This window comes from Alligator mississippiensis, chromosome 5 (assembly GCF_030867095.1).
Source record: "Alligator mississippiensis isolate rAllMis1 chromosome 5, rAllMis1, whole genome shotgun sequence".
Lineage (NCBI taxonomy): Eukaryota > Metazoa > Chordata > Crocodylia > Alligatoridae > Alligator > Alligator mississippiensis.
In genome coordinates this window covers 142,398,178-142,470,266 of record NC_081828.1, presented here as the reverse complement: position 1 = coordinate 142,470,266, position 72,089 = coordinate 142,398,178, and the positions used below count along the sequence as shown (strand labels likewise).

Below are 72,089 nucleotides of genomic sequence, written 5' to 3'. Positions count from 1 at the left end.
TCATTCAACAAGGTTTAGATAAAATGCCCTGTGGCCATTTTAAAATGTGTGAGGTCTTAATACATGTGACAGTGAGGTGACACTGGATCATTCTCATTAGAATGTGAATGAGCACATGTATAGGCAGCCTTTTTGATAGTCTCAAATGAACAGTGACATTGGAGATGCCTGCTGCACAGGGTATAAATACAAGCCAACCCAAACAAAAGGATCCATCATGGTGTCATAGAAAAAATTGGTCCCCTGGAGCAAAGTAGCTTAGATATGTCCACAAAGGGCATCTATACACATGTTCCGGGGTGGAGTGGGGAGTGCTTTAATTAGAGCATCTCTGAGAGCTGCTCTAATTAAATGCCCACAGTGTCACATGTATTCAGCATCCTGAGCTTCAAAATGGCAGCTTTCATGAGCTTTAATTAAAGTGCTCCCCCCCATTTCATAGACATTAGGAAGGGACCCCAGAAAATTATCAAGTCCAGCTTCCTGCCTTGGGGCGGGGGGGAGCTGAATACATGTGATGCAAAGGCTGCTGGAGTTAGCTAATTAGCGCAGTCCAGCAGCCTCCACGTCATGTATATTTAGCATACCTGCATTTCAAAGTGGGGGTAGTTTAACTAAAGCTCATTGAACAAGCTTTAGTTAAACTGCCCCACCACCACGTTGAAGCATGGGATGCTGAATACAAGTGACGGTGACAATGCTTAATTGAGTCTGCTCTGATACATGCTTATTAGCATGCGTCAGAGCAGAGCTCAGTTCCGTGTATAGGTGCCCATAGAGAGGAAAATATAGACCATTGTTCTATACTGTTGTTTTAGTCTACAACTAAACAGATGATTATGTATGTCAGATTTATTTTTACTGGATGTAGTCTGACACAGTACTCCTGATACAGTGGGCAAGAGTTTGAGCACTTTCGCCATGTCTACGTGAGACAATAATGTGCAGTCATTACTGCACATTTATTTAGCATTTGTTTATACAAGTACTAAATAAATGCGCAGTGACTTGTGCAGTAGCATTGCATCACATTTTTTACCATGCGATGCTACTGCTCAGTAGTATTGGTCAACTGCGCAGTCAGCATCTTGTGTAGATGCACCCTTTGTGTTTAGATTTGTATTTAGGTGTGTAACCACTAATCTCCATTAACTCCAATCCAAAGGGCTGGTGAGGAACAATGTAATGAAAATAATAAAGCTGTAATGAAAAATTCTTGCAGTGTCAGATAGTGATCTTATTTAATACTGTTAAAATACAAGACAGCCAGCGTTCCCTCTAAGCTGTGTGGCGTGTGCGGCTGCACAGGCATGCCTGGCAGCATGGCATGAGCGCACCTGTGCGGCCGTGTATGCCACACAGCTTAGAGGCAACGCTGAAGACAGCATCAATGAAACATGGGTTGTGCCTTGCCAGGACCCTAAGATTTTATTTAAAAGTATATTTAAAATAACAACATCCATCATATTACAAACTGGCATCAGAGAAACTAGATTTGCAGAAATATGAGAGACAGATAAAGTCAAACAAACAAGCAAAAACATCAATATATCTGGAGGTCCTGGGAGTTGCTAGCATGCAAAGAAAATGATGCAGCACACATCTATGATAAAAATTAATGGTTACAAAGATCACTGGTGTCACATGAAGTTTGAACTTCTTAGGAAGTCCATCCCAGATATAAACATTGGTGACACTTTCTTTATCTTTCTGAAAGAAGTGAGATAAGGACAATGAGTGTGGTGATTTGCCCAGAAAGGTCTCAGATAGGCAACAATCATCCCCAATTAAGACAGATGAGACCCAGGACATCCCACTGTCAAAACAAAAGGACTTAGTGTTTCCTGACAGCATTAATACTGATATCTCAAGGGGGACTTGAGATATCAGTGTTAGAAGCAGCAGTGCAACAGCACCCTACTAACTGAACATTGTCAGTGCATATAGTTAATACGTTGGTTATAAGTATTTGTGCTTCCATGTTATATAAGTGTTGATTGTTGTTATTTTTAAGCTAGCTGGGAAATGATGATGTGGGAAATTTTACCCTTTAGACGCTAGTGGTATGTAAAATAAAGGCAGAGGCAGGGAGAATGGATGGACTGAATGAAGGGCTCCCTTAGGTTTCAACAGCTGAAAACAGGACTGTGAACCATTAAAATATGCAAACAGAACTGGCTTCCACAGAGAAGAGAAACATTAGTAAGATTTAGTTGCATCTGTAAAGAATTTGAAGGGACAAAGTCAAAACATTCAGGACCCAATTTGTGGGAGTTATTTTTAATTATGGGGTTTTCTTACATTTTTCTTTGTCATGTATTAAAATGTACAATTTAGCTTTCCCTTGCTGTTTCCGCTGTGGCTTGTCCAGAAGTGGCAATATCCTTTAGCTGTTCCCTTCTGAAGGAAAGGCTAAATTATATTGTTTTAGTTAATCCAATTTGTTAGAAAATCCAGAGGGTTTTAGGGCAGATACAACAGCACGTGCCAACTTAATTTCAGTTTAGTATAGTAATTAATTAGTGCAATGTCAGCTATCAATGTCAATGTAATTTGTAAAGCTTAGATTCTTCAAAATGCTTATCATAGGATTATCTATGATTAAATTTGAATGGGCAAAGCATACGTTTTGCATCCCATACATTTCAGTACCTCCAACCCCAGCATTTTAAGCAATTACCAAATTTGCAAACTTGAAAATAGTCATAAAATACATTCACAGGCTTTGTTTTCTTAGGATGTATTAATAGGCATTATAAGCAACATGACCAGCCCTAAATACCAGCCATGTGGCAGAACTTGCCAGTGTATATACAGGAAAAGAAATAAAAGATAATACGTGGATTCTGGCAATAATGACTGTGGACCTCTGCTCCCCTTAATAGAATCAGTCACACTTTATTTGCTTAAATAGATACAATATATTTTGAAACAGTAAAGAAAAGTATTTAAAACACAAATTAGAGAAGGCATTGTTCATGTATTGTATTGGTCAAGCTCAAATTAAAGATGTTTAGAGTTCTGTGGGAGATGGGGAATACCTGCTTTCCAGTTTCATCCTGCTCTCATTTTTATGTAGTTGGTCTTGACAAGTTACATGCATTGATAAAGGAGACAAATTTGTGTCTGTGTAAGGTAGGTTGGAATGGGTGGTCTCTTTAACAACAGTTACTGTGTTTAAGGCGTGCCAGTTTCTACAGGCAATGGCAACCAAAAAGCAGCTAGTATCACTTCCAGCCAGGTGTGATTCCTTAGTCCAAACAATCAGGTTGCCTTAGGACACTGTTTGCCACAATTCCAGAGTGGGTCTGAAGTTCCTGGTTCTGGAACTGTAACAAGACACATAAATACTCTGCCACCTTAGTCCTGCTTCCCTGCTTCAGCCTAATAATTATAATTTCTATTCTTCAAACAAGCAATGAAAAATGCTGATTACACAGCCTTGACAAGATTCAACTTTACTGTCACCATCACCACCAATAGAAAGGATCCAGTCTTCCAACGTCACAAGAGTCCAGCTCTGCTCCAGAAAGTCAGCAAATGAACGTATTGACATAGCAGACTTGTGCCTGTATATATTTAAATTTACAGTTGCACACTTAGTGTCAGAATTTAATTTTTACTGCTTTTTACTTCTATTATCGCTGCAGGACCATGGCAACATAAAGAGATTGGATTGGATTTGTTCTCTTCTTGTGCATTACCAACAGAATTGTTTACTACATTCCAGTCACTTATGCCTATACAACCTTATCCACGGCAGTTAGGTTGCATGGGTGCTAATGTGGACCTGTTCCTCCCTGTAGAACTTTTATTAGCCCAGACCTCAATGGCTTGGAGTAATAATATCTTTAACTACCAATAATGTCTTTAATTAAAATCTAACTACCAATAATATCTTTAATCTTTAACTAGTATAAATTAAAACATATCTAATTCCAAAACTAAAGGACAGTAAAGCCAATGATGAGAAGGTTGGTGCTAACATGATGATACATCGTTTTTCTTTTGCTTACAGACACTTTTTCTGTGACAAGAGAGAGGAAAAATCCAAGGCCTGAATTCATAACTGGGGTAATTCCATTAATTTCCCCACACCCTAACAACCAATCCAGTTTGGTACCCTGGGAATTCTGCTGACTGGCAAAAATTACTTGAGTATTTAGGTAACAAAGACATATTTTAAGCAAGTTGTTTAACTTTACTGGGAGACAAGAAGGACCTTTCAAAGTAAAAAAAATCCATCATAGGAACTGAATTAAACTCTTTTTCAGTTCTTAAAAAGCTGCCTTATTATGAAACAATAATCTGCAGTTTACAGAAAACTCTATTTTATGACACACCTTGTTTGGAAGGATCAAATCTCTGATATAATCTCACTGACTTCATCTTGGTTGGGTGCTTCTGCCAGCCAGTATCATAATCTAAAGTGGGCTTTGCCAGTCAGTGAAGTCGTTGTCTGATGGGTGATCAGCATAAAATCAAACAGGTCTTATGTTCAGACAGCAGCAGCTTCAGCTGCCAAAAATAGCTTCCTCAATTAGAGTATGTTATCTCATGTGGAAACCACTTTTTGTATATTTTACATATCTTTCTTTCCTGAGAACTGCAAGCAGGAGCCAGTCCTTTCATTTTTGCTCATTGTTGCATCTGTTAACTACAGCTTTGTGTTGTGTGTTGGCTACTAAAGCAATGTAACTGAGAAATGTGGCTCTGTTCTTGCAGTCTGGGCCTTACTTTGACTCTCCACCAGCTTCTCTTCACACTCCCAAAGAAATAACATTAAACACACTGGAGAATTTAATTTTTAAATACATAAATACACAATTCCATGGTGCTTTGTGATGAGCACAGTTTTCCTCTAACCTAAGAGACTAATTACAATGAATTGTGATCACTGTGGATGCTTAATTTGCCTCAGGTGTCAACGGTCTGGAGATAAATATCCATCTCAAATAGACTTGGCTGTGGTGTACTGTAATGGACAGCTGGAACACCTTGAGGAACTTTCTTCATCATAAGTAAAGCCTTTTTTCCAGAGCTAAAAACTAGCCAAGGCATATGTATTGAATCCATTCTAGTCTTCTTTGATACATTATATAAACAAATTCAACTAGTTCTCAATGGAGGAGCACAGGCTCCATTATGTGGTTTGGGAATTTACAATCTTACAATCTTTTCTGGACCATAACCCTGGAATGTCTTGTAAATTAAGAGGTCAGAGCTAAAATGGGCAACAGGAACTAGGCTTGCAACTACAGAAGACCAGGTAGAGTGAGCAAGCTCCTTCTACCTTCACAAAGAGGAGACAACCCTACGAAGGGACAATATGCCCTAAAGCAGTAGGGGGACAACACGCCAAGCAGGAATGTCACAAATTATCTCCACAAACTGGCTGCATGCCACTCTGATCCTTGTCCTTTGCCTGATCAGCTACTCTTGCTTTCAGCTCCCTGCCTGATCTGCTGCTTTGTCTCCTTTTCCCTGCCCTGTACTCTCCACTTAATCTGCTACTCTGTTTTGTGCTTCCCTGCTTCCCCTCCTGTGCTCCCTGTCCAATCTGCTATTCTGCTTTCTGTTTCCTGCCCTACCTGTTGCTCTGCTGACTGTCCCCTCCTCAATCTGCTTCATACCACACACAGAATGATGCTGGTGGTACCCATGCCACAGGTTGGCCACCCTGACCCTGAAGAGAAGACATGGGCATGAACACCACGAGCCCCCAGAGGCGGCGGGAGTGTGACAGAGGCAAGTGGGGAGCTGCCACAGGCAGCCGCAGCACTATCAATGGCGGGCGGGTAGTGCTGGTGAGCACTGACCAGTGGTCGGCAACCACCCACAGACACTGCCAACAGCAATTGCGGACTGCCCGCAGACGCCGGTGCTGGTGTTGATGGGGAGGGGTAGCGAGCGGCGACCACCTGCAGGTGCCACTGACCGTGTCAGCGGTGCCTTTTCTCAGGGGATGCACCACCATGCTCAGGGGGGGCACATGCACCCACGTGCACCCCCTAGGCATTGCCAATGGGCATGGGCCTTCCTATCCTTCCTTCCCACTTGGAAGATGAAATGCAGGATAAGTGCAGAGTGAGACCATGTAGGGTAAAGAGGGAATGAACTGGGTTTTATAGAAGGGATCCCACAAGACACTGACTGTACAGATAAGCATTCAAGTGTTTAGATGTGTGGCTCCCAAACTGTGGCCTGGGGACCACTTGCCTTTCCTGAGGTCCTTCTGTGTTTTCTGCAGATGTGCCCAAGCTATCTACCTTTGTAGTATTTTAATTTAAAAGTTTGGTGATAAAGTGCCTGGTGGTCTTTGAGAAATCTTGAGTTGACACTGGTCCATTGATTCAAAAGGTTACAAACCAGTGATTTACAATATTATCTGATGTTTTTTCTTGACCTGAATCTTTTAAAGATCAGTCATTGCTAGTTCGTGTTGCCTTTATGAAACAAACATATACTGTTATAAATACATGTGCTAGGTAGCATATTTAGTGGATGATGGAGTATTATTGTTTCATTAGTTTTAAGCTGTACATGAACATTTACTGACCTTTAACTTGTCATAAGGAGTATTAATTTTGTCATGTACAATATATAAAATTATATAGCATGATGTATTGTAGCTTTACATTTCCTTTTTACCTGCTTTTTAATGCAGCCCACGTTGCATAAGATAAGTTATTTGCCTTGATTTTATGGTAAAAGGATGAAAAAAATGTTTCTGCTTCCAATCCTTAGTCTTAAATTCTGAATGATTTGCCTTTTTGTACATAATGAACTTGTAGAAAGGCTACAGGGATTCTAGCCACATTTTAAAGCTTTATCCTCTGATTCTGCATAACTCTGCTCACCTGAATAGTCTGAAACTGTTCAAATGGGCAACGTTAGATAGGCATAGAAATGCCTTTTATCTCCTTGAACTCTGTCATATCATTAAGCCTAATTCTGCCCTTATTATGTTGATTCAGCCTAGGTACCTCTATGTACTTAGAAGTAGAATTTGGGCCATATATCTTCTCTGGGAAGAAAATTAACTTCAATTATACCCATGTGATGACAGCTTTTAAGGTTTTTTTCTGAAAAACATTCCTAACAACAGCTTGGCTCAGACAAAAAGTAAAATATTTCAACTGTACATTTCCATTTAAAACAGAGACCCTCTTTCCTGGTATTTTTTACTTTTCTTGGACATGCTATATTAACTACTCACCAATCCATGCATGATGAGACTCATTTATTTTGCTTAGAAGGACCAACAGGTAGTCTCTGATTCTGGCATTTTGCATTTCAAAAACATGCATCAGCATTCCCAATTCAATTTCACCTGACAACTACTTTAATAGTCTGTCAAAAAACTTACAAAGGAATGTAATCAAACTTGAATACAACACAAAATCAATGGGACAATTGTATTCAATTTCCACATATTCTATTTTCATGAAGCTGCTATATAATAGCAGCCTGACTTTCCAAAGCAGTGAGCACCTGCTGCTTCCATTGATTTCAGTGGCAATTGTCGGTGATCAGCACTTCAGAAAATCAGCCTATAAATCTTTTTCTATGTTGGTGTTTTTTCAGATTACAGAAGGCCCTGAATATCTGATAGTGAGGTAAAATTATGAGTAAAACAAAATGAGAAGCATTTATGTAGACACCCAGGATGTAAATGTATCTGTCTTTACTACAGTCTCATTCCTCACAGTAAAAATTCTATATGTATATTCTTGTTTTGCCAGCGGTTTCTAATTAACGTTATTTATTTATTTTTAATTAAGATCTGAGTTGAAGAATTAAAGACCTAAGAACTGAAGTGCACCTGCTAACTGATTCACCATATGCAATGGGAGTTAACTTATGAAATGCAATAATGTAAAGGTGCTAAATATCATTTTGGACTTGCCCATGAGAACGTTGCTGGAATATGTCACCAGCCTGAGAAATCAGCAGTTTTACTGAATGTCAACAATAAGAAAAGCCCAACAACTACTTATTACATTGTAAGCCTATTTACACCCTTAGCTGGAAAAATGAGACAACAAATACAATCTAAAACAGGGGTGGGCAAAATGCGGCCCGGGGGCCAATGCGGCCCACCAGGCCATTCTATCTGGCCTGTGAAGCCCCTAAAAAATTTAGAAAATTAATATTAGTCTGCCCTGGACTGCCTGTCATGCAGCCCTCAATGGCTTGCTGAAACTCAGTAAGCGGCCCTCTGCCCAAAATAATTGCCTGCCCCTGATCTAAAAGAAGCAGAAACTTGAATTTGTAACAGACCTGCAGCTATCCACAATGTCATAGTACAGGGGTGTAAAAAATATGGCTTCTGGGCCAGATCTAGCCTACGGAGGCCTGTCACTTGGCCCCTGATTTTGCCTGTGAGTCTTGGAGTTGAATCACAGGCAACATACAGTGTGTACCAGATGGCTTCTTATGCCACAGACAACGCCTGCTTCAGCTGCTCTGGGACCTTGTGTCCTCTCCCTGCTGGATCCAGTACTTGTCCCAGAGAAGCTAGAGCAATCCTGAAGCAGATGGCATGGGCGATGTGGTTCTGGAACAGGCAGCATGGTCCTGGGGCGGGTAGTGCAGTCCTGGAGTGATGGGCTTTGTCTCACAGTGGCTGGCCTGAGGGCCTCATGGGACCAGATGAATTTAACACCCCTGTCACAATGGATCATGAAGACGCATAGGCTCATTTGAGTTAAAGTATACTCTATTTAACTGTAACAGTATTCGGATTAAGGATGGTTGCAATGACAAGTCTGGTATTGATTCTTTTCAGCTGAGAATCACACTAATTCACTAGTTAGTGCAACACAGTTTTATCTCAGAATTCATGTCTAGTTTCATTATTATCTTTAGAAGCAGGAATCACCATACAGAAAAGATGGTGTCAGGATCCACGTCCAGTTTGATTAATAGCCTTTTCTAGAATTGCATGGAGTGTGAATTCAGTAGGAATATATGAAACAACCCCTGGTTTTCTTTAGGGTCAATTAAATATCTATTATATCCTTCTCAAAAGTTTCCTCCTATAGGTGGCCAGGCCAGTAGATTTGTGCTGTGTGTGGGGTGGGGGCAGGAAACATAAAGTCCAGTTAGTCACTTATCAGTAGGAGGAGTCAGGTTCAGGGTTGGCTAAGTATTGCTAGGGACCAGACTGTCCCTTTGCTACCAGCCAATGCCTGGCTTTGAAGTTGGGACTCGGTGATCAGAGTGATGGAGCATAGCTGCAATATGCAGCTGAGGTATAGGGTTATTCAGTAGAAAAGAATGCCAGTTCCCTTCACAGAATTATAGAAAAGTAGCATTTGAAAGGACCTTGAGAGGTCAGCTAGCAAAACCCCCTGCCACAGGCAGGGTTACTCCCTATCTGAACCATCCTAAGCAAATCTTTGTCTAGCTTGTAACTAAAACTATATTGGTGCTCCTGTCACACAACCACAAAATATAGCACCCTAACCTGCCTAAAATAAAGCAAGGGACAACGATGGCCAATGTCCTGGTGCTGCAAGGGTTAAAATAGGCTCAGGAGATTAAAGGACTAGTGGTTTCTCAGTTACTAACTGAGGGTGCTTATAGATGTGCTCTGGGAGGGGGGGCACTTAATTAGTGCAGCTCTGAGAGCCACACTAATTAAAAACTCCTGAAGTGTCGTGTATCAGCATCCCTGCGCTGAAAAATGGTGGTGGGGTGGTTTGAACTAAAGCTCATCAAATGAGCCATGGGCGACTGGTGCCTCCTAATGCTGGGGAGGCACCAGCAGCCGATTGCCAACCGGGGGGGGTCCCCCAGTGGCTGATAGCCAACTGGGGGCAGAGGTTCCCCCAGCAGCCAATAGCCTCTGCCAGTGGAAGTGCCAGCGGCAAAATCAGAAGTATCACCAGCACGTCTCTCAAGGGGGCACAGCCAATCTCAGGGGGTGCACATGCACCCACATGCACTCCCTATGCATCACTAATGCAACAAGCTTTAGTTTAAAGCTCCCCGCTGCTTAGCACAGGGACTCTGATACATGTGACGCTGCAGTCTGCTGGAGTGCGGTAATTACCACTCTCCAGCAGACATGATTAAGCGAGTCTGCTCCAGTGAGTCAGAGCAGCCTCCCTGAACGTGTATAGGAGCCCTGAAGTACTGGTCTGTGCTTACTCTGTGTCTGAACTGACTGTGAAATAAGCCAGCTGGAACCAGGTTGATGGGCTCATATTCCTCACCCCTGTCTCCCAGCTCCCAAAAACAGTAGGGTGATCTGCAGTCAAGGTTCTTCTTGACTTTGTTGTGAAGATACTATGAGAGAAACATTTGCCAACCATCCCCATATACATTGTAGAAGAGCCATGTCAAACTAAAACTAGACCAAAGAGAAAGAAGATATAAATGAAGTATGAAAGGAGAGGCGAGATTACAGTGAACAACTAAATTTCAAAGCAATAAAGAACAATGATACACAAAATATAGGATAAAGCTTATTTTCAGGGATACCTCCATAACATTTATTCATTGTACAGAATTATGAACTTTGTCAGGGTGAATGACAATAAATTGTTAGTAGTTCTTTATGGGGTGTTTCATGCACAGAGATCTGTGCAGTAATAAATACGGACCTACTAAATTTCTGGTTTTGCAGATTTTGCAGAAACTGCAAAATCTTAGACTGTCCACAAAATCAACAGAAAACACTTTAAAAAATGCTGGCTGTCCTATGGGAGCCAACGGTCCTCACTGCTGGGAGGGGAAGGCACAAGCTGTGTGAGGGACAGAGAAAAGACCCTGGTACTGGCAACCAGGGACAACCTAATCAGTGACCTAACGATCGAAGGGAAGCTGGGTGACAGCGACCACGAGCTGATCACCTTCACTATCCACCAAAAAGCTGGCAAGTCAGTCAGCAATACACAGGTCCTCAACTTCAGGAGGGCTGACTTTGACAAGCTTAGGAGACTTGCTGGTGAGCCCCTAAGGGACCATGACCCCAAGGGGGGGGAGTCATACATTTCATACCTTTCATAGATTAGGGCTGGAAGGGACCTCGGAAGATCATCGAGTCCAGCCCCCTGCCCAAGGGGCAGGAAGTCAGCTGGGGTCATAGGATCCCAGCAAGGTAAGCATCCAAATTTCTCTTGAAGGTGTTCAATGTAGGTGCATGAACCACCTCCGGTGGCAGGCTATTTCAGACTTTGGGGGCTCGGACAGTAAAGAAATTCTTCCTTATGTCCAGCCTGAAACAGTCTTGCTGGAGTTTGTAACCATTCGACCTTGTCATCCCTTGGGGCGCTCTGGTGAACAATCGTTCCATCAGATCCTGATGAACACCCCTGATAAACTTATAGGTGGCCATCAGATCACCCCTGAGCCTGAGCTTTTCCAGGCTAAAGAGTCCCATAGCTCTCAGCCTGTCGTCATAAGGTCTGTTTTCCTGACCTCTGATCATGGACATGGCTCTCCTCTGCACTCTCTCAAGCTTCTCCACATCCTTTTTGAATTGTGGAGCCCAAAACTGGATGCAGTACTCCAGCTGTGGCCTCACCAAGGCCAAGTACAACGGGAGAATGATGTCCTGGGATTTGCTTGAGAAGCATCTATGGATGCAAGCCAGGGTTTTGCTCACTTTACTGGCTGCAGCATCACATTAAAAGTTCATATTCATCTTGTGGTCAACCCTGACCCCCAAGTCCCTTTCATCCTTAGTGCTAACCAGTGTAGCACTGCTGAGCCTACAAGCATGCTGCAGGTTTTTCTTCCCCAGGTGGAGAACCTTACATTTTTCGGTGTTAAACACCATCAGGTTCTCGTCCACCCATTTCCTGAGCCTGTCAAGGTCAGCCTGGATCGCCCTCCTGTCCTCAGGTGTGGATACTTTACCCCAGAGTTTGGTATCATCAGTGAACTTGGGCAATCCACTTTTGACTCCAATGTCCACATCATTAATGAAGATGTTAAACAAAATAGGTCCAAGGACAGAGCCTTGGGAGACCCCACTGGTCACAGGGCACCATGACGATTGACTTCCATCAATCCCTCTGGGTCTGACCACGGAGCCAATTCCCCAGCCACCAGATCATGGCAAGGCCGAGGCCACAGTTAGCCAGTTTTGCCAAGAGGTGATCATGGGATACCAGATCGAAGGCTTTTTTGAAGTCAAGATATATGACATCAATCTCTTCCCCCTTGTCCAGGTGATAGGTCACCTGGTCGTAAAAGGAAATGAGATTGGTCAAGCAAGACCTACCTGCAACAAAGGCATGCTAGCTATCTCTCAGGATGTTGCCATCGGCCAGTCCATTAAGGATGGCCTCTTTGATAATCTTTTCTAAGACCTTCCCCGAGATAGAGGTCAGTCTGATGGGTCTCTAGATGCCAGATCCACTTTCCTCCCTTTCTTGAAGAGGCACCACAATTGGCCTTCTTCCAATCTTCAGGCACTTCACCTGAGCACCAGGAGTTCTCAAAGATCCGTGCCAGGGGCTGGGCTATGATGCTAGCTGGCTCCTTGAATACCCTGGAGTGTAGATTGTCAGGGCCAGCTGACTTGAAGGTGTCCAGCCTCTCAAGGTATTCCTTCACAAGGTCAGCATTGATGGAAGGCAGAGAAGCTCCCTCACCCAGGCCTTCCTCATCCAGGCCGCCCTGTCCCGTAGTGGGCGTCCCGTGGGACTGATGAAAGACCGACGCAAAGTACCCATTTAATAGGTTGACTTTTTCCTGGGCATCAGTTGTCAGTTGTCCCATCTGGTGTAGCAGGGATCCAGTGTTGCCCTTGCTTTTCCTCCAGCTCCCCACATATCTATAAAAGGACTTTTTATTGTCCTTGATACTTGTAGCTAGTTGGAGTTCTGTTGCAGTCTTGGCTTTCCTGGTTCATTCCCTGCAGGACCGGACCAGTGCGGAATATTCTTCCTTGGAGGTAGATCCCATCCTCCATCCTTTGTAGGCCTTTCTTTTTAGCTGCAGGAGGTCTGCTAATTCCCTGGAGAGCCAAGGGGGCTGCTGTGCCCTTTTGCTGCCTTTCCTTTGAGACAGAATTGCATTAGCTTGTACATCGAGGATCGCTCCCATGAGGAGCAACCATTCTTCCTGAGCTCCCCTCCCCTTGGGGTCATGGTCCCTTAGGGCCTCACTGACACGCCCCCTGAGCTTGTCAAAGTCATCTTTCCTGAAGTCAAGGACTTCTGTATTGCTGACTGACTTGCCAGCTTTATGGCAGATAGTGAAGGTGATCAGCTCATGGTCGCTGTCACCCAGCTTCCCGTCAATCATTAGGTCGCTGATTAGGTCATCCCCGGGTGCTAGTACCAGGTCAAGCAGCACTTTACCTCTCGTTGGCCCATAGACCTCTTGTGTCAAATAGAGGTCATCCACGCAGGAGGAAGAGGAAGCTTTGCGACTGCTCGGATTTAGCTAAGCGCTCTTCCCACGAGATGTCTGGGTAGTTGAAGTCTCCCATAGCAACCATGGACCTGGAGCATGCGGCCTCAGCCAATTCCCTGGCGAACTCTTGCTCAAGCTCCTGACTTTGGGTGGGAGGTCTGTAGTAGACTCCCACCGTTGTGTTCCCTGTGCCATGTTCCCCATGGATTTTAACCCAGAGGGTCTCCAGCCATCCACCCTGGTCGCCAGTGTCAGCTTGCAAGGACGCATAGCTCTCCTTGACATAGAGAGCTACACCCCCACCCCTTTTATCTGCTTGATCTCTCCTGTACAGGGTATAGCCATTTATACCCATGGTCCAGTCATGGGTGGAGTCCCACCAGGTCTCCGTTATCCCTATGACATCATAATTATTTGCATTAAGCAGGAGGACAAGCTCCTCCTGTTTATTCACCAAGCTCCTGGCATTTGTGTACAGGCAGGCAAGTGTTCCCTTGGGGGCCCTTGCCTTGCCTACTGGTTGTTCCAGGGCAGGGGCATGGGTGGGCTCCCTTAAGTGCCTTGGCCTGCTGGCTTTGCAAGGGTTGCTCAGCAGGCCAGCAGTGGCAGTAGTCCCCCCCGTCCCCTGGCGGGCTTAGTTTAAAGCCCGGTGGAGCACGTCAGCCAGTCTGACTAAGAAAAGCCTCCTCCCAGCGGAGAGAGGTGGAGGCCATCCCTTCCCAGCAGCTTGCTGCCTCTCTTACCAAAGAGCGGACTGTGATCATGGAAGCCAAAGCCTTCCCAATGACACCAGCGCTGCAGTCTTTGGTTACCTACGTGGATCCTCCTCTCCCTCCTCAGCCCATAGCCCGAGACTGGGAGGATCGAAGAGAACACCACCTGTGGCCCCAGACCATTTAGCCCCGCTCCCAAATCCCTGTAGCGCCTCATGACCCATCTGGGAGTGCTCTGAGTTGTGTCATTGGTGCCCACATGGGTAACGAGCATGTGATAGTAGCCAGTGGGCTAGAGAAGTTTAGGGATCTTCTCCGCAATGTCTCGGATCCGGGCTCCTGGGAAGCAGCAGACTTCCCGGGCTAAGGGGTCGGAGTGGCAGATTGTCCCCTCAGTCCCCCTCAGGATGGAGTCTCCCACGACAAACACTTTGCATTTTATCTTGGGGAGAGCGGGGGCAGTAGCTACATTAGTGCCCATGTTGCCTGCAGGAGCTGGCAATTCAGCAGGCTCTGCTGGGGCTGCAAGAGGTTCATACCTGTTGCATAGCTCCAGCAGGGCAGGGGTCTTGGTGCGGCGGGCCTTGGTGGGGGTCCAGGAAGAGTGGTTGCTCCTCAAGGGAGCGATCCTAGATGCACAAGCTAAGCCTGTTCCATCTCAGAGGAAAGGCAGCAAAAGGGCACAGCAGCCCCCTTGGCTCTCCAGGGAACTAGCAGACCTTCTGCATCTAAAAAGAAAGACCTACAAAGGATGGAGGATGGGATCCACCTCCAAGGAGGAATATTCCGCACTGGGCCGGTCCTGCAGGGAGTGAACCAGGAAAGCCAAGGCTGCAACAGAACTCCAACTGGCTACAAGCATCAAGGACAATAGACAGTCCTTTTTTAGGTATGTGGGGAGCCAGAGGAAAAGCAAGGGCAACCCCTGCTAAACCAGAAGGGACAACTGACGACCAACACCCAGGAAAAAATCCAATTTACTAAATGGGTACTTTGCGTTGGGCTTTCACAAGTCCCATGGGACGCCCCTGCCCATTATGGGACATGGACACCTGGGTGAGGGTGATTCCTTGCCCTCCATCAATGCTGACCTTGTCAAGGAACACCTTGAGAGGCTGGACACCTTCAAGTCAGCCAGCCCTGACAATTTAAACCCCAGAGTACTCAAGGAGCTGGGTAGCATCATAGCTCAGCCCCTGGCATGGATCTTCGAGAGCTCCTGGCGCTCTGGTGAAGTGCCCAAAGATTGGAAGAAGGCCAATGCGGTGCCTATGTTCAAGAAAGGAAGGAAAGTGGATCTGGCATCTACAGGCCTGTCAGCCTGACCTCTATCCCAGGTAAGGTCTTAGAAAAGATTATCAAAGAGGCCATCCTTAATGGACTGGCCGATGGCAACATCTTGAGAGATAGCTACCATGACTTTGTTGCAGGTAGGTCTTGCTTGACCAATCTCATTTCCTTTTACGACCAGGTGACCTATCACCTGGACAAGGGGGAAGAGATTGATGTCATATATCTTGACTTTAAAAAAGCCTTCGATCTGGTATCCCATGATCACCTCTTGGCAAAATTGGCTGAGGCCTTGGCTTCACCATGATCCACTGGTTGGGGAATTGGCTCTGTGGTAGGACCCGGAGGGTGGTGGTTGACAGAAGTCAATTGGTGTGGTGCCCTGTGAACATGGGGTCCCTCAAAGCTCTGTCCTTGGGCCTATTTTGTTTAACATCTTCATTAATGATGTGGACATTGGAGTCAAAAGCGGACTGGCGAAATTTGCCATTGTTACCAAACTCTGGGGTAAAGCATCCACGCCTGAGGACAGGAGGGCGATCCAGGCTGACCGTGACAGGCTCAGGAAATGGGTGGACGAGAACCTGATGGTGTTTAACACCGAAAAATGTAAGGTTCTCCACCTGGGGAAGAAAAACCTGCAGCATGCTTATAGGCTCAGCAGTGCTACACTGGTTAGCACTAAGGATGAAAGGGACTTGGGGGTCAGGGTTGACCACGAGATGAATATGAACCTTCAATGTGATGCTGCAGCCAGTAAAGCAAGCAAAACCCTGGCTTGCATCCATAGATGCTTCTCAAGCAAATCCCAGGACATCATTCTCCCGTTGTACTCGGCCTTGGTGAGGCCACAGCTGGAGTACTGCTACCAGTTTCGGGCTCCACAATTCAAAAGGATGTGGAGCCCAAAAAGCTTGAGAGAGTGCAGAGAAGAGCCATATGCATGATCAGAGGTCAGGAAAACAGACCTTACAATGACAGGCTGAGGGCTATGGGACTCTTTAGCCTGGAAAAGCGCAGGCTCAGGGGCAATTTGATGGCCACCTATAAGTTTAGAAGGGGTGTTCACCAGAATCTGGGGGAACATTTGTTCACCATAGCACCCCAGGGGATGACGACTAGGTCAAACAGTTATAAACTCCTGCAAGACCATTTCAGGCTGGACATAAGGAACAACTTCTTTACTGTCCGAGCCCCCAAGGTCTGGAATAGCCTGCTGCCAGATTTAGTTCAAGCACCTACTTTGAACACCATCAAGAGAAATCTGGATGTTTTTCTTGCTGGGATCCTATGACCCCAGCCGACTTCCTGCCCCTTGGGCAGGGGGCTGGACTCGATGATCTTCCGAGGTCCCTTCCAGCCCTAATGTCTATGAAATCTATGAAACCTATGAAATTTGAACAAAAAGTACTCACTGCAGATGCACAGGGAATTCTGACCACAGCAGGGAGTATACGGCTACGTTTCTGCAGTGTGTGCGCCCTGCACATTGGTGGAGGGAGCATGCAAATGGGTATTTCTGGCTGTGGAAAGCGGCAGCTGAAAGAGGACCACAGTTCACAGGAGTGTGAGACGCTAGAGATTTTCCCCACCAACAGTATCTGACAGATCACTGCGGGAGAAGCAAGTGGGCCCTTGGGGCAAGATGGTCAGAGGGCCACTGACAGGACCTGGGACACGCTGCACTGGAGAATTGCTTCAGGACAGCGAGGACGAGACAGAAGCGATGGAGACAGAAGCCAGGACTGTGACTCTTAAAGGGAAAGTGCCTTTTTTTTTAATTTGCCTATTCTTTTTGTTTTCTTTCTGTTTGTGGGAATGGGGTCACTCACTCAAGAAGCTGGGAGGGCCGCAAGAGGGAAAGATCTTCTCATTGTGAAAGCAAGTTGATTCTGGCCTGGCCCTGAAGAGCCAGGGCAGAGTAGAAACCCCAGGAAAATTGATTTTGAGTGGACTGACCCTGAACTGGGGAGGAATTGATTTAATTTGATTGACTCAGTTAACGATATGTGACCAAAGGAACCATAACTGATTTAATGAGCCATTCGCAGTTTCACTGTACCGGCCGCGTGTACTTGAAAGACTGAAGTAATGTGATTGGCTCAAAAACTGGGTGGAACTGATTTTCAAGGGTTTGGGGGTTTTTTTGATTAATTAATGGATTTTGGTGTGGATGATTTAATTTGATAAACTCAAGGATCTGGGATGAACTGATTCTACTAGATTGTCTCATGGACTCCTAATAAACCTAGTAGGATAGATTAGCCCAGGGGCCAAGATGAATTGATGTAGGGTGGATGCCTCATGGCCTCTGAAGAGGCTTAGTAGACTGTAGTGCCTGGAAGTCTGCGAGGAATTGGTTTAGGAACGAACTCAGAAATCCTAAATGAAGGGGCCTAGGTCCTAAACTTTATTCAGTGAACTATGACTATTGGCCAGTGACATCCCTAGCCAACACGAGATACAGACCCTGACGTGTGTCATCCTGGACATGGTTGTCACAACCCAGTGATTTTGGTGCCTCGGCACAGTGGAATTTTCCCGCCACATGAGAGCCTCTTGCAAAGTAAAAGGTTTTCTGTTGCTGCAGAAAACCCCCGGTGCAAGAGAGTTCCCACCATTCGAATGTAAATTTGTGTCCCGCTATTGGCCAGTTCTAAATTATGCACACGTGGTGGCTAGTAATTGGCTTGCTAGCCGTTTAAAAATTAGCGCAACTTCTGCCCAAGTCAGAGAACTTTGAGCATGCTGCAGAGTGCTTCTGAAGAGATCTGACTAGTGGCTGAGCTGATCAATAGACTGATCACCTATCAATTCGTCTCCCCGTCGCCGAGCGCAATCCCAGACGTATCCTTTTCCCTGCTGGCCCGATTTGTAGACGGACGTGCTGGCTTGAGCCCTGCCAGCTGGAACAACTAACGTAGTTGTTCAGACAACCGGACCGTTTTCGTCGCAACAGCAAGCGACGTAAGTAAAGTTTTACAACAATAAAGCTTTCTTGGCCTCTCTATTCACCAGCCCGCCCCAACGAACGAGTAATTATTGAAACACCTCAAGTCGGCTTTGGCCGTCCAAGACATGGCGACGAAGATGGGATTAAAGGGCACGGTGATGGAGAAGAACCTAATCAGGTCCTGCCCCTGGCGCACCGGGACCCGCCACATAGAGAATGCCAACGATCTATGGGCGCATATCGCTTACCACCAGGTGGTAGAAGGGGATGAAAGAAACATTGATGGTTACTTCTCCGTAAAGAGAGAAGAAGCCGTAGTGAAGGAATGGAGAACTAAGCTATCCCTTGGGGAGTTCGGATGTATAATGGGGAGCGACCGGGTCTATTATCAACCCCCGGAGGAAACCTCGACCATATCCTTAGCCGGGGCAAAAGCACGGAAGGCAGAGAAGCTGACCCCCGCTCAAGAGTTCGCTCAATCCATTCGATACTTAAGGGAAGGAGGGGAATCCACCCCCACGGACTGGTTTAACTGTCCGGATTTGGTGCCGGAGTCGCGGGGCCATGAGCTCCTCGTTCAGCTCCGGGAGGATTTGGAAACTAAGGGCCGTCATGTGCCGAGATGGGGTCTGACCAAATGGAAGAAGGGAAAAATGATAAATGTGCTGTTCCGTACAGTAGCGGGCCTACTAAGGGAATACGCAAATTTAGAGGCACAGATGCATACGGCGGGTAAGGAGTCGCTGGAGCGGGCAGCAAAAGGCTCCGGAGCGGCGCTTATCAATAGCACCGGCCGCATGATACCGCTAGCAGAAAATGGCGCCGAAAGAAGCGCGAGCCATCCGGGAAACCCAGAAAGGAGGGGCGGAGCTTCAGAAGACCTGGCGGGGATCCGCCTAGCGCCTCCGCCCCCTGAGGTGACGTTGTTCCCGGCGGCCCTGCCTCCTTGCCAAGGGGAGGGGGCAATGGGAGGAGAGATATACCCAACGCTCCCAGACGAAGAATTTAACTCTTTCTCTACCACAGCTCACCCGATAGCTGTGACGAAGCATGTTGCAGATGAAGATGGTGCCACACGTACCACTGTCATCTCACGCGCACGCACCAGACCAGAAATTCAAGAGCTTTGCGAGGAATCTAAGATAAGATCAGGAGAAACCTTGGCAATGTGGTTAGGGCGGTTAATAGTGGAATTCGGATCTGACACCTTGGACAAAGAAGTAGCGAGTGCCTTGACCCGACAGGCGGCATGGAGTGGTGAGTGTGCTACCGATTTGAATGTGGTCATGGACAGTGCCTACTGGCCCATCCCGCTCCCAGCGCTCGTAGTGGGACAGGTAAACCACAAATTTCACACCTGGCACGAAGGTCGTCCACAAAAGGCTACTGCGGAGCAACTCCTCCTAGCTATAGTTGGGGTGTCATATCTCTCATGGAGCCCGAGGACAAATCCCATGGGACTAACTGCCGTGCAACGAAAAGAGAGATGGGCTCATCGCCACTTATCGGACCCAGGAGCAATCCCAATGCCCTTGGAAGCTATAGAGGCCTGCGTGGAGGTATACGGAGGAGCAAATGCCGTTACACTCCGACTCTTCTTGAGCCCAATGGCAGGTCAACCGGTGGGAAATCTCTTAGGCCATCTCCCACATCTACAAGCACTTATGCAACAAGGTGAAGAAGCTTCTGATGCTATAAGGGACCGATCTTCAATATACCCAGCCGGAACACTGAGACCCAGACGGCAAGAATTTATTCCCCAACGAGAGCAAGGGTGGTCACCTCCAGGAACCCCGAAGGAGAGAACCCTGAAGGAAAGAACCATGTTTGGTTTTCTTCTCTCCCGCACCGGACTTACAAAGGCGCAGCTATGAATTTTGGGAGAAAGGGGCCAGTCTCGTCTGGCTGAAGCATTGGGACTCAAATTCGAGGACTCATCAAAAAACGAGTGATGGCCGGCGGCTCCGCCGGCGGCCTTCTCCAGTTCAAACCTGACCCTACGGATTCTCGACCATACGCCGAACTCACTGTTTGTAATCCTACCGATCCGGATGACCAGCAACAAGTATTCTTCCTTCTCGATACTGGAGCTCAGACCAATGTGATTACCTCAATGATACCTCATCAAAAGACCACCAAAACGATCAAGGTACAAGGGCTTAATGCTATCGCTGTCACAACGAAGGTCAAATTTTGGGTCCAAGGCTACCGATATCCCCTAGAGGCTGTCCTAGGGGGCATCAACATTTTAGGGATCCCGGGGATAAAAGCGCTTGACCTTAAAGAACAAGTGCTACAGGCATTACCCGTCATTATCCCAGAACAGGATTGGCATCGACCAACGCTTTGTAACAACTCCACCTGGCGATATCGACTAATCCCGACTAAGGGTTCGCTAAAACAGTCCCTTACTGACCTCCTGCGGCGACTCGAGCGACGAGGCTGTATTAAGACTGTAACAGCCAGCACCTACCTGTCATCAGGATGGAGGGTAGTGAAACCCGGAAAACCTAATGAAGCCCGGTTGGTTGTGGACTATAGAGAAGTCAACAAAAGGTGTCAAGTACTCCAACAACCTAATCCATCTACTCTGCCACAATGTATGTTTGAGATGGCACAGTTCCAACAAAGTACGTGGACCAGAGTCACATTGGATCTTAAAAATATGTTCTTTTCCATCCCGATAAATGACCCGGAAGGAATACTAAACATGTGTATTGATGGCATCATGTATAGGTGGACGGTCTGTCCACAAGGATATTGCAACGCTCCATCACTAGGCACTGGTGCCATGAATAACACCCTAAAGAGTTTTCGAGCTTCATATTCTCTTCCCAAAGAGAACGAACTAAAGATTTGGAGTTACGTTGATGATATTGCCATCATGGGTCGTGATAGTTCCGTAGTTACTAGTATAGTCAGTCAACTAGTCACTCACCTTCAAAGTGAGGGATGGACAATCAACGAGGAAAAGTCGTGTTTACAACCTGTAGATGACATTACGTTCCTTGGTACTCGATACATTGGTTCCATCCGCCATGGAATTTCTCATGAGGGTCCTGACATCGATCCATTGAAAACATTCTTCCCTACGACCAAGAGGCACTTTCAACAGCTGTTGGGTCATCTGAATTGATATCGACATTATATTGAACCTAGTGATTTGGCACTCCTCACCAAATTGCAGCGACAGATCCGTAATAAATCCCGAAAGTCTACGCCCTGGACAAAAGGAGATCAGCAGAACCTGCTTCGCCTGCTAGCTATGGTTAAAGATACACAACTCCATGCCATCGATCTGGGCGAGTCACTAACCGTGACCCTTGGGTTCACCACCAACCATGTGTGAGCTGTTGCACATAATTCTCATGATGAGCTAGTATATACAGCCCATAAAACACTTCAAGCGGCACAACATCGATATGGAGCTATAGGAAAAATCCTCCTAGCCAAACAATTGGTGGAGCCTTTAGCAAGGGGGCATGGGACGTTACGTGCTCCTGGTGACACATTATTACCCTTGCTGGATGCAGACAGAGTCGACCCACATTTTCAGGGAGAATCTAAGACCTGGAATACGTTAGTGCTTACTCACCATTACAACTGGCATTGTTGGAGTTTGGAGGACACGGTACCTGATCCAAGCCCGGAAGAGGAAGAGGAAGTCCCTACACTGTATGGAACTTCTGCCCCGTCATGGATGGCCTCAGATGGAACCTCCCGACATGGCGGAGGCTATCGGATATTATTGCAAAGCTTGTAACAATAAGGAAATCTTCCAAGCCAACCCAGATGATAATTCGGCCCAAAGATGTGAATTATTAGGATTCCTTAAGGTACTGGAACATTGTCTGACACATCGTAACGATACACTCCCAGTCCCGATCATCGCAATTGATTCGCAATACATTTATAAAATTCTTACAGGCACAGCTTTTCCTTCTGAACATCTGAATGATAGGCAAGATATTTGGGAAATGTTAACTAAATTTGTGCGCCTTCCATTGATTAGGCACACTAAGTCCCATCGTCCAGATACCGATCCAGTGCATGAGGTAATTGATAAGCTCTTGGAAGATCCACTCCGAACTGACATAGCCTTGCCTGTCACATCTACCACCGATCCTGAAGTAAATCCGTTCCTCGCGTGGCTTCATGAGAATTGGGGTCACCTGGGACCACGAGCTTGCCATCAACGTTGGTGCTGGCCTCATACGGAGCTCAGCGTGATTGGGAAAAGGTAGCTCAGGCCTGTGAGATATGTGCTAAAGAAAAGTGCCATAGAACCAAGCACCAACTTGGAGCTTTCGATTCTTCACAGTTTCAAGCAGGAAAAGTTTGGCAGGTAGATTTACTAGGACCCCTCCCAGGGTCTAAGCCGCCAAATAAAGGACTAGTTGTTGTCGACTTGGGAACAAGACAGTTACAGGTTATCCCCCTACGAAAAAGCAATGCTACTGCCGTCATTTCTGCTTTGACTGCTGTATTTGCTACCTGGCAACCTCCTCATAAGATTCAGTCGGATGGAGGACCCCCGTTTAATTCAAACGCTCTGGATAAATTCACTCATCTTCATAATGTAGCCTGGCATCTTCATTTGCCGTACCACCCGCAGTCCAACGGTGTTGTGGAAAGACACATAGGTCTGTACAAAGAGCAACTTCACCTTAGAGGAGGAGGGACGTTTAAAAACTGGACTAAGTTTAATCACGATATCCTTATTTCACTAAACACTGCTAAACCATTATGGGACGAAGCTAATGTCCAGAAACCTCCACCTTGGGAGCCCAAGTTCCAACCAGACGAGTTAGTGTGGATTTCAGTACCGCACCCCCATCAGTCTCATCCACAAGTTCACAAAGGGACGGTTCAGCGGTCGGGACAATATCCCAATACCCTATTCTGTCCAATTGGAAGAGAAGTCCGATCGTCCTCCTATTATCGTTCATCACAACTGGATGACTCGTCGTTCCAACGTTCACCCAGTATCCTTACAGTAAATCCAATTATGAGTCTTTTGTCTTGTGTTGTTGTTTTCTCTCTTCACAGGACTAACCCCAGAAAAGTAATAATTCACAACCGCCCGAGTGTGAGATTCATCGAGCTCCAGACTGCAGTTCGTTCGAGTTAATAGAGTGATGATTATAAGGAGACACTGAGACGGCGAACGTTCATTAGCTCAGGACTTGCTATAACACTATTTACTCTCATTTTGTTAAGTATTTTATTGACATTGTCTGTTATTAGGAGAGGACGGACTAACTACCAGACGAGGAAAGTCCCAAGCAGATGTTCTCCAATCAGACGATGATCAACAGTTGTTGTTATATGTTCAAAGTTATTGTATTTTGTAACTTGTTGAAAAGACCGGTCTATCAAGTTGTTTGTTTATGTATATATATAAAAATTACTGGTTGTTAAAGCTTTGCCAGGTCAGTGAGTCCCGAAACAAAGATGCCGGATGATAAGCTGATGTGTCTAAAATTCCAGTTGTGCCGTCAGCCAGGGGGCATGTCACAACCCAGTGATTTTGGTGCCTCGGCACGGTGGAATTTTCCCGCCACATGAGAGCCTTTTGCAAAGTAAAAGGTTTTCTGTTGCTGCAGAAAACCCCCGGTGCAAGAGAGTTCCCGCCATTCGAATGTAAATTTGTGTCCCGCTATTGGCCAGTTCTAAATTATGCACGTGTTGCGGCTAGTAATTGGCTTGCTAGCCGTTTAAAAATTAGCGCGACTTCTGCCCAAGTCGGAGAACTTTGAGCACGCTGCAGAGTGCTTCTGAAGAGATCTGACTCGTGGCTGAGCTGATCGATAGACTGATCACCTATCGATTCGTCTACCCGTCGCCGAGCACAATCCCAGACGTATCCTTTTCCCTGCCGGCCCGATTTGTAGACGGACGTGCTGGCTTGAGCCCTGCCAGCTGGAATAACTAACGTAGTTGTTCAGACGACCGGACCGTTTTCGTCGCAACAGCAAGCGATGTAAGTAAAGTTTTACAACCATAAAGCTTTCTCAGCCTCTCTATTCACCAGCCCGCCCCGACGAACCGGTAATTATTGAAACACCTCGAGTCGGCTTTGGCCATCCGAGACAATGGACAATGGTTTTTGGGGACCCAAAAGTTGCTGTCAAGCTTCTATCCAGTTCCCAAGGTTTCAAACAAAGAAACTCTTGCATCAAGATGTGGCGGAAAGACGGCAGAGATTGGAAGTGACCAGATCATCCAGTTTTTCCCCGCAGCTCACCCCAGTAAAGCGCCACTTAGGCAGGGACCATGGCCTTATAGCACCAGCAGCTGACAAGCTGGCAGGGTGACATGAAAGACAGCAGACAAGCTGTCAGCTGCCCCCTCATCCCTCCTCCACCTGCCAGGGCCTCTCTGACAATCAGTGCTGAGGGGCGGAGTGGCATGAAGGGCAGCCAGCAATCAAGATGATGGCCACTGCCTTGTCCCTCCTCTCCCCCTGGGCCTCTCTGCCAGTCAATGCCCAGGGGCAGGGCTTCTCCACCAATCAGCACCAAGGGATGGGGCTGCTGTGAAATGCCCATGAAATCAGCTGTGTGCACTGCGAGCAGGCTGCGTAAAACCCTTTGTCCTTCCGTGATCTAAGTAGGTCCCTAATAGTAAAAGGACTCCATTTGAACTAGAGTAACTTGGATATTTAAGTTCATTGCATTCAGTCAACTTGGCTTGCAGCCATGTGGTGCCTTATGTGCAATTCCACAAGCGTGTGGAGATTCCTGGAAGCTTCGTAGTGTCACCATCCAAATCATCCCCCCTACAACTATGGGTTGTGGATCATTTAGCAACCTGATACTGGCCAAATACACAATGGAGAGTCATCCAGAGGGCTTGAGAGCGGGCTAGAACAGGATAGGAAAAGTGTGGGAATGAAGAAATACTTAGTAGTTAGAGAGGAAAGCACTTGACTGCCTAAATGAGTAGAGAGCTATTAGAATGGAGTGAATGAAGGTAGGAAAATAAGTTGTATGAAAGTTATATGAAAGAGGTAGATGCACAGTGGTTAAAGGAGACAAGAGTTAATGGACCCTGGCTGGAAGGAAATCAGACTCGGGTGGGAGAGAAAACAAAGATGTGTCTGACTCTTTTTGTCATGAATGTGTCCCTGCTCTTTACAAGTGCTCTCCAGTTTGCTAACAACAAAGAACAAAATCTACTCTCTCTTTCCTCCCTCAAAAATATTGTGGAATCAGCAAGACAGCTGCTTAACTTCACTATTCAGTTACCTGCCCTGTGTGTTTGTGTGGACTGCACATCTTTGGGCAGAGACTTTCTCTTCATATCTAATTGTCAAGTGCCCAATGTACTGTAGTGCTTTATAAAAATATTAAATAATAAATCCCTACAAGTCATCCTACCACTCTTTATTCAGAGAAATTGAGCTGCATTACCTAATCTGTCAGATGTCTTGAGCTATAGAGATTACCCTAAAGAAGTCACACAACTTGACCAGATCCCACAGGGATGCAGTGGCTTATATGTAGGAGGATTTTTTTGCAAAATAGTATGAAGAATTTAGGATAACTTTTGAGTGTTTCAACACATTAATAGCTTTGACTGACATAAATTGGTACTTAAATATAAAAAAGGATTCATATCTTGCACAGAACACAGAAAAACTGGGGGAAAAACAAGAAGAATCTGTCATATACTTTTGTTACTGTTCTGTGACAAATAGTATGTGTAATATGCTCCATGAGAAATATTACTTATCACTGTCTTAAATAACTTGGTCAGAATGTTTTTTGCCTTTAAATGTAATAGTTTTCATTATAATTATTCCTCTTGTGTTTTTATAATGCTGTACGTTTGGATACTACTGGACTCTGTGCTTTGGCATCTTAAGTTCAGCTTATCTCACTGGATTCCTGAGAAGGGAGTTTTACAAAAAGACTCCCTGTTTTTCATGCACATGTCAAAGAAATAGATATCTGAGAAACACCTAGAATACTTAGGCTTGATTCAAGTAGGCAAGTAGTGACTTTGCACAGGAACTTGCCTGGAATTTAGTGAGTGCATTTCATGGGAATCTTCCTTGTCCTTCTCAGTATTGCAACATTTGTCACATTGCACATTTCAAATCCATAGAAGGTAAATGAAAGGTAGAATAATCACTAGAAATAAGAAAATGAAACTGGAGCACTGAACCACTCAGAGAGAAAATCTAGTTACATATTCATCGAGCCATGAACTGATCATAACCTCAGTGTTTATTAGTCTCTTCCCCCTGTCCACATTACATTAAGCATATGGCACTAATCTGTTTTTTATTACTAGTCTCATGTTTAAATGACCTGCTAGAATGACAAGTTCAAATCCCAGCCCTTCTGTCTTCTGCAGTTTAGGTCAAAAGGTGGGCATCCCATACTCTGTACCCTTTGTTTAGGCAGGGCCTAAAGCTGAAGGTTCTGTCTTCTCAGTCCTGAGCATAAAAAGTCCTACTGTAGTTTTTGTAAGAGTAGGAGTTTCTCTCTGATTCCTTAACCGAAATGTGTTTATTTTCTGCTGCTGTAATTAATATGTTTTGATAAATATTTGCTGCCCCAAACCCAATGATGGCCACATTTCTTTAGCACATTATGTATAGACACCAGTCATGTATTTGGATCTACGCGGGTCAGCATTTGCACCAAATACTATGTAAAATGTTAAATGTGTAATATAGTTTAGAATTATTTAAGATGAAAATATATACATATACATTTTGTTTTACTTCTAAAATCTCTTCATGGAGGGATGAACACTTTAGCTGTGTCAACTAGTTTACAGTTCAGTCGATGTCAGCTAATTTACAGTGAGGTTGTGATTTTAAGCTGAGACTGCTTGCTGACAAAAGGCAAATGAACACGGAAATGTTAAAAAAAAGAAAAAAATACTCCAGCCTGGTGATTAGCAGGGATCCTGGTTTTCTTTGGTTTAAAAAAAAGTCCCCAGTTTTTGGTCAAAAAAAAGTAACCCCAAATCCATATTTTTCTGTGATTTAAATGAAACATCACTAATATAGAGATATGTATATAGTGTTTTATTTTAATCATGGAAAAATATGGATTTGGGGTTACTTTTTTTTAACCAAAAACTGGGGACTTTTTTAAATTGGAGAAAACCAGGACCTGTGGCTGATTAGTAGCTCTCTGCACTGTTAAGGAACAGCCAACTTCATGCTCTCCTATGAGGCAGGGAGTATGAAATGTCAGTGCATCTCAAATCCAGTGAACCTGAAACCTGTATAAGCAATGGCGACACATAGGGGGTGCGTGTGGGTGTGCCTGTGGGCACTCCCTGAGCTTGGCAGTGCACCCCCTGTAAAAAGTGCTGCCAATGGTGCCTGGGGGTGGTTGCCGCTCACCACTCCCCACCCCACCCCGCTGGTGACACTGCCAGCGGCATCTGTGGGCAGTCCCTGATAACTGCAGGCTGTTGCCAATGCTGCCGACGGCGTTTGTGGGTGGTTGCCAACCTTCCCCTGCCCCGCTGCTGACACTGCCACAGCTGCCTGTGGGAGCTCCCCGCTTGCTACCACCCACACTGCTGACACCACCTGTGGGTGCTTGCCAGGCCCCCCAGCCTCCAGGAGCACGCAGCGCTCATGAGTATAAGCATGATAGGTGGTTAGAAAATACCATGTAAAAATTTTGATGGGAAAAGTTTTCTAAAAAAAAAAAAATCAGCCAAAATGCCTTCCCTTTTCTGACCAGCTGCACAGTGATCTGAATGGCTTTTCTTGAAGCAGAGCGCTGCTGAAAAGTGGAGAGCAGCGCCTGAAAGTGTGACATTCTTTTCCTCACCACCACCCTGGCTTTCTGCCGGAATTCTGGGGAGGTCTTCCACGTCTTACTCAGGGCCTCAGCCTGACTTGGAAACCTGAAGAGCACCCGAGGGTCAATACAATCACGGGGCCTGGCTAGGAGGCCCCCTTGTGACAACCAGGACATCTTGCCGCTCCGCTCGGCTTGGCCAGAAGATCTAGGCCAGGCTTGGCCCCTGCATCGCTTGAGCTGTCAGGGATTGGAGAGGACCCCAGCTCCCACACCAGTGATACCAGCCCGGCACGGCCCAGCACGGCGCAGGGGCCCGTGTCCCGAGGCAGTGAGAGGCGGCGGCCCCGACTACATCTCCCAGCAGCCCCGGGCGCGGGAAGGGCGGTGCCTGGAGCCTGGCGGGCGGGCGGGCAGGCGGCCGCTGTCTGCTCTGCCCGGCCGCGGCCCTCGGAGGGGATCGGCTGTGCTCAGCGGCGAAGCAGCTCTGCCATGGCTCTTCCCTCCGCGCCCTTGAGAGTCTGCATCGTGGGCTCCGGGAACTGGTGAGTGCCGCAGGGGAGGCTCCTCCTTCCCGCGGTGCCCGCGCCCCGCCCGGGGGATGTGCCCGGCTGCGGGCGGTAGCTCCGGAGCCGCTGTCACGGCTGGCAGGGCGGTCCCCCGTGGGCATGGCCTCTGCCTCCCCAGCGGGGAGGGTCCTGGTGGCAGGGCCCTGCTCCCTCCTCCCGTGCCCCCTTCGCAGCGGAGCTGAGTGGGTTTCAAAGGCTGCTGGTCAGCAAAGCGGGGGGAAGTGCCTGCAGCATGCGTGGAGAAGGGTGCGTAGGGGTTGCTATTGAAAGTTCACTTGATACCCAGTCGGACGAGGCGCCGCGTCAATCCTTGGGGGTCTCTGGTGACGGGAATCCTAGGGGCAACAGGTGCGTGGGGTGGTGGTTGTAGCCGTGTTGGTCTCGGTATATAGGCAGGCAAGGTTTCATGGTTTCATAGACGTTAGGGGCTGGAAGGGACCTCACAGATCACGGGGTCCAGCCCCCCTACCCTAGGTCAGGAAAGACTGCTGGGGTCATTTGACCCCAGCAAGATGGGCGTCAAGATCGCCAGGGTCATTTCTTTGGGGAGATGTAATTATCTTTTATTAGACCAGCAAAACAGTTGGGGAACAGTTCTTTGCAAGCTTTAGGGAGAAGGGCACATGCTACTTCCGGATGTCTTTGGTAGCTGTGTTGGGATGAGACACAAAGAAATGCAAACCTCTAGAACGCTTGGTTCAGAGATGGCCCAACTAAGAAATTGCAAAAAAAATAAAAAATCTTTCTTTGCAAGCTTTCAAGCACACGCACCCTTATTCAGGCTGAAGGAAAATTAAAGATGGTAAAAGTCCCCATAGGCAGAAAAAACCTATTTTTGCACAGAGGATGCTTCAGAGAGCTCCAGTTGCCTGCAAAGGGACAAGATCTGTGCACACTGTCATGCATGTTTCTGTGACGGAGAAACCACAACTGTTTATTTCAAAACAGCCAAGGCAGGAGGAGGGCCCCTTCCAGTCCCAGTTTTGAAGCTTTGCTCAAGCCCAGCTGTTTCCGACTATCTGAAACTCGGAACCAGCTGTGTAGGCTGGCCTGTGCAAGACCTGTCCCACAGAGGTTTTGCTCATCTTTGCTTTTTGAGGAAGCGTTTTTCCTGTGCTCAGGAATTCTTGTGAGAAATTGTGGGTGTGTGGTGGTTGTTGAGTAGAGTCCGTTTGTTCCAGCATACCGGCGTCTGCCTGTGTTTAATTAGGAAGTGTTTTTATTTATTTTATTTTCATTCAATATTATTAAATTATATTTAATCTTATGTTAATTTTCAAGAGGAGTAAAGTGCAGTGGCAGTGTCCAGTCTTGTAGGAAGAGTAAAACTTCTAACACAACAGGCCTGATCTATTTCACAACAGGCCTCTACTATTTCAGGTCCTCATCAGAAATATTCCACTGAAGTCAGTGGGAAAACAAACTGAAGAATCAGCACTCTCCTTTGTCCTCTTCAGTCTGTTAAACTTTTCTATACAAAAGTTACAATAGGGTATTTTTAACCTGGTGTTTGTGATACCACTGCTACTATCAGCGCTGACATCAGCTGGCAGAAACATTAAAGACGCTGAACACTTCTTTTTCAGTCAGTCATTGCTGACTCTGTTGTCTGAAGGATTTTAATTTTTAAAGAACGCAGTGTCTAAACTTGTGAAACACACAGATCTCTTTTATATAGTGTTTGAATGCACATTGTCTATCAAGATAGCTGACAGAGATGTTTCAGGACACTGCACAATATATCATTAATCTCTTACTGCCAAAAAATGAGAGGTAAGGATGGATTAACTTCAGTGTCCCATATGTTGTGGAGCATAGAAAGTATAATATGCAAGCTTTTATTGCCAGAGCTATTGGCTTGTGAAGAGACTTTTGACAAATGACTAACAGCCTTGCTCTTTTTTTTCCATTGAAGGCAATGGAAGTTTTACTATTAACTTTTATAGGAGTAGAACCATACCTTTGAGCATTCTCTGTTTTGGTTTCCCACTCTATTATTATCCACATTGTAATTGCCCATCTGTAAAAAACAAAACAAAACAAAACAAACACCCCCCCCCCTCCGCTCCTAAATGGAAAGGTACCAATAAAGTACAAATCGTTATAAAATCTGTCTTCATGGTTGGTCATTTTAATGACCTTGAAAAACTGGGTGCTGCCAGGGATGGTTTATGGCTAACTTCAGAATACAGTTGCATAATTTTAAATATATCATTAGGACACTAAATAATATCTCTAACTTTAGAAAACTCCAAAATTTCTTGACGAGTACAATCATTCAGTTAGGAGGAGACAAGGGACTCTACAATTTGTCAAATAGAAACAGAGCTTTAGAGTCATGGTCAGTTTAACCTTAACTTCCTCTTATTTTTTTCCTTTTAGCTTGTCAATATTGTAATTATGCGAAGTGTGTATACAACTTAGACTTACTGAAGCTACAGCTGTCCTAGTGTGATACTAGTATGCATCAAAGTAAAAGGCTTTGTTGAGATTATCCATTAGCTACAGCCATGTAGGGATAACTTTAATTGTTGTTGTGGTTGTCTCATTTGGACCAGCTCAGCCCACAACAAATGTGCATACATGTACATAGCTGGCAGATATTTGCAGGGCAAAAATCTCAGATGTACACTTTGAGAAGAAAAGATGACAATATAAGCCAAATTTCTTTAGGTCACTGATAGTTGGTTCAGTACTGTCCATGGTGACATAAACTACCTACAAAGAAATGGAAGAAAAATAATGAATTTCAAAAGGTTATAATCTAGCAAATGATAAACAACTTTTTACTAAATGCTTCTCTTATTATGAGTGTTTTTATCATTCAAACTTTTCTTTCTTTTCACAGGATCCCCTGAGAGATCCTGATTAATACCCTGATTCAGGAAAGCATTTCCCAAATCAGGACAGTATTAAATCAATGCAATTTAAGTACATGCTTACTTTTCATATGAAAGCTTGTATGTGAGTGACACTCTAGGGCCTAAGTACCTAATTCTAGAAATGCTTGTGCTCATGAACAGTGAAATGGGAAAGTGCATATGTGTCTGTACCCTGAAGGTCGTAGTTGGGATGTTTTACTCCTTGTGCTTTGTGTGTTATCCTAAGGTCTGTATTACAGGGATACTAGGGTATACGAGGCAGTTAGTTTAAATGTATAAGTAGGTGAACTCGGTGGGACTTTGTTAAACATGCGCACACTATCTGGGGAACTGTCTGGGTGTGGTTTGATTCTGTTCAAAATTATGAACTCTGTGCCAAATTGCAAACTCCACTCTGACTGTAAGATTGGTCTCTTCCTTCTCCCTGTCTTTTACCCTCCATCTGGGACTAAAGCCTCTAATAATTAGCTCTCACAGGCCTAATAATGGTCCTGTCAAGCTATCTGCTATCAAGGGAGGCTGTAGTCAGGGTAGAGGTCACTTTAGCTATGAGGCAACCTGGCAGGAGTCTGTGAACATCTGCTGGAAGCTAGTCAAGCAACCAACAAAATAGGGAATGCCACAGAAAGCAGGGTATTTGCTGTCTTAGGTTATCTTCTGCACTTTGGGCTGATGGGCACATGCCTGCAGCAAGACTTTAATGAGAGGAGTAAACCCGGCTGTCCTGAATGTAAACAGAACCCAGGGACTCCCAGGGAAAGGTGATCTAAAGTAAAGGGCCTTTCATTTAGGAAAGTAATGTTACCAAGGGTCTGCAACCTGTTGTGCTTGAGTCTTTTAAGTAAAAACTTGGCAGAAATTCTGTTTGTTCACACCTATCATGTGCCTCTCAGCTTACTTCATGTTTTGGGGTGGAAAGGGTGTGCTTGACAGCAGTGATAACCTGAGGAGTAAGGACTAGACCCAGGTAGAGGGGAGAAGACAATTGGACTGTGAACTCCAGTTCTTAAGAGTTGTCTGACACGGGCTCCAGGAACGTACCTGGAGATTCCTTGGTAGAAGGGTCATGCCTAGACTTGGTTTAGACTCCAGAGGACCCAAGCAGTGCTCCTTACAAAGGTGGGCTGGGTAAAGCCAGGCTAGTAGAAGTAACAATTTAGGATTGCTGATGTAAGTCCTATGCCATTGAAAAATAATCATTCCAAACCAGGTCCTGTTGAGGAGGGTTGAGTTGTCAATGTGGAGGTCACTTTGGCCTCCTGGCAGGGGTCTGTGAACACCTGATTGAAATTGAGAAGAGTCACTTGACCGAGGGACTGGAAAGGTTACACAGAAGGGCAGGAGCTCTGAGCCATTTGCTCTCTTTGGCTATCTTCAGCATTGCAGGCTGAATGGCAAATGCCTGCAACAGGAGCCCATTGAGGCAAGGGGAAACCCTCCCTTCCTGAATGCAGATGGACCCCTGAGGCTCCCAGGGGAAAGTTCGGCTAAAGTAAAGGTATTGTATTTTGGAAGTTTGGGGATTTTCTTTTTCAATGGTCTTTATCTACTTAATATTTTGACTTCGTGAGTAAAAGCAATGTTGTGTTTAAACTTCTTGAGCAAAGGCTGCTTGCTCACATCAAACGTTTTGAACAATTATGCAGTGAACCAGAAGGCTCATTCTTGCTTGGATTCTGGGGAGATTGTGTTAAGGTTATGGTGGGAGTCTGCGGACTTGGGGCAGGCAGTGGCACTGTTTGCCCAGCTAGATAGGTGTTCTGTATCAAGACTGAAGGACAGTGCCTAGACTCAGTTTAGAGGCTCACAAGGTGCCCTCTGAGAAGTTCGGTGAGGGGCAGTCAGTCTGACTTTTGTGTCACATGCAGGACTGGGTTTAAAGGGTTTGATCATGCAGCTTTGATGCACGTGATCACATAGATAATGACATTCAAATGTTTTATTAGATTTGTATGGGGTTATGAATATTGCCATACTGTAGCGCCTTATGTATGGCCATGCTTTGCTGTGGCATTCCCTAGCTTGGCATGGAGGTTATGTATACATAAAGCCCTGCTCTTGTGTCCCTGTGTCTGTCAAAATGAGGTGAAGGGAGGGCAGTGCAGCCATAAAGTGTGTGGAAAAAGAGAGAAAAGTGGGTTTCTCAGTGGGCTTTAGGTGTAAGTAATTTTAAGCATTTTAAGTGGGTCTGTGGTATCCTACTTGGTCAGACCTCTGCATCTGTAGGGAGTGCTGTTCTCTGGAATTAAAACACCTTGTTTTTTTATTACAGGAGTAGCATTAACTGTTACCTGGAAAAAATAATTATGTTGTACGAGAGACTTGTGTCTGTGTGGGCTTTCCTATGCAACTGAGCCACTGCAGGCACACAATATTACAGACTAGCCTGCGCTGCAGAAGACCTGCTTTACTAGAAATAAATTGGCAGGCAGAGGAATTCTCTTGTCTTGTGATGTACCATGAACACTTTGCAAGCCAGACCAGGACTCCCAGGGCAGGGACTTGACTTCTGATGTCACATTGTCAGTTTTAGGACATGGAGGAGTGTGCAGGCTTGTTTGTTTGATAAGTGGTGGTGGGGAGTGGAATCTCACTCCATTTATGCACTTAAAATTCAGTGTCATTGTGACCATCCCTAATTCACTTCTCGTTCAGTTCCTATACAGTAACATTAAATGGGAAGCAGAGAATCCAGATCTTAAAAATCTTCCTAGACACAGGAAATCAAAGATCTATGTGCTCTTTTTGTGTATTGTATTCAATGAAGGAAGAAGGGAAAGCTCAAACCCCTAACTAGTAAGTGATAATTAAATGTGCTATTTAAGTTATACATGCTACAAAAATTGCAAACCCTTAGGCTGGTGCACAGTTTAAAAAAAAAAATCCATATGCAAAATAAGGCTGCTTTAGGATGAGTCTAGTCTTTCTCTGTCAACTGCATGTGCAAAATATTGGTGACGATTAAGACTGAACACAATACTTTTTTTTTCCTGATGTATACATCCTTCCAAATATTTCAGAGTACATCTACATAGTGCACACATTTGGGAGATGTGTGCACTATGTATCCTTCTTTCTGTTGCACAGTCAAGAAAACTGAGATAGAGATTGGCTAGGAAAATGGCCTACGCTTCCTTAGTGAGATGGTAACAGGCAAATAATCCAGGATTCCCAGTTACCAGTTTTATATTCTGGCCACTAGCTCATGTACCCTTCTTTGTCTTACTGATTCTTAAAAGCTAGATTAATTGGTTTAGGACAAAGATCAGCACCATACTGCCTGCAGGCTGGATCTAGCCCATAAAGCCACTGGATCCAGCCTGCAGTACCAGATGGTTTGGCTTCTTTCTGCAGTTTCCTGCTCTGCGGCCAGGCAGCAAGGAGCTCCATTACGGCCAGGCTGTGCCCATGCTACTACTGCTTGCACCACAGCCAGGGAATGGACCGTGCAGGTTCTAGACTGTGGGGAACTGGAAACTAAGGGAAGGGGTGGGGTGTTCAGCTCCTACCTGCCTGGCCCCAGCATGGGTGCAGGCAACATTCCCTGCTACTGACACAATGCCAAAGCTACCTGCCCTGTGTTAAACCAGAGCCAAGTTGTTCCCATCTGTGGCTTGTTAAAGGTTGCCAGCCACTGGCTTAGGACAGTAGCTTGTGTCATGCTTTCTAGGATGGAGTAGGCAGGTAGCATAGCATTTGGAATCAGGTTTGGGGTGTGTTTTTTTTTCTTTTCTCTTTTTACTAAACACATTTGTTGCCTTTCTGTCACCTCCTGGACTTGTAGTGCGTGAGACGCTACTGTAAAATTAAATGTTGCATTCCAAAGTACTTTGCAGCCTTCTAACATATAATATTTTTATTATTTGATTGTATAAGAACTGTTAGTGTATAGTCAAAACCTTTACATACTAGTGTGTTATAAATATGTCTAGCAGTACTTATAAAGTGACCACCAGACATGAAATGCCTACACTCGTGGCTACATTAAAAGCTCTTACTGTATAACTGATGGAACTCATTACAAATATTATGGTTGTAATACACAGTGGCTGTTAGGGCAGTAAGCTACATCAGTGAATTTAAAACACTATCTCATCTCATAATAATACAGGTTTCCCTCGCCAACTGCTGGAGTTAGGTTCCTGAAAGTTCCCATGGTTGGCAAAACCGTGGCTGACAAGACTAAAGGCTTATGCGAAAAATGGCAGGTGGTGGCATGGTGTGCAGTCATGGAAAACAGTGGTTACTCAAATCTGTATACCGTGGTAGCCAAAATGCTTTCCAGAATATTAACCATGGATACTCAAAACCGTGGTTGGCAAGGGAAAACCTGTACTCTGCTTTCTAAAACACCCAGGCTTTTATTTTTATTTCTTGCATGCACTATGGTAACTTCTGGTCCCTTGAAAGGTAAAGAAAAGGGAAAAGAGAAATGAACACCAGTACTAATAAACCCCCCCCCCCCCCCAAAAAAAACCCTCCTACCTGCACACCCCACATTGTGAACCTAGTGTTGACTATCAAGTCAGTTGCTCTGCATATTGTCTTCTGTATTTTTACAGTTAATTTTCTTGTGTGATTAGTAGGCTTCACATAAATGGGAAGCCCTCCTCTGGTTCAAAGGCCCACCAGATTAACAGGCATCAAAGAACTGTCTTTTTTCCTTCTGTTTTTCCTTTCTTTCAACCAACTGGTTACTGTGAGAGAAGACTCTGCTGCCCTAGTCTTTCCCTTATAAATAACCCAACTGTTTGCCTCTCATGGTTGCTTTCCAAAGCAGGCTGGAATTGGGGATAATTCCCCTGTTGTATAGAGTGTTCTGACAAGTATCAGGTAAGTTGAGACCAGAATCCTACTTACTTCACTCTGTTCCTACTTAGGACGAACAAGATAAGAGCAGAAGTATAACTATTGTTTTTGGTTTCAAGAAGATACAGAAGTTCACATTTAAAAGATCATTGTCACAATTGTCACAACTGTAAATGTACACCTTTTGCTTCTGGTTTCGCTCAAGGCCTGATCAAGTGATCCATAATATATATATATTTAATTACATTTGTTATTTATTTAAAACGTTGCAGGTAGCTTTTATTGCTGCATTACAATTATAAATCTTTTCAATCTGTGCTTGTTAGAACTATCTGAATCCCCAGTGAATGCCAGATGAGCAGAAAAAGCAATTAAGGGTGTTATGAGTAAATGTTTCAGTCTACTGAGTTCTAACTATATTTGTTTGAGAAAGCAGCATGTGTTAATGTTTGGTATACCTTTTCTTTCTCTCCTGTTCTACTAGATCAAAAATATTAAATAGTAATTGGGTTAATACCCTGAGACTGCTTATTTATTTTCAAGTGATTTTTTTTTTTTTCTTCCAGAATGAAATTACTATTGTTTTGGAAAATCTTCTTCTGTTTTCTTTCATACAGGGGCTCTGCTGTTGCCAAAATAATCGGCAGTAATGTGAAAAAAATGCAAAAGTTTGCTTCCACAGTAAAAATGTGGGTCTTTGAGGAAAATGTTAATGGGAGAAAACTGACAGATATAATAAATAATGAACATGAAAATGTAAAATATCTACCTGGATACAAGCTGCCAGAAAATGTGGTAAGATTTGAAGCTAAACTTGGTCTAGTTTTTTTTTTGGGTGGAGAGAGGGGAAGATTGCTTATAGTAAGTAGTGAGGTAGGAAATTGTTTAATTTTTTCTTCTTTTTTTGCTTTGTTTTGAATCAAATTCCAGTTCATGTACTATTTTGCTGATGCCATTGGCATCATTTTAGTGTTTTGAACAGCCAAGCTAAGATTGGTATCTAACAATCCTGTAATGGATCTTCCTCTTCAATAACTTAATGGCACCAAGTGTGCCAGATGTTGTATATGTATGCACATATGCAATTAAACAACAGATTAATGCTTCAGCCTTTTAAAACCACTATAATGACTTGCTCTACATTTGGAAGGGAGCTGAATGGTAAGTTTGGGGCCTTTCCTGATTCTCTGAAAATGCAGCTATCACTGTTGATCTTTTGAGAGGGCACTGAAATGAATGGCAGGTTGGTCACAGGGATTCTGATTCCTAGCTTTCTTTGACCTAGTATGGTCGAATGCAAAGTGGACATAAATTGTTGCTGTTCAGACTTGGCAGTATTTCATATCTGCTTTGCACTGGTGTAAATGACAAGGGAGAAGACAAACGTGATTCTGGCTTAGAAAGAAGCAAGAGTGGGAAGTGAATGCTGCAGTTCAGTAGGAAATCCTTTGGGGGGAGGAGCGCAGCAGCCTGCAGCTATATTATTGTTCTGTTGGCATCAGTCAAAACCTAAATCTCACACCAGTTCCTGATTTGAAATAATCCTTTTTATATGACAGACCAGGCAACCTTGGTGCCTGGTCTATCCATGGCAAGGTTTTTCACGCTGATTCTCACCACTGGTGGTACTTTTTAGCATCTGCTGTTCAGCTTCAGAACTGATGGAAACCTTATTTTATTTATTGCCTGTGCAGTATCTTATGTCTGTCAGCACTTGTTGGACAAAGCTAGGCTGGCAGGGAACTTGTCCAAGAAGCTGACTTATTTTCAACTAAAACCTTTTAAAAACAAAAACTAACAATGTAAGGAAGCAGATGTAACGGCTCCTTTTGAAGAAATATGAGTTAAAACAAATAATACTTTCCTGAGTGTAGTGGTGTATCAGAAATCTACACTATTTTGCCGGACTAGCAACTAAGGAAGAGCAGTGTTGAATTAAAGAACATTTGTAAACTACAGTCAGGTAGGTATACACATGTTGACTACTGTCACTTTCATGTTTAGCTGATTGCACCAACAAGAGTGGTGGGAAAAGAGTCCTTTAAACATGTGTCCCAAAAGGTCTATTGTTGGATGGTTTCAAAGCACTTGATGCTGTTGCCTTTGTAAGAATGTAATGCATGTATGGGTGGCTTTAGCTTTGTTTTTGTTCTCATTGATGTAGCATGATGACTTTCATCTTTCTCAGCAACAAAACCAAAATACTCTTTCATGTGGGGGAAACAATTGCTCTAATGTCCTCTCAAATAACTTGTTTTGTTCGACTGATCTTTTTTTTCTCCTGAAACTTCTTGTACAGGTTGCTATCCCCAACCTTAATGAAGCTGTGCAAGATGCAGACATGTTGGTCTTTGTCATTCCGCATCAGTTCATTCATAAGATCTGTGATGAGATCAGAGGGAGGGTACCCAGGCGAGCTGTTGGTATAACTCTTATCAAGGTATAGTAAGTTCTGTATATTAGCTCTGTCAGTAAGCAGTGAAATCTTCTGAAACCTTATTGGCCTAACCAAACTTAGTGTTCGGCTTGAAAAAGCTTTCCTTTTCTCAACAATCCTTTTTGTTTTGTTTTTTCTTGATCATTCAATATGACTTCTTTGGATGTATAATGAGGATCTGATTCCTGGTCCTTAGTGAATTGTTGTTCAACGATACATATTTTATGCTAGTATTTCTGGTAACTAACAGAGAAATGAGACTCAGCAAGACCAAAACGCTGGCTTGCATCCATAGATGCTTCTCAAGCAAATCCTGGGACGTCATTCTCCCCCTGTACTCGGCCTTAGTGAGGCCGCAGCTGGAGTACTGCGTCCAGTTTTGGGCTCCACAATTCAAAAAGGATGTGGAGAAGCTTGAGAGAGTCCAGAGAAGAGCCACGCGCATGATCAGGGGTCAGGGAAGCAGACCCTACGATGACAGGCTGAGAGCCCTGGGGCTCTTTAGCCTGGAAAAGCACAGGCTCAGGGGTGATCTGATGGCCACCTACAAGTTTATCAGGGGTGATCACCAGTATCTGGGGGAACGTTTGTTCACCAGAGCGCCCCAAGGGATGACGAGGACGAATGGTCACAAACTACTACAAGATCGTTTCAGGCTGGACATAAGGAAGAATTTCTTTACTGTCCGAGCCCCCAAGGTCTGGAACAGCCTGCCGCCGGAGGTTGTTCAAGCGCCTTCATTGAACACCTTCAAGATGAAACTGGATGCTTATCTTGCTGGGATCCTATGACCCCAGCTGACGTCCTGCCCTTTGGGCGGGGGGCTGGACTCGATGATCTTCCGAGGTCCCTTCCAGCCCTAATGTCTATGAAATCTATGAAAATAGCTTAAAAATGTTTCACATCACCAGGTTTTTCAGGCTTTTAACTTATTGTTTGTGAACACATTATTAGATGAAGAGCTGAGCACAAATATAACAGTCTAGTTGTTAATTCACATTTCTCATGCTGAGTTGATTGTTTTAAGAACTGACAAGAGGCTCTTATGTGACTAAGAGAACAGTGCTTTTGTTCACGTAAAAGATTTTGCGCAACAAGAGAAACTGTTCAGAACAATTCAAAAGATAAACCAGCCCCAGAAAGATAATGGGGTTCTAAGCACTGGAATATGCATTTTACAGGGGTATTCATAGCATTTGTAACAAGCAAGTTTCTACTTTTAAAGTGGTTTTGTTCCTGTGTGTTTAGCTGTGATAGATCTGGCTAGTCTCATAAGCTTTGGAAGGCGTTTCTTTGTTTTTCTTGCCCTACATTTAGTTAAGAGTAGGCTCTTTATTTTCTCAGCACACGTTTTCTTGTCTGCTGTTGTTCCTGGCACAGGGTCATCCTGTAAATCATTTAGTTTTTGAAGAAACTTGTCTGTGTTTATCTTTGCTAAACCTGCTGACTCTTTCATGTTTCTGTCAGTGTTGCCCTATCAAAAAGACTTGGGTCTTAAAATTTATTGCAAGGTAACACTGTTTTATTACCATTGCCATACTTGTACAGATAACCTTTACACAGAGAAGAAGGATGAGAGATGCAAGGTATAGTAGTCCAAGGTAGTGCTGAAACTGATAAATGCCTGGCACCAACAGCTTCTGAACAATGTGACCATCGTAGATGGCTTTTAGCCTTGAAACAAAATCTGAGATTTGTCATTTTGACATTACTCAATAGTTCAGGCCAATTTGAATCCAAGAGACATCCCTTCACTTGAGAGGAACATAATTTTTCTCTAATTTGTTAAATATATGAACTGGATTCTGATGATCTTTGTCAGCATAAGCCTGGAATAACTTTAACAGCATTGCACCTACAACATTCCACAATATCTGAAATTAGAATCGAAACCTGTGTTCCCCACTGGTGCAGTTTAAAGGTTTGCTGATTAATAATTGTATTTATGTATGAGGAGTAAATATTTAGTTCATTAATAGGGTGTAATAGAAAATATTTTCAGTGTTTTAAAAAATAGATGTTATTTTAGTTTTAATCTGAAGCATGTGATATAATTATGTGGCAATATCAGCTGATACGAGGGAAAACTGATTTCCAGTGGTCACTTGTCACTGTTGAGCTGACTCCATGAATCAAGAGGCACTCTTGGAAGAAATGGTACAACCTGTTTTTAATTCCCATCAGTGGGACTGCAAACTATACATTGCCAGCTTCTGTCTCCAGACACAAACATATACCCATTGCATAGTGGAAAAGAGAGGCAGAGATGTGATCCTGGCAACAAAATTAATTCCCCTTTTGGTCAGGAGTTGAATATATTTTTATTTATTCTTCTCCAACATCTTGACACACTGTCTTTTTAGTTAAAATCAAGCCTTCTTAGACTCCTTCCTTTATATCTAGATGTAGTTCTGCTTATAGTGGTCACTAGAAACACCTGGCTTTAGTGAAGTCTTAGTCAGAAAAAGGTTACATAAAAGAGAACCTTGTTTGTCTCAGTGGTTCTTTATTAAGTATACACTTTTCCACTAAACGGTGCATGTGTAACTGCCAGACCTACAAACGCAACCTAATATCTGTTTATATAACTGGCTGCTCAGTGAATAAGGCTCTGCTTGCTGAATTACTCCCATAGTGCCGTGTCTGTAATTGCGTTCCCTTAAATAGGTTAGACAGGCTTGAATGTTTGGAATGTAGTAAATAACTGTGTTGATGCAAGAGGATAGATGCAGTCCGATTTTACTTTTTTCAGTACTGCACCACAGTGGAGAGTACAGGAGTGAAAGAGCAATTTGAAATAGTCTCTGGCTAGCCCCTGGACAGGTTTAAGGTTGATCTAATTCAGATCTAGCTGTTTACAGACACCAAGGGCTATGCCAGTAGTTGGGGACAGCTGCTGCTTACACTACCTGAGAATTTTCCTTGTGCAGGGCTATTCCTCAAATCACATTCATCTTGTTTACTTCCTCCTCTATGATGTAGTCCCTGTGCGGGCACAACTCCCTTTGACTCCAGCGGAAGTTGTACCTGTTCACAAGAGGAGTGAGTTTGGTGTTCAGGCTTGTAAGATCTTTTTAAACACAAACTAGTCATCCACATATTTCACTTAATCTTAGTGAGTTGTTCCAGATACTTTTTACTAGGGCTGTGCGAAGCTTTGGATGCTGATTTGATTCGGAGGAGATTTGGCTTGATATGGTGGCCAAATCTGTGAATCTGAATCAAATCAGGAGACCAATAAAAAAGTCCAAATTGATTTGAAGCTCTCCAAAATGGTTCAGAGAGCTTCGGAGATTTGGACAATCCCCACTCTCCACCGCAGGGAGCTGGACCCAGACTCCATGCTGGTAAGGTGGGGAGGGAGGGAGCGGGGGCTGGAGGGGGAAGGAAGGGAGCATGGGGGGACCCCCACCAAGCCCCATCCCCTGACCCCCACCATTCTCTCAGCCACGTCAATGGCTGCTCCTCCTGTCCCCAGCATCCCAGCTCTTTAAAAAATAAGTCCTGCGCTCACCAGCTCCCACTACGTGGGGGATGATCCTCGCTGCCCCCCACTGCCCTGCACTGTTTGGGTGGCTCTGCAACAAGCCCCACCCCTTCCCGCTCCCCCAGCCTCCCCATGGCTGCCCCGTCTGGCCCCAGCTCCTGGTTCTGGTGTTTAAAAAAAAAAAAAAAAAAAAAAAAAAAAAAAAAAAAAAGCCCCACACTTACTGGCTGCTGCAGCAGCTGTCAGGGCTTCTGGGGACTTGTGTCAGAGCTCCCTACACAGCATGGGTCAGCAGAGATTGCCCCCCATACCTGGCAGGAGCTGGTAAGTGCAGGGCTTTTTTAAATTTTTTTTTAAAGTGCTGGGATACTGGGGCCGGGAGGGGCAGCCACTGATGGGGCTGGGAGAGCAGGCAGGAGATGGGCCTGTTTGATTGCGAGATTCGGCCAGTTCAGCAGTGGCCAAATCGCCAAATCAGAGTTGGCCGAATTGATTCAGGACAGTGATTCAAATCACTGAATTGAATCGCTGTCCCCCAAATTGTCCGTATCCAAAGCAAATACTAGCCACTTCACACAGGCCTACTTTTTACTGACCTCAGACTGAATGGCAGCTGTTGGTTAATTGCCTGTTTGGGGCCTTAAAAGAGACTGTAAAAGCCTCTTTGGAGCTCTTTAAAAAATGACATGCACATCTGCATGCTTTCAGGTTCTCATTGCCCTGCAGTATGATCCACAAAGATTTTAAGTCAGGTCTGCATACTAAGTCCTAGAGAATGAAGAAGCAACATGAAAGTGGGGAAACTGATGCTCTCATCTTAATTGTCTGGTTTGAGACATATAGATCTCATCCTATCTCTTACTTGCACAACGTTACAGCATTAAAAACAAAGCATTGTTTGAGCCATAGAAGTACAAAATCCCTGCCAGCCTGAAACATTTTCTGTGACTTATACATTGCCAAATGAATTCCAGCCTTTCCCTTTTGTGCATTCTTTTTAACCCATGTGTAGTTCAAAGCAATCATCTTCTAAGTGCTTATATGAAAAACCTATTTGAAAATAAGGCCTTGTAAAGAAAATGTGTGACTATTCATTCTTTTGGGAAGGAGGAGGAAAGTGGTGAGCCCTGGGCTTTTTCTCCCATATAAAAGCAGAACACGTTCACATTTTAGCTCTGTGGGAGAAGAAAATTAATACAAAGGATGGTGGCTCAGTTTAATGAATATGGTACAGGCAGGGGCGACCTGAGCCAGCTGCAAGGCCCAGGGCAAATCGGCTGTGCAAGGCCCTGCTGCCAGATGCGAGGAAGCCAATGGTGGATTCAGCAGCGAGGGGTCGAGGCCGGGGAGGGGGTGCTGAGTGGCTGGACGTGAAGCTGGCGGCAGCACGGAGTCGCTGCGGCTGCTCTGCCCTGCTCCGTGGGACCCCCCAAAGCGCACGGCCCAGGGTGGTCACCCTGATTTGCACCCCACCCCCAGGATGGTCCTGGGTACAAGAAGTTCATAGTGTTGAACAGAATCCAGCACAAATATCAATGTGTCGTTCATTCTCTTTCCTCATTCTCTATAAGATTGAAGGCAGAACACTTTACAAAAGTATCACTGAGATCTATAGATGAATAACGTAACATAAAAGAAAAAATATTGTCATTGTTCAGGCTTTTTGTATCTATAAACTTCCTTCTCACTCTGTAAAAGTGTCTAGAACTGTCTATTCTTAATAAGCTGTTGTTGGCAATAAATGCAAAGGAATTCTTCTGTGATACTTCAGTTTGGGGGACTTCCCACAAAATATTATACCTCAGTTGTAAGGTTTAGTCCTGTGTGACACCTTGTTCATTCTCATATGCAACTAAGACAGTGAATATAAATTAAAGATCCAGTCCAGTTGGAGTTGAACACTCCTCCCGTTTGTAGGATTTGGCTCTTGGTTTAGTGTAAAAAAATAAATAAATCCTGTTGTCATCATTCCCAGTTGTAAGTGCTGTTTTGTTTCAAAAGAAGGTATCATAAGTAATCATAACATGGACAGGACGGCATAGCCAGAGGTGTCTATATGGCTATAATGTCTTACTCTTAACATGTTCACTATTTTCAGCTTTTAAGTGCCTAGGTTTTATTGTAGCTCCCACCCATGGACAAGAGTAATTGTGATACAGTCTTATCTAGTATGTCTAGTGCCTTTTTAGTAATTCACTTTAATGTTGACTTCAGGGGATAGATGAAGGCCCTGAGGGACTCAAGCTGATTTCTGATATTATTCGAGAGAAAATGGGAATAGACATCAGTGTGCTGATGGGAGCTAACATTGCCAATGAGGTAGCAGCAGAGAAGTTCTGTGAAACCACAATAGGTAAGGTGTCATGCAATTAAACAGTATTCAGAACAAACTGTTATCCTCAAAACTCATCATGAAATCACTTGAATGTCATGGTTGTCAACATTAGTCAGTCATTATCAGAAGGGCTTATGACTTTCATGTTTCGTTGTTCGACTACCTATAAAGCTGACACTGCCAAAAGTAGCAGCAGGGTGTTTAGGGTGAAGGCAGGGCTGGATTATGATATGCTGGGGCCCTAGGCTATGTCAAGCTTAACAGGCCCCACCCATAGCATTACCAAAAAAAAGTGTATTATTCAAACAGAAAGGACATGATTTAGTATTTAGAGGCCCCTCATAATGTGAGGCCCTAAGTTTGTGCCTAAATCCACTCCTGGGTGGAGGAAAAAGGGAGGGTGCAACTATAGCATCTCACTGGGGCTGTGACTTCAAAGCAACCCTTTTTCGTTTACAATGGAACAGTTAAGCATCACCCACCCCCAAAAACTAGAAGTATAACTTTGGGCTTGGTAAAAGTTTTACAGTTATGTGTACAGTAACTTTATTCAGAGCTTTTAGGATATATCATCATTGCAATTGTAACAGGAACCTTCAGCTCAGCAGTTCCCAGACAGTAAGTCATGGCCCCTATTGGGGGTCCACAGCACTTCTGAGCATGTCATGAGCCCTACACAAATTCAGTTACAACAGCTAGAATCAGACCAGAAGGGATCTCAAACCTGAAATATTGGCAATGATTGCTTTAATTCCAAAAGACGAGACTCATTCTTGTGTCTCATGTCATCCCTTTCCACCTACCAAGGTAACCTAAAAAATCTTGATCATAGTTAAATAATTTTTTTGTGTATGTTTTGTTCTCAACAGGCAGTAAAATCCTGGAAAATGGCCTTCTCTTCAAAGAACTCCTGCAGACCTCAAATTTCCGAATAACTGTAGTGGATGATGCAGATACAGTTGAGCTTTGTGGTGCTCTTAAGGTAAGATGAGTGGGGAAGGGAAATGAGGGAAGGAAAAGGTATTTACACTTAGAAGCTCAATTTTTATATAAACCATGCATACCAGAATGCCAGGAAAGAAGCATGCTCTTGTGGTCCTAGTGAAACGGAGGACTTACTTCATTTCTTTCTATGCCTTCATCACATACCTACTCTGTGGCTTTATATACATTTTTAATATTTTTTAATGCTCTGTGCTCGTGGAATGCTAATTCAGTTCCAGCATCCAAGCAAGGTATGGTCTCCTTTTTGCCTAGACAGCACCTTCAGTCCTACTGCAAGGAGAAGGGAATGAGAAGCTAGACTTCATGAAGTAGTTCTCCCACTTGTTGTCTGACTGGATTATAAAATTTGTCATTCTGGCTGTCCAGTTAGCCCAGCTCTACAGATTAGAGAGGGCTTTCCTGACGATCTTAAATTATTGCAGACTAATCATGAGGCCCCCATGGGGACGGAGGGAGTGGGGCGGGTCATGGGAAAGAGGGGAATGTGCCCATCAGATCTGTGTGCCTGGTGGAGGTTTGGTGCAGGCTGGGGCTCTGCGCCCTGCTGCCTTTGCCCCAGGAGCCACACACTTGCTGCGCTGCATGTCCCCTGCCCACAGCCTGCCTCTGCCCCGTGCACAAATCCAGGGCGCATGTGCCCCCCTGTGCTTCCCTTGGGGGTGCACACAGTGGCAGAACTGTGCCCCTCCACCCCCACACCTGGCCTCTGACTCCATCCCATGACCCGCCCCTGCCCCAATCCCTCCCTCATTGTTGGGGCCTCAATTTGCCCCCCGCCCCTTCCCCTCCACAAACTTATCTGCTGGGCGGTGTCGGTGTGCACATGTCATTGTGCATGTCTGTGTCTGCCCCTCACTCCCAAGCCACAGCCCCCCCAGCCCTGCTGCTGCCTCTCACTCCTGACCCACAGTACCCCACACATTGCCAGGGAATGTGGGAACCTCTCCCCCCCAAACTCTACACACACAGCCCCCCACACCTCCACAAATTCCCACACACCCTACCCCTTCCCCCCCCACACCATACAAAGTACCTGGATAATTTTGCATAATTTGAATTTTTCTGCCCATAGTTTTGAATTTTTAGCTGTGAAATTAATATCGTGATTAATTGCGACTAATTTTTTTTATCGCACAAGTACATGTGATCAAATTTTTTAAATTGTTTGACAGCCCTATTTTTTTCACAGCTCTGTGTGTGTTGTTTCTGTAACTAAGTTGTACCACAAGGAAGTGAAGAATAGCTTAAACTAGTTACTATTGATTTTTTTTTTCCAGGTGAATTTACAGGAAATTTTTATATGGACAGTATTAGTAGCTTATGCTCCTGGCCAAAATATGCTGGTTCACGGTCTCAGAAGCAGTTTCACTGAATGCAACAAAGTAGTAAAATTATACTTATTACACTTTAGGAAGTAATTTTAAAAGAAAAATAAATCTCTGAAATAAAACAAGGCAATGTGTAGTACCCATCAGTGTAAATGTCATGTAATGATAGTAAATGCTAGGTTGTGAACTACAGTATTAGCTTGTGAAGCTGTGGTGCTAGCGAATTCATAGATGTTAGGGTTGGAAGGGACCTCAATAGATTATTGAGTCCGACCCCCAAATGGCTTAGTCTAGCTGAACACTGTCTGGTTCCTGGTTCTGTCCGTTGATTAAGGTGTGGGCGAAGGGGAGGGAAAGAAGAAGTGGCAGAATTTGTATGAGACCAGGTGTGATGTAGCTTTTACTCTGAAGTTGTCCTACTTGGAAGTCCCAGTTGGAATGATGTAGGTGGTCTATCTTGGATGGGTAGGTTCTGCTCTGATCTTGGGGTATGTTAATGTCAACTGGAGTAACTGCTGGCTGTATTACAGCAATTCTAGATTTGTGTTGGTGCTACTGAGATCAGAACTTGGGCTAGTAATCAATTCTTAAAGGTTTTCTAGTAGGCACAATTGTGAAGTTGCCACCTTAAAATGCTGTTGCAGTTGGCTAGAAAAATGCAAGTGTTGAAATTTATTTTGCACTCATTTCTTTATTCTTCAGGGTAAAGGAGCTGTGTAGAAATGATGATTCAGAATGGGACAGAGGTAGAAGTGGACTTAAACTACCAAATATAGGGGTTTATACCAAGTGGCATAGAGTATCCATTGGAATGGAGTTGTACTAGCTGAAAATCTGCTGCCCTTCTAGATTGTAAAAAAATTGGGAGATATTTCATAGATTTCATAGACATTAGGGCTGGAAGGGACCTCGGAAGATCATCGAGTCCAGCCCCCCGCCCAAAGGGCAGGACGTCAGCTGGGGTCATAGGATCCCAGCAAGATAAGCATCCAGTTTCATCTTGAAGGTGTTCAATGAAGGCGCTTGAACAACCTCCGGCGGCAGGCTGTTCCAGACCTTGGGGGCTCGGACAGTAAAGAAATTCTTCCTTATGTCCAGCCTGAAACGATCTTGTAGTAGTTTGTGACCATTCGTCCTCGTCATCCCTTGGGGCGCTCTGGTGAACAAACGTTCCCCCAGATACTGGTGATCACCCCTGATAAACTTGTAGGTGGCCATCAGATCACCCCTGAGCCTGTGCTTTTCCAGGCTAAAGAGCCCCAGGGCTCTCAGCCTGTCATCGTAGCAAGGTATCCAGCTTCTCAAGATGTTCCTTCACAAAGTCAGCATTAATGGAGGGCAGGGGATCACCCTCACCCGGACTTCCCGGCCCTGTAGCAGGCACGGGCGTCCCACGGGGCTGATGAAAGACCGACGCAAAGTACCTATTTAATAGGTTGGCTTTTTCCTGGGCGTCAGTTGTCAGTTGCCTCATCTGGTTCAGCAGGGGTCCAACGTTGCCCCTGCTTTTCCTCCGGCTCCCCACATATCTGAAAAAGGACTTTTTATTGTCCTTGATGCTCAAAGCTAGCTGGAGTTCAGTTGCAGCCTTGGCTTTCCTGGTCTGCTCCCTACAGGACCGGACCAGTGCAGAATAATCCTCCTTGGAGGTGACTCCCATCCTCCATCCTTTGTAGGCCTTTCTTTTTAGCCTCAGGAGGTCTGCTAGGTCCCTGGAGAGCCAGGGGGGCTGCTGTGCCCTCTTGCTGCCTTTCCTCCGAGATGGAATAGACTTAGTTTGTTCATTGAGGATTGAGGAAATTACTGAGAATTTTTTATTTGTTCAAGTTAAATTTGGCCAGGTCTAAACTATACAATTTTAATAGTAGCATGCAGTTTTAATAATAGTGTACTGTGTTGTTCTGATTATAAGCGGACCCTGCATATAAGTCACCCACGTTTTTTAAAGTTCGGTTTTAGGAAAAAACAGCTTTTCCCTGGAAAATAAGTCAGTAACTAAAGATAATGATCATGAGCATGAACTGCTCACACCTTTACACAATCCTACAGGAGAATCAAATAACTAAGGGAGGGACCCAGAGGTTTAAATTACCTAAAAAAATACTAAAGTAAAAGCTGTGCTGAAAAAAATCTAAATAGGTATTTTTTTATTGAATTGACAAAAGTGCTGCAAGTACAAAACTGCAGGGGACGAATGATAGGTCCTCAGCAAAAATAAGTTGAGTGCAATCTTTATAGCTCCCTCTAGAGGAGGAAAAAGGTAGATATGTAATCAAAATGATACAGTATTGTTTATCATTCTGCATTGCTTTGCTTTGCTTTGCTTTCAGGAGAGGGAAGGGCTGGCAATACGTAAGTTAGAAGACAATGTTCTATCACAAGAGAGGAGTCTTAAATAAAGATGTCTGCAGCAATGTCAGTTCAAATTGCCTGCAGTACTAATGCAAACTGCAGTCATCTGGATGCAGCAGTAGGCACAAGTGTTCTCCTAATTCTTGGTTAAGAAAATAATAAGATTTACTCGCAGTACTTATCTGAGCACCTCACAGGAGCCACAGACTAGTTCCTGAATCATCCTTTAAATGTAGTCTTTTTACAATAAGATCTTCATGATATTTTGTGTTTATTTTGTGCCACAATACACTGGTATACAGTAAAAGATAGATACTGCTATGCCTGTGCACTGGTTTTACTCTTCTTTCTCTGCCAAGCATCTCAAAGCTGGAAAGATTTCAAAATGGGTGACTGCATAAAGATTGAAAGAATGCAGAAAGGGATAAAGAAGTGTTTGGAGCACAGCTTTCTCTGACGATTGTAATAATTTTAGATTTGAAATTGTTTTTGAAGCACATCTAAATGCAGACACTGTAATAATAACTATCACAGCTGGGTGATCATGAAAAAACATCTGCTGTTCAGACAGATATATTCTGAATATCCACTTCATTTGCTGCATTTATTTTCTCTGACAGTGGGCTGATGGAGATATAGTGGAGTATATAAAACTGATGGTACTGAAACTTAAATTTTGCAATAATTTACAGACTGGTGGAAATGTGAACAGCAGTCATGTTAACTGAATCTGGTGATATCGGAGGAAGAGGGAGCTAGAAATTGCTGTCAACGGTAGCTTGCTAGTTGTGTGAACAAGGTCTGTTCCTTACCACCAAAAGTTCCTGTGGAAATGTACTTTGGGCATGTCTACACTATATCCAGACCGTGCTGGGGAACAAGACATTGAAGCATGGCATGTATGCTGTATGAGTGTACATCCAGAGCAGATGACAGCCAACTGCTTTAGAACTGCATTGGATGTGTGCCAGGAAGCATGCATGAGTCGGAGATGATTGGCATGCTCCCAGCACCACTCTGAGGAGCTAACTTACAGCTGTTTGAGTGTAGCTTACATAGAATGGGTAAGCCATGCTTCACAGGGGCAGTATAGACATACCCAAAGTCTCCATATTTATTTTGTGAGTGTTTTGAGGGATGAGGCCAGGGATAAATTCTGGCTATAGCTGTTAATGAAATAAGACTTCAGGTTAAGATCTATAAAGGCAAAAGGTAGAGATCTCTGAGGCTTATCCTGCAGCACAAAGTTTTGCCAGCATAACTATGTCAGTCAGAAACATGTGAAAAAAGATCCCACCTCCTTGCTACACAAAGGTAGTGAATCTGTATAGAGATGAAAGTTAGGCTGTTTACCATGGGTTATTGTTTTCTACGTTATATAGCCCAGAGCTATTACTTACAAGGATGGCCCTAAAATAACTTATGGGACATTTATGGCAGTAACCATTGTGTTGGGTAATCACACTGTTCTACTGAAAAAAAGAATTTGATTGTGGCTTTTTTTTCTTGACAAGGTATTGAGAGAGCCCATTTTTCACATTAGTTCAATGCAGGGCTTGGCAGGAGCATACTGACTATTTATCTAGAATTTATATGTCACTTTTGGTGATGATTTTGCTGAGCCCAGCTAAACCTCTGTCAGCTCTTGTGGGAAGCAAGGTTTTTCTGTAGTGAATGTAAGCAGAAGAGAAGTCAGGTTCCAACAATGGCATAGCTATTTTTTTTGACACCTGCTCAGGACATACGACAACATAAAGATATGAAATTCTGTGTAAATTAGGTTCTTTTTGTTCTTTCACTGTCAAGGCAGAAAGAGTGACTGGAAATGGCACCCATATGCATGAACACTCCATAAACATTGTTGAAATCAAGTTTTTAAATAACTCGGGGCACTGACCAACTCGTTACAGAACACTCACAATGGCAGATAAGCCTATAGCCACAGCATACACAATTTAAGTAGCCTTTGGATGTTAATCAGTCTTGTATTTCTAAAGTACCCTTATTGGATTGCTTGTGCTTATGAATAGCAAACTTGCCTGCTTGATCCAAAATGGTCTCCCAACACTTAGGATCAAAACTCCCTTCTTGGCAGTCGAATTTGACACCTGATCCATAAGGATAGGACTGGAGTGTAGGCTAGTTATGGCAGTAACATAGAAATGGAAATTTGGGTGAACCCTAGTTTCTATTAGATGGGCAATGACAAAAGGTCTGACATTAGTTTATCATTCGTATTGCAAATGGCTTAAAGCAAATAAAACCCTGAATACACTAAGTATTGTATCTGTATAGCCTACCTTCAAGGTGCATGTGCAAGGAAAATAGCTAGTGCAGTAATACATTTGAAGCCTCCATGAATGTTAAATCTAAGCAACTTGGGTAGGCTGGGGTGCTAATGGGGTGGGCAGAGTAGCTCTGAGCTTAGGAGCATAGGCCCACCCCATTAGCACTCCACCCAAGTTGCTTAAACTTAACATTCATGGAGGCAGTGATTTTTCAGCCAAGGTGCTGGGACATTCTGAGGGTGCTTGCAGATGGTCTGAACCTTGCTTGATCAGCTCAAGCTGATCAAGCACCTATGTTATAAGTGGCAGAGGGTATTGATTATGAATGGTAATCTAGTTCAGTGCCTGATAATTGGAGTGAAGGGACTGATTCTCTGCCAACAACTGCCGTACCTGATCTTCTAGCACTTACAAGGCGAAGGCCATTGGTGTCAGCTGGTCTAGCTCGAGCAGGTCTGGAGGCACCAGTCTGGAGTTTGCCTCCATGCTGATCCCCTGCTGCTGCATGTGGAGATCCAGGCAACTTGTCATGCTAGGACATGGCAGCCAGGTCCAGGGGTTACCTCAGGGTCAGGAGAAGCGACTGAGGTCCAAGAGGAGCATGCTGAATCAGAGGATAGTGAAGCCAGAAAATCTGCCCAAGGAACCAAGTGAGAGATCCAGGGGGTCAGGAGGCTACCTGGGTTGGGTATCCAGGAAATTAAACTAAAATTGGATTTCCAAAAGGTCAGGCCAAACTCAAGGTTCATGGGCAAGCCAGGTCAGCTGTCCAGAGAGTGTCAGGAAGCAAGTAGCAGCCCAAGCCAAGGGTGCAGCAGCCTGGGTACAGGGTTGAACCTTGCCTGGACACTTCCTCTCCTGGGTCATGGGTTTCTAGCTTCAGCCCTTTCTGATTATCTGGGAGACAAAATAATTTGGTCAGCATGTATAGAAAATACACCTGTTGGATAGGTTTTTGCTGCTGCTTTCCAAGGAATTGGGGAGTAGAAACACAGCTTGGAAAGTTCAGAAATGAAACTGGGAGGTACAATTTACTGAAATGATTGTGGGATTTGAATGACAACAGGAATGTATTTACCTTTAACTCCTAAATATTGGCACAGACATTACTATTTTATATGTAACAAATTTGAAAGAAATGTTGGACCTGATTTAAATTAAATTTTCCCAATTTGAAAAATTTTAGCCAAAGCAGTTTAACAGATCTTTATAAACAACTAGGAAATTAGAAATAATTAAAATTTGTATCACTTTAATTACAGGCATTGTTATTGTTGCTGTTGATTTAAGTATTGATACACCTTTTTAACTTGAGTAACTAGTCAAATTTTGGTCTTATATTTCACTTAGGAAGAGAAATTGATGATGGAGTCAAGTACCTTTGACACAGTTCTGTTTTGAAAAAGCAGGAGTTAGTACTTTTTTATAACACGGGAGGAATCCAATACCTGGGGTTTCTTTACTCACAGCTTCAATCTCTTTCAGCCAACACCCATCAAAATGATTATGCATATTCAGGCAACTTCAGGTTTTCTCGTCTATCAGCTCCTTTCAATCTTGTACTCACCCACTCCTACCCACCTGTTGCCAAAACCACATGCAGCTTCAGCCCCTCCATCAGAATGCTTGAGTTCCTGAGCACTCTTGCATCTGTCTTTGTTTTGGGTTGAAACATATACCTAACTGTTGCTTACACTATATTTAAAAAGCCTGGTTGCTAAATCTAGCTGTTGCAATAAGCTTTAACCCAAATTAATATGTTGAGAAAGACAAGAGAGGTTTTCATGTACCCATGAAATACCCACTGGTATTTGCATAGGTACATTGGGTATTTGAGCTTACATACAGATAGACACACGCCTGTTGCACGTAAATGAGTTCCTGCAAATGCAGTGGATATGTACTCTTGAAGGAGAGGTAAGAGCTAAATGAGAATACATAGTGCAGCATGTGAATTTATAACGATAGCTCAGTTGACCATACCAAGATACAGTAGTCAGAGATGTGCATATGTTATGAGGCTGTGAGTCACTTTATTCTCAATATTTATAGGCAATGTAAAAGAACATACAGTGGGGATATGTGCAAAAAAAAAGCTTAAGCTGGTTTCAGAATTAAAAACATATGTCCTATCTCCTTTTTACCTATGCATTCATGGTATGAGGCTGGTGAGGGCCCACTTAAGGTAGTATTTCAGTCATTCCTCTATTCTTGGACAAAGATAAGGGAAAACAAAAGCAGGCAGCTAAACACTCTGGGACGGTACTGTATTGTACTGTAGACTACACAGACCAAAGAATTTTGAAGTAAACAGGAGACTGAACCAAAAGAACAGAAGTCCAAGGCAAAGTGTTACTATTGATAATACAGTCTAATAGGGTCCAGGAGAGAAGTGGTTGGGGCCCAGAGGGAAGTCTGATGTTGTACATGGATAACATTATTCACAAACTGCAGGGAAGATGTCACAGAGATGCATCATTAACACTGATTCTTTTCACGTTAAGCTTCCCTCTGGTGTTACCGAGGGAAAAGTTTCTGTTGGAAGTTACCAGTGCACTTAGGAAATGCATTCATCATGCACTCTCATAAAATGCTGAGAACTTGAGTAGAATAGGATCCCAGGTTAATATTATGTAAGGGGGGAGGTGAGGAGAGATGAAAAGATAATGGAGAGCTAATAATAGAAAGAGCTTCACTTTTTGAGGAGATAGATGGAGCCAGCATAAGTACAGTTCCCCAAATAGGACTAGTCCCTAAGAATATGTTTATACCTATGTTTAGGACTGACACCAAGGGTTGCCTTTGCTAGCTTGAGCCACATGAGCTGGCTTTCCCCATCTATATTATCTCATGGCACCTGAAGGTGTGAAGTGCAGCAAGACAAGTAGTGGATAGATCAGTTCCTAGAAGACCTCTGTTCAGGGAAGCTCCCTATATCTGTTCTTCAAGTAGAGACCTTCTAAGAGTTAGTCCGCCCTTCTCTGCTGAAGGAAAGATGAAAAATGCAAGTACAGAAGGACCAGAAGTCAGGAATAGGGAGTTGTAGCAGTGCTGCTGATGACCTTTTTATGCTAGGTCCTACTGCCCTCAGGGGAGTAATGAAAGAAAAAATGAAAGATGGGCTAGCAGAAAGCTTAACATTGATCTTTGAGGCTCAGGAGAGCTTCCAGAGATGGGGTAAACTACAGGCAGAGGGTCATTTAAACCAGCAATGCTGAACTTTTTCCACCTTATGTCTCAGCAGCCATTGGTCCCAAAAACCCTGGTTCCACCATGATAAACAATGAGCCGGGGCAGGAGGGAGAAGGGGGGTGGGTCCCCCGGCGGCCAGTTGGCGAGCAAACCCGGAAGTGCTGGAGGCACGCAGCGGCGGAAGTACTGGTGGAGGGCCCGCCAGTTCTCTGCGTCCCACCTAGACGGCTGTTGTGAAACACTGATTTAAAGTATTTTTAATGTGTATAATCAGCTGGGTTGAGGCAGAGATGGGACTAATACTAGTGTAGATATAGTGGTTGTAAACAGAAATGCAGCTCCCCACTATAACTGAGAACACTTTGCAGGAAGCAGTCTGAGTTACAACAATCCCCTGGACTAAACAGAACTTCACTGTTGGTTCCACGGTGGAGGGGAATCTAGGTGCTGACTGCCAACCTGCAGCTGATTTTTTTTTTTTCTTTTTTCCCTAGCAATGACCCCTCTTCCCTGCAAGGTTGCAAAGTTTTCAGGATGGGAGTGGGGAGAGGGAGCTTGTTCTAGGGATTCCCCAGCCAGTGCTGGAGGGTGGGGTGGGGTGGGGTGGTGTGGGGTGGGTGAATTGGAGCTGCCCCACCTGGGGGTGGGGAGGGCGGGGAGGCCTCCAATACCACCTGCCCCATCCTCCTCCAGGGGCTGAAAAAACCCCAGGCCAAACTCTCTTCACTTCATTTCCCCACCCCCCCCAATCCCATTCTGAAAACACCTGAAGGCCTGCAGGCAGCACAGACAGAAGTTATAAAAGATGCTCTGTTTTGAAACGTCTTCATCTGACCCCTCATGCAAAGAGGGTTCAGATTTTTACCTGATCAGCCATTTTTGAAGCTTTTTGTAGCCTTGTACTTGTCTGGTCACAGCTATAAACTGCTTTCTATGGCCTGATCAGGCAAAAATTGTCACTTTTGTTGCAACCAAGGTTTGGAGTCTTCTCATGTAGGAAAGGATGTAGAACTTGTTTCTATCAGCAGCGCAACGTCAGTGAAGGGTGGGAGTTTAAATACCGTCTTTCCTTTATGTGGTGATAGTGCCTACTAAGGGATGGTTCTGTCTATCCATCTGCATCATATGGATTTCATTTTAACTGGTACAGAGTAGTGTGCTTGATACCTTCCTGCAGTAGCTTGGCTGAATTTGTTCTTTTCATTTCTCTGTTGAAACACGTATTTCTTAACTTTAATGTTATCTTTTGTATCCGTTCCATTCAGCTGTCTCAGACCCAAGCCAGTAGATTCACATGTGTAATTGTTAAGAGAATGCTAGTACTCTGTGCTCCTTTGACTTCAGGTGTTCTCTAAGCAGTAACTGATTCATTTCCTGTTGTGTATTTGTTTTTGTTTTTTTCTTTCCTTTCATCAGAACATAGTGGCCGTAGGAGCTGGGTTTTGTGACGGGCTTCACTGTGGTGATAATACCAAAGCTGCTGTTATTCGACTTGGCCTAATGGAGATGATTGCATTTGCAAAAATTTTTTGCAAGGGGCAGGTATCTACAGCTACTTTTCTGGAGAGTTGTGGAGTGGCTGACCTGATTACCACATGTTACGGAGGCCGTAACCGAAGAGTGGCTGAAGCATTTGTTAAATCAGGGAAGGTACAGTATCTCTTGTATTGTGTGATGTCCATTGTTGCAAAAACCTCCCCCATAACATCAATTCTGATGCTTCTGCCTTGTTAATGTAATAGTGTAGTTTAATTCCAGTCAGTGTGACTAGTATACATCCTGTCCTGTCTCTGATTGTCCTTTCAAATTTTACCATAGAGAGAGTATGTTGTGGGTAGGAGAGAGTAGAAAAGGGAGTACATGGTGATATAGCCAGGTTTGTGGTTGTTTAAAAAAAAAAACAACTAAGCATGAAGAAAAGACTAAATAGGCTAGGACTTCTCAGCTTAGAGAACAGACAACAAAGCAGGATATGATAGAGGTCTATAAAGGCGCATATTATATTCTGTCACGTACTGTCTATGAGAAACTATGGTATTAGCAAGTGGGCAAGGTTTAAAATGAACAAAAAGACGTTTTTTTCACATAGCAGGCAAGTAACTTGTGGAATTCATTGCTACAAGATGTAGAGGCTGACAATTTAATGAAGTCCAAAAGAGAATTGGGAAATTCACGCAGGGTAGATCTATCAGTAAGTATTAAATATCATAGTTAGGGCTACTACTTACAAATTAGGACTTCCTAGGTCTCTGAATGCTGGAAGTTGTAAGGGAAGAGGGGCAACGAACAGATCAATCTAAGTAAGTCATATATATGTATTCTTCCCCTTATCATCTCTCTGCCATTGTGAGATACTGGATACTTGGCTAGATGCCATTCTGGGTTGCTCCCAGGTTTCCCAAGCTAGAATGACAAAGTGAAGAGACATGGAAGGGTGGGGGAAAGTTTTTGTACAAGTATGTAGGGAATAGTATTTATGAAATCCTGAAGCTAGTTTTGGAAGAAATATATTAAAGTTCTGCTATGACATTAGCTAGCTTCTACCATGAGATCTTTACTGTATGTCTGTGACCTGTGTTAAGAGGCTATTAATTTAACATTTGTGCACTACCACCTTCATCTGAGCAGAGCTGAAGAGCTGCCTTTCCATGCTGAAACAATGGGGTCATCCAGCGGAGGATAAAAGTCCCTTGCCATGTCTGAATGAACCTTGTTTTCAAAATGAAGAATTCAGTTTGTAAAAGCTTTGTTGTAAATAAGTTTCTCTTTCTTTTTTAAAAATAATGTTAAGTCCATTGAAGAATTGGAACAGGAGATGCTTAATGGTCAGAAACTCCAAGGACCACTGACTTCTGCAGAGGTGTTTCGCATCCTCAAGCAGAAAGGGTTGGTGAAAAAGTAAGTAAGAGAATCTGTTGCAAGTTCTTATCTCCTCTTTTTTAACTCCTTGCTTTTTGCTAGGATACCTTGCTTCAAGAAGGTAGTAGTCAAAAAGTAAAATATGACAATGAAAGTGGCTTAAATCCCAATAACAATGCATAAATTAAAAGACTGGATCAATAGGACTTCAGATTACAAGTACTAGAGCTAAGAGTGCAGTCTTCATATGGTGAATGCTCCTACAAAGCTATCCTGGTACACTATTGTGCCCAGTGCATTGTAACGTAGAGCAGAGGAAGTGCGCTTTAGTTCAACCGAGATAGATGGAGGAGTTTCTATAAATGGGCTGCCATGGAGTCAAGGATTAATGAGAAACTATTGTCACAGAGGCAGAACATAGTATAGGGGAAGGGGGAAGGAATGGTAGTGGCTGAGGGAACCTAGCCTATTGGAATTCGTGGTTTGGTGATGGCTGGTTTTGGCTTTACTCTCGGAGAAGATTAAAGCAATATTTGATTTTTTTTTTTTTTCTGGTGGGGAAAGTAGCTAGTTTATTGATAAATTTGTAGTTGTTCTTTGACTGTTTGACCATAATAAATGTTCTAGTGGCTATAAATAGGTATTGTCTAACGCTCTGTTCATTGCTACTCAGAAAGGAACCAGAAGTGTTATGAATCAGAAATGAAGATTGCTATAACCACTAGCAAATTAAAAATAATGAGAACAAATTTGGTCTCTCTTTGAAAGTGAGTGGAGCAGGGCCTGTTCATATCAGGTGCTGAGCACCCTGCATTAGGTGCTGTGTCAACCCATAAGAGAAAAGCATTATCCACATTACCCAGCTTGATAAATATTTATAATCCCTGGAGTGCACCTGGCATGTATTGGTTAATCTCGTTAGATCAAGAATGCTGTTTCCACATTTGCTGCTTGGCTGCTTGGTGACTATTTACATAGTTCAGCATAGAATCATAGAAAAATTGGACTGAAAAGGACATCAAAAGGTCATGTAGCCCTGCTTAAGGCAGGATCATCCCTGTCTAAACCATCCTTGACCAAGCATTCTGTTCTTAAACTCTGGGAACAACCGTCACACATAGCCACTAGCCATAATGCCTCAAACACCAAAAACACCTTTAACTTGCCACCGGTAAAGCAGGGGGACGAGAGCACTGTCAGGGTCCTACTACTGCAAGGACAGAAAGTACTTGTTAAAATAAGCTCAAAAGAGCCTAGCGAACATTGCTTATTCCAGAGTAAAACAGCATGCAAAATGTACATATCATATACAAAGTAAGATTACTTTGTTTATTTTGGTTGTCATAGAGAAAAATATTATGATTGTATCAGATTGGGGTTTTTTTAGTCTTTTTAGAAGATAGAGGAAATTCTGCTAGTTAATCAGTGTGTACAGATAACCTGAAAGGCTTTTGACAAAACTGGCTATGGTGTGTGTTTGGAACAATGTTAAAGACTCGTTTTCAGGCTTTCTCAAGTGCACAGAGCATTATTTCTTTCTTGGAAGCAAACGGGAATAGATTGTGGTGCAAAAAGGAAATCTTTTTATCTGCATGAGATTTATAACCTTGAGGCAGTGGTTCTCAAACTGTGCCTCCTTGAGGAGCCGTCAAGGAACGTTGGGGGTGCAGCACAAGGGGGCATGGGCAAGAAGTTTGCAAGGAGCTGGTGCCACTGCAGCCTTGGGAGGGGGGAAGTGTGGGGGTGGGGAGCCCTGGGCAGGCTCTGCCAGTGGGCTGCTGCTGCACCTCTGGGAGCCTGGGACATCAGGCACTCAGGCTAGAGCTGCAGTGGGGCCAAGGCAAGAGGTGCTGGTGCTGTGGCAGGTGGAGCCCACCCTGCCATGCCAAGCCATGGCAGCTGCTAGAATAAGGGGCACCCTGTGCCTGGCTGCAGTGCTACTCTGGGGTGAGGGGAGCGGGTGGGGGCAGCGTGAACAAAACTGTAACGCAACGGGGGACTCAGCTCAAAAAGTTTGAAAACTGCTGTCTTAAGGTGAAGCTACCATATTTATCTGAATCCAAGACATCAAATTTGAGGCGCTTCCCTCTATAATTAGATTGTTTATAATTTTACAAATATATAATCAAATTATTGAGGGTGCCATTTTTAAATTTGTTCCCCCCAAATCCCCCAGCAACTGACAAATGTAGTAGGGAACCCAGTGATAAATGGTGAGGGTCCAGACCCCTGCCCCTTGCCTCCCCCTGTTCCTGCTGCTGGACTCCCCCCTCCCCCCCGCCTGTCTGCCACCTGCCCCACTTCTCACTGTCCCCAGTACCAACTCTGCCTATCCCCAGCCCCACTGCTTACCTTCTGCAGAGGCTCTGACTCTGGGGACTCAGTGGTCCTGGCAGTAGCAGCAGGTCAGGGGCAGAGGAGCTGGGGCCAGAGCTGAAGGTAAGCAGCAGGGTGGGTCAAGTGTGTGGGGGGGCAGTGGGCAGGTGGCAGGAGGGCATCAGATTGTTTGGTCTCCCTCACGCTTCCCCCCCAAGCTGCACACTGCGGGTCTCTTGCTCCCCTTACCGCAAGTCCTCTCCCTGCTGCATGGGTCAGTCCAGCCCAGGGCAGCTCCAACTTAGGTGGTGGGCCTGGAACCAGAGCTAAGCCACCACCCATCCTGGGCCAGTACCTAAAATGAAGCTTTATTTTCCCCATGTTGATTGGTGCAAGGGGAGAAAAACCTTGTTTTGTCTGAGAGTAAATAAAGTAATAAATGAGGGAATATTTGTTGTCCTGTCTGATGGATCTTCTCTTTTAAGATGCATATGAAACTAATAATACAAGCAAATACTTACTTAAGGCCTTGAGTAACTCAGAAGTGTTGCAGAAGTAGAAATGTCACCATTTTAGAAAGCAAAATAAAAACTGAGCTGCTTAATAAACCTTATTTACAGGTTATCTGGCTCATTTTTTGCTAGTTAAATTCATTGTTTATCTCCAATGAAAGGAAGTGCTTGTTAATAAAGATATGTAAATCCAGCCAGCTGTATATGGAGACTGCTTTCATCATCCAGAAAGGTCAAAGTTTAAATGTTATCTTTGATATTGTGCTACCCATGTAATCCTCAGTTCATTGTAAAATAGAACCTGCCCTCTCCTCTGTGCCTCTAACTTCACATTTCCTGTTGTTTAATGAATCAAGCTGTCTTGATTTTCATTTATGCATGTCAATCTGCAGATGCGTGATTTCTATAGCCATATGTAGTCTATACTTAGTAAGACTGGATAATGTGTTGTTTTCATCTCTTCCTCCCTTCTCCCATGTCTTCCTTTTTTAGATGTGGCAAAGTCATAAAAATGAACTGTTTGGTCTTTTTGACTGGCAGTCCTTAACAATTTTTTTCTCAACAGTTTTTAAAGTGTAATTTCAATGCACCATCTGCTTGCCTATCTTTTAACACTTGCTCTAGAAATAAAGACACATCAGTCCTATCTCTGCAACATACACATTATGGTAATTAGGCTGATTGAAGAGAAAAAGTCATTAAAACGTTGCTTTCAATCCTCATTGATTATAATGTTCTCTTAGATGTGTTAAAATAACATTGGGTTTGGGGGAGTTTTTTTCTGCTTTTCCATTTGGCAAGTACAGAGCTGAAGGTAGCATTTTCTTTTCTTTTTTTCAATCAAAATGAAATTAACTGTGCTATAGTTTACTACTTTTGTACACCAGCATCACTGCTAACAGCAGTACAGTTCCATAGCATCTTCTCCTTGGTGGCCTTATTTTTGAAAGATCCATAGTGCCCTTCACTATTACACAGAAGTTGGAACATTCAGTAGACTGTAAAAGATGTAAAGTAATTTGCACCTGTCTTCCAGTTGTCATTTCATTATCTTCTACCAGTTCCTAGTTTGTTAATATAGGATCATAGGAAAGTAAGGCTGGAAGGGACCTCACGTGGTCATGTAGTTCAGCCGACTGCTCAAGGCAGGAGTATCCCTGACTAAACTTCCCCACCCAAATAACTGTCTATAATATGTTGGCCCTCTTCTGAAATGGGAGTTTAAAAACTCATGCAAATCTTTGCTTGATTGTACTATAAATATTAAACAATGGTATAGCAAGAAAATCCAAGTATGATCTTGAGTATCCCGTTAACTCTAGGCTCTTACATGTGAAAACCGTAGCCTATTGATTTTAATCCAGCAGGGGCTCTTTTGATATCTCTTTTTTTTTTTTTTCCCACTAAGTCATTGATCAGCAGTGATGAGTAAACTTTTGTAGCTGAGGGAAGAGTTGAGTATTTTTTTTTCTTTCATAAAATACATTTTCTGTTCATGAAATAAGTAAATGGCCAAGTTTCATCAGACAGTGCAGGCTCCATTTTGGTGCATAAGTGTTTATCACTTAAATGAATATGTGTGCTGTAAATGTTGTATTCTCTTTATGCTGTGCTTCCCATCACAACTGAAGGTTCTTTGTGGATTCTAAAAGAAATCTTAGACCCTATCTCTCTTCCCCACCTAAGTAAATATAGAATAGTGTTGTGGTATTTTTTTACTTTCTTTTTTTCTTTCCCTAGGTTTCCACTGTTCACAGCTGTTTATCAAATCTGCTATGAAGGAAAACCTGTCCAAGAGATGATATCTTGCCTTCAGAGTCATCCAGAGCATATTTAAAATGAATTGTGCAATTTTACAACTGCAGCTTCTGCCTTTCCAATTCTTACTTGGGTTCAAGTGGATTAACACTAAGCTCCACAAGAAGCTGCTCACTAGACAACCATAGCAACATGATTGTGAATGAATTGCTGTAGTTTTTTCAACCTAGTTTGATAGACTTGTGCAGTGTTGGATTGGTGACTGCCATTTTACTGCCTAAAATGCAAATGTTTTAAGATATATGATACAAAACTTGCACTATATATAAGTATGCATTTGTGAGTGTTCCTACAGTACAAGACACAAATGCTATTTAATCATTTCTCCATCTCCAGTTTTCTTCTAAGGACTTCATCTAATACCCACTAGAGACAGTGGAAAAAATCCCATTAGCTTTGAGTCAAATCTCCTGTAGTAGCTTGCTTTTCCAGAACTGTTTTATTCTGCAGTGTATATAGAACCAGTTTTCAGATTTCAGGTTTGCATGTTTTTTGCTGGCATTAATTTAAGCAATATTAATATCAAGCAAGTGATAATAGCTATTCATGGAGGGAGGGAAGGGATTGGCATTTTAATTAACTTTCTCCATTTAGTGATGTCATGGTACTTAGACAGTCACAAATTGTCAGACTGGTTAAAACCTATTTTTAAAGTGGATTTAATCCTTTAAGTGTAGTATTTTAAAGGGGACATTATCTGCCCTCAGTTTTTATCCCTCTTTCTTCACATTTTGTATTCCTGCATTTCTCTTGCTGTTCATTCATATTAAGCTATTTTAGAATTCCATTAGAAAGGAAAAGTGAGAGGTTTTTTAGCAGAACACACTCCAGAATCGGGCCCTGTGGTTCATCCATATACTGTACTGTAGTTTTATATATTTGGGGTTGTTTTGGGGGGGAGGGGGCATTCTTGTGGCACCTACTACTCAGAGCTGCCATGCTGCTGTTTTCCCTTAACCATCAGCTACCAAGAGCTGTACTGCATACTGCACACCAAGGAATTCCCAGTAATTCCTATTTGTATTGGCAAATGAATTGTATTTCTTTCTGCTAACTGCATTTCAGTGCCTAAAATGACAAGGTCTACTGGTCTCTGTGGACTTGATCTAACTTCCAGTCAAGTGAATAAAACATTTTTCTTGTTCTTTAACTTAAAAGACTTTTGGTGGGGGTTGAACCAAGCCTTGTCTGACCAATCAGCCTGAATGCTTCTCAGAGGTCATGCTGTCTCTCTCTTTCCCTAGTATTTTAAGAAAGGAAGGGTCAAAAATGATTAACCAGAAGGTTAATTTGACCTCTCAATGGAGAGAGGTGTGTTGCAAAACTATCTGGGTACCCCTGAAATATCTTTTTTAAAAAGATTCTGGTGGATGAAGAGGTAGATAAATGGATCTTTCTAGCCCATGATTTTATTTTATTTAAATGTAGTCTTAATGGACACATCAAGGGCTAGGCTCATCAAAGGAGAACCTTTCACTGGGGCCTGGGAAATAAAATCAGCTTAGAAACTGATGGAGTTAACATTGCACCATTTTGAGAAGTATCTGGCTAGTTTGAATACACACTCCTAGTCCTCAGGCAAATTTGGGACTGCTTGCATTGTTTACAGACCATGAAAGTTTTCAGCATGAAGTTTTAAGATGTCATTCAGTAAGACAAAGTGGCTGCCTAAGAATAATTGTCATCCTCTCTTAAAGTGCATTATGTAGCCTGGATGTTTATGACTCTGGAATAAGAAAGCATTAAGGCAGCTTTGTTTAAACCGAAAGATAATTCATCACAGGGGTGACATTTTATGTACTTCTATCACACTGTATTGCTCTACATTATTTTTTTTTGCAGATCATGTGAATGTCTTAGAAAATATTCAGGGCTGTAAAGGCTCATTTCGTTGTGGTTTTTTGCCTTCTCTTTCACTGCACTTAGCACTGGGGTGGGAATCACTGATCAAACAGATCTGAGAGAGATTATTATTTCTGCTCAAGACTACATAAAGGGCATTTTAAGATTGAAATAACTGACATAACGCACATATGAAGCATTCACTCCTTGTTATATCATAACTCACAGTGGGTCTCTTTATGGTAAAGTACTTTGTTATAAATGCCACGTTGGGGGCTTTGCCTTTATATATTTTTTTTACATTCATTATATAGAAAACTAAAATTTTATAAGATACATAAAGGGCTATATAAGCTAAATGTGATTAATTAATTATATATATAATATAAGTTGATTTCCTTTATTCTTATACTCATTTCTCCAATTTTTTTTTTAAATTAGGATTTGTATTTTTTTTATACAAGCTCACCCAGTGACAGCCAGCAGAAGGTTTGTTTGTTGAATCGTTTTCTTAAATCTACAATTCCACTCCCTTTTTCTTATATTTCCTCCAATAAAATGCTTCCTGCAATTAATCAATTTATCTTGTTTTCATTTCTGTAGGAAGTTATTCCAGCATTTGTATTTGCATTTTAGAGCTTGAAAACTTTTGGCTTGACACTTTTTTCATTAATACTTACTAGTAAAGATATGACTGCAATATGTCTACCAGGACTCAAAATTATGGCCTGACTCTGTGAGCACTATACCTACTCTTATGCATAGTTGTGCCATTCAAGACGCTATGCCCAATAATAAGGATATTTTTTGTTTTCTTATGTATTTCAGATCAGGTCCTAAATTTAACTGTCTTGACTAATTTATGAATAATAATTACTAAGGGAATTGCATTCCATTTTCTACTAGGATCTACCAAACTAGCCCGTTACACATGTACTGTATTTGTTTAAGGATTGCAAACAGTTACCTATTTGAAAGCTTAGTACAATAAACTTTTTATCTTGGAATGATCTGCTTTGGTTGTCTTGTTTTTATTTCCTTTTCTTTCAGATCTTGCTTTCTACTTTATTGTATGGGCACTGTTGATGGTAAATATGTGATTATGATAGATATGAGAGTACTGTATCAGGTGTTAAAAATTTGTTAAATATCAGCCAGACAGTAATTTTTAAATAGTTTTCTTAGCAAGGGTAGGCAAATACTAGATTTGGCTAGTAAACAAGATTGTTCTCTGAAACATGAACTGGATTATTCTCTTATTTATGATTATAATTTCATCCACTAGAGTTCGCTGCTGGGCAAACTAATAGTTTCACATAATGTGTGGCAGATACTGTTTTCTCTCTAATAGTTCCTTGAAGTTCTTTGACTCTTGTATGCATACAGTTATGTTTTCTGTGTTCCTTGTATTTTGAGAGCACAGACCCCCAAGCAGCCTGCATTATGGAATGGACAAATCCACTCCGAGTGGGAGAAGTTTGCAAAAGTGACAACATCACACTGAGTCTCCTCCATGTAAACACAACACAATGTAACTAAGGTCAGGAACAGGAGTTCTATTAATTTCATCTCAAGACATTCCTTGGAAGAATGAAGGGAATTCTTTTTGAAACTGATAATGATCCTTCAAGTGTAAACGTCTATGCAGTCTGCTCTAAGCCTTCTAACCCCTTGATCTCCAAGTAGCTGTATGATGAATGAGCCATACCTACTGTGTAGACTTACAACTATGCCATGCCAGGTAGAAAGATAAAACAAGCACTAAGATTTATCAACTCCTGGACTTTCCCTACTTCCCTCCCATGAGTTCCTTGGGGATTGTGGGGGGAAGATTCATTTTAGTAAGAATGATCTTCTAATCCCTATTATGTAGAGTTTTTCTAGTGAATAGGATAGTATAGCACCTGCCTTTTATAGCACTTTTCATATGTAGATATCAAAGTGCTTTGCAAAAGAGGTCCTGTTTCACAGGAGGAAGCTGAGGTGTGGAGAGGTAAAGTGATTCGTCCAAGGCTATATTGTAGCCCAGTGGCAGAACTGGGAATAGAACCCAGTGTCAGAATCCTAATGTAGTGTCTTGGCCCCTCAGCCAGTGGCTCTTAACCAGTAATGAAGGCTGACCTGGCATCCCCATCAAAAGTCCAGAGTGTGATATTTTGTACAGGGTAAAATACATATTCAAAAAAGGTAACTCAAATACATTGGCCCTAGTTGTAATGGGGAGACTTGGTAAATATAAGGATAAACTATTGCAGAGAATTACACTGATTTAACCGTCTTTCAGACAAATTTAATCTTCCAAGGAGTTGAGCTTTCAGCCCTTTGTAAGTTATTTTGGGTACCTTTTATTTACTGTCTCAGGATAAATAACCTGCAGCCTGGTCAAGGGCATGTAAAACCTGGAAGTCAAATTACCAACATAAAATTAATTCAGGTGCCTACATGACAAATGAAACAGCAGCTTTAGCTTGCCTGTGCTGTTTGTTCATATCATTCCCATCTTGGATTTTATTTCAAGTCGGCAATAATGTGAACAAAGTCAATAGACATCACAATTGCTGATTAATGGTGAAATAAAACATTCTTCTGAAACTCAGTATTAGTTTTGTTATTAGAAACTGAAAAATTACCTTTCTTGGTCTGTCTTCTGGCCAGTCTGGTTCATTTCTCATACAGTTTGCCATTAGCTGTAGGAGTCTCTGAAATGTGAGAACAAAAAGATAACATTTCTATCTGAATAATGTATGAGAAGAGTGTCTGCCTTTGCTCCCAAAAATTGCAGAGGAGAGGGTGAATAGTCCAGCATTCAGACATTTCTATTCCACTTGCTCACTTGCTGTTAGATTCTAAATCATGTAGTATAGGATTTTGAAATGCTCTCAATTTGGAGAGTTAGCCTAACCCTGCCCCCATTCAAGTCTGTTGTTAAAACTCCTGTTGGCTTCAATTTCTACTTTAACATCTCTGTGTTTCAGTTTCCCAGTTTCTAAAATTAAGGCTAGTACCTGCTTCAGAAAGGAACCACAAAGTTTACATGTACAAGCACTCTGAGGCTATAGAAATATTAAAAATACCACTTTATTTCATATGGAAATGACTAGAAATAAGGACACAAATGTTTACCAAAAATATATCACTATAAGAATTTGTGAATGGTGAGTTTAAAACTGTTTAGCATAATTACTCTCCTGGAAAGAAATGCATCTTAAAAAATTCTGCTGATTAAAATCTACAAACAACAGTGGTGGAAGGAAACAAATGTGTTTGGTATACAGCCATGCAAGATAATTAGATGCAGTATTTTTTTATGGTCCGTATTAAATTCCCTGCTTTTTGCCATAGTATGCTAGACTCCGAATGTTCCATTTCCTGTGACTATTATCAAAGTATTTAGACTTTTCCACTTTAAGGCCTTTCTTCAAAGCTGCTGCACCCTGGCTTCATTTTTATGTGCAAGTAGATTATATGTGCTGAGGTTTATTGTTTTCTTTTTGTTTTTCCATGTGCAATTTTACTCTCGCTTGTATTGGAGACTCTTTAAGAAAAAGCCTTTTTGTTTATACAGGAATGTGAGTATTGCAGCCCCAGTTGCAAATATATGTAAATATGTCTTTATAACTAAAATGTATAGTTTGTGTGCAAAAAGTGTGCCCAAGTTTTGTGTAGATACTAAGAAGGCCAGTGGGAAAGCTTCCATCTTTAACTACTTTCATGCTTGCAATGTTTATGTGAGTTCTTTTAAAGTTTATTGGGGACACAGCCCAAGTGCACAGACCACCAGCCAGCACCATTTCACAGTGTTTCCTAGTAGCCCAGTGTCCAGTCGGGAGCGTTGCTATGATTATAGTTGGAGGTATGTAATTGTGATGCTACCTCCCTATCCACAACACAGCTGCACTTTTGAAAGCTCTACAATACCTCCAACATGCTCTATAGAAACCAAATATAGTAAGGACAGATAAAAGATTTTACCATCTCTTTCCCAAACCCCATTTTACAAAAGACATTAAAAAATCAACAGTAAGAAACTTGTCACAGCCTCCTCTCCCTCATGACAACTCCAGTGTGTTCTCTGTGGGATTGATTGCTTTGTGAAGAAGCCTTTGTGTTTTGGTGGCTTTTAACACTGTCTTCAATGTCACATGGTTAATCTCTCAAGAATAGCTGTTACATGAAAATTTAATAGTTTACCAATGTCAGATGACTGTTGAACACTGCGTTCAGCCACAGAAGCTATACTGTCTTTAAAAAGACTAGGGGGAACTGGAAGGCACATCAGATCTCCCTCTGAATTGCTGCTTTGTCTCTATTTGCTATGCAAATATTTCAGGAACATATAGACACTTACAAGGCATTGGATAAACTTTAAAGTATGAACTAAATACATAAACGGTCAGATCATAACTCTTTGGTTGCTATAGCTCAGTCTTTTTTAACAACTCCTGTTTCTCAGTGTGACCTATTAGCACCACTACTCTTTTTGCATCATTGTTTTACAAAAAAAGATTGAGCAACATTTGGTATTATTTGACTTCGGAAGCTCAACAACTCAGTTGAAAGTATTTTAACATACTGAGGTCAAAGTAGGCTGCTGCATTCTGTAGTTTGGTGGTGCTCAACCTCCGGCCCATGGATGAAATGCAGCCCACAGGGCCATGGCATCTGGCCTCCTGTGGGGCTCCTTTTGGATCAGGGAAGCAGTGGCAATACTGCCACCCTACCCCCCCTGCCACATTCCCAAGCCCCATGTGGCAAGATGGAGCCAGGTTGCCACCTCTCTCCCTACACAGCAGGTTGGGACTAGGCCACATGGCTGGTTTGGGGCCAGGCTATACCTGCTCCGCGTGGCTGAATCTGGGCCAGGCCATGCCCACTTCCACCTGTGCAGTGCAGCCAGAAAAACCAAGCCAAACTCTCTTCCCCCGCACAGCTGGATTGGTGCTGGGCTGCCCCCCACCCTCCCTCTGCGAAGCCAGATGGAGCCCTACCACACTTATTCCAGGCACTGTATCCAGGCCACCAGCCAGACCTGGCCTGCAGATGGGCTGGGCACTACCCATCTGGTCTACCAGGCAAAAATGTTGAGCACCACTAGTGGAGATGAACAGAGCCATCTCTGGGTCAGTCTGTCTTCTGAATGCAAGTCTAATTTTCATTAGTGCTCAAGCAGAACATAAAACCCTGTTTATGGAAGCTTTTGCTGGTGTTAATGCATATCAAATTGAGTTGTAATTGGATGCCCCTTCCTAAAAGGTGCCCATATTTTAAAACTGGTCCACATATTGGTTTTGCAGGTTTAATAACTTTAGCTTTGGTCTGTTGGTCTTCTCAAACTCCAAGTTGGGGGATATAGCAATATCATCTGTTGTGCAGGCTTTGCTGTTCTCTTTTAACCGTTGGGTTTCTCTATCCTGACATTTATGTCAAACTGCAGGCCTCTACAGAGGAGAACCTGGGCCTACTACCAATCTCTGGATCAGCACAGCTGAAAAAGGACAGCATTTCATACCATGATAAACCAAATGGAAGGAATGTATGATTATCCTGTTAAGAATGGCACCTACTTCAAACCTAAGATGTTCCAAAATGTGTAACTTGACTCTTGATCTACATCTTCCTAATTTTCTCTCTAAGTTAAACAGCAAGTGTTCTTGTAAGACTGCTTTACTGTTTCTTTTGTGGGGTCCTCTGAAGCATTAGCTCTTATACAAGTTGCTTTTACAAACTGGGATATGTGGCTATAATAAACTTGTTAACAGTTGGCTATTAAGTTCTTGTTCTTCACCCAGTGGGAATGTTTAAGCACAATCACAAAATCTGCCTAATATGTATCTAGTGTATTCCCATTATTACCATCATCATTAGCTATTATATTACAGCAGAGACCCCAGCTGTGTTCATAACCTTATTGTGGTGATCACAGTACAACAATGTATTGAGAAACTGCAAGGTAGCCCCTCTGATACCTTGAGACAAACCTTCCACATCAGAATTTGGGACATGTTGGCAGAGCAGTAAGGGAGGCTGACTTGCTTTTGCCCAGACTGTACCTGCCTATAGTTAAATTGTGTTTTAAATTCTAACATATTTCACATGTATTAAATGTATTTATTTTAAGGGGAAGATAGAATTCAAAATATTGCACTAGCTATGGCAGGGACGGACAGCCCCAAGTGGAACAGGCATCCTCTGTGTGTGGCACAGGGCAGATGGGAGAGGAGAAAAGCAGCACAGTGGCAGGGGGGGACGGGGGAGCAGAAAGCTAAGCAGATGATTGGGTAGGAAGTACAGTATAGGATGCAGACAGCAATGACAGATTAAGCAGTAGGGGACTGGAGTGGCAGTTGGGGAGGGCATGGACCCCACTGGGCTAGTGTGTGGTGAAAGAGACAAAGTAAGCAAAATTTTAAAAATTCACCAGAGTCGGTAATGCAAGAACACCTATTACAATTCTTTAGCCCCTTTTGACCTGTGATTATGCACTATAAATTACCTTGCAATAACAGGCTAAGCTGGCAGTACACTCTTCAAAGCTGCAATCCAGCAAAGACATGCCCAGGCAGAGGAAGAGAAGTTAGAATCACTTGTGCATAAGAGAAGATTCTTGAACATGCTTTAGAGATAAATATGCATAGAGAAATAAGGACTGATATTTGGATTATTTCTTGTTTGTTTATATCACTCTCCAACTGGGATCTGGGAAGGGATCTTGAGACAAAAGAAATATGCACGTGATATACTCTAGATAGGTTATGCACGTGGAATATACACTCCAACCACTTTACGGAGGGCAATTGTAAGATTATAGAAATATGCACTGTATGTTAATTACAAACCCAGTAGGTAGTCATAGAAAATTATAATCTGTGGATGTAGACTAATTCTTTTTATCTCACATACATTTAAGAAATTATGCATAATTAAAAGATATGCCGGTTTGTAATTGTAGTCAGATTTAAGCTAAGCAGTGTTCGATTTCATTATAAATCTAAGATAGGCAATTACTTGGCATCTTTCTGCACTTTAAAAAAAAAAAATCACTATTTATCCCAAACTCCATACTTATGATGACAACACTTTAAAAAAAGCATTAAGATCAATCTTTTCAAATTCTCATTTAGCTTAACTAAAAATTAACCTCTCTACCAGTGGGAGCTCCAGTACAGACAAAGTATCCACATCCACAGCTGCATTCATCACTGTGTTGTCTAACCCAAAGATCTGAGTGCTAGTGGCTGTCAGTGCCTCATCTACAAAGATGCTACCAGTGCTGCAGGTTGGGCACTATGAATATTTAGGAAAAGAAAACATTTCAGGGACAGATTCTCTGGTGTGTTTCTGACCCCCTTGAGCTTCTATAGCACCACTAATGAACTGGAAACCACTATTTCTTCCCAGCTATGTTGGCGCTCTCAGCTAGTACAGGGTAGGGTTGTGCGAAGCGGGCCCTATTCGATTTGATTTGGATTCGGCCCGAATCAGGGACAGTGATTCGATTCATTGATCTGGATCACTGTCCCTGATTTGATTTGGCCAAATCCAAATCTGAAGATTTGATGCTGATTCAGAGAATCAGCAATTTGGATACAGACACAGCTTTAAATGTTTTTTCTACATACCTTGAAGTACCAGTGTGGCTTGTGACCACTGCAATGCTGAGGCACGTGGAGCGTCCCACAGGAGTGCAGGGGGCCCCCCCATGTGCTTGGCAACAAACCCAGAAGTGGACCAGAAGTATTTCTGGTCCACTGCTGGGGAGCACACTGGGGAGCCACCCCGCCCCAGCTCAGTGATTGGCCATGGGGGGGATGACCCTGGGTGCCCCCCCCATACCCAGGAGGCACCAGTCGCCAATTCAGGGGGGTACAGGAAGCCAGCCAGTGCACTCCCCAGCAAACCCAGAGGTGGACCGAAAGTGCTTCTGGTCCACTTCTGGGTCTGCTGCC

The 72,089-nt window shown here is 43.4% G+C and overlaps 1 protein-coding gene across 3 annotated transcripts; it reads left to right on the top strand.

The window, feature by feature from the left end:
- Window positions 1–28,492: 28,492 nt before the first annotated feature.
- GPD1L (glycerol-3-phosphate dehydrogenase 1 like) lies at window positions 28,493–65,153 on the top strand. Of its 3 annotated transcripts, XM_014603266.3 has the most exons (9): window positions 28,501–28,657; window positions 34,219–34,359; window positions 36,990–37,167; window positions 38,672–38,812; window positions 44,511–44,649; window positions 45,501–45,613; window positions 56,213–56,446; window positions 57,588–57,694; window positions 62,224–65,153. In XM_014603266.3, the coding sequence occupies exons 3-9, from the start codon at window positions 37,033–37,035 to the stop codon at window positions 62,318–62,320; spliced, it is 966 nt and encodes a 321-aa protein (XP_014458752.1). In that variant the 5' UTR covers window positions 28,501–28,657; window positions 34,219–34,359; window positions 36,990–37,032; the 3' UTR covers window positions 62,321–65,153. The 3 variants fall into 3 exon arrangements, with proteins under 3 accessions (XP_019353580.1, XP_014458752.1, XP_019353581.1); XM_019498035.2 differs by lacking the exon at window positions 34,219–34,359 and having other exon boundaries at window positions 28,493–28,657; XM_019498036.2 differs by lacking the exons at window positions 28,501–28,657; window positions 34,219–34,359 and adding an exon at window positions 28,767–28,927.
- Window positions 65,154–72,089: the final 6,936 nt, after the last annotated feature.

Coding starts and splice junctions, on each gene's coding strand:
- GPD1L (XM_019498035.2), top strand. CDS start 28,605: ATGGCTCTTCCCTCCGCGCCCTTGAGAGTCTGCATCGTGGGCTCCGGG. Junction 38,813..44,510: donor TTGGTATAACTCTTATCAAG/GTATAGTAAGTT, acceptor TGTTGACTTCAG/GGGATAGATGAAGGCCCTGA. Junction 56,447..57,587: donor CATTTGTTAAATCAGGGAAG/GTACAGTATCTC, acceptor AATAATGTTAAG/TCCATTGAAGAATTGGAACA.